Source organism: Triticum urartu, chromosome 7A, assembly GCF_056163025.1.
Source record: "Triticum urartu cultivar PI428250 chromosome 7A, HENAU_Tu73, whole genome shotgun sequence".
Taxonomy (NCBI): Eukaryota; Viridiplantae; Streptophyta; class Magnoliopsida; order Poales; family Poaceae; genus Triticum; species Triticum urartu.
Genome location: NC_141879.1, coordinates 53,250,508 through 53,322,596, shown reverse-complemented (window position 1 = coordinate 53,322,596; position 72,089 = coordinate 53,250,508). Strand labels below are relative to the sequence as shown.

The 72,089-nt window shown below is 43.2% G+C and overlaps 2 pseudogenes; one reads left to right on the top strand and one right to left on the bottom strand.

Moving 5' to 3' along the window:
* The window catches only part of LOC147957647 (uncharacterized), a 15,403-nt pseudogene extending 10,030 nt beyond the window's left edge, over positions 1-5,373 (top strand).
* A 17,912-nt stretch (positions 5,374-23,285) lies between these two features.
* Positions 23,286-31,816, bottom strand: LOC125518278 (uncharacterized; annotated as a pseudogene).
* Positions 31,817-72,089: the final 40,273 nt, after the last annotated feature.

Below are 72,089 nucleotides of genomic sequence, written 5' to 3'. Positions count from 1 at the left end.
TGTTTAATAAACTTTAAGAAAACCAAAAAAAATTAGTGTAGCTTTTAGCTAGTTTACTTTTCTTGCTGTAGTAGTAATAATTAAAAATAAAACCCAAAAATATTTCCCATTCTTCTTTTGCTTGTTGGGAGCTTTCCCGTGTAAATAGCTTTTATTTCTTTTCTTTTCTTTGGGGGTCGATAGGAGAAGACCATAATTAAATTGTTGAAGTGGCTCTTATATGCATTATTGTTGATTTAACCAAAAGCCCATATTGCCTTGTCTTCTCCTGTTTATTGAATGCTCGCAGATTTCAGCTTAGTCCAATGCACGTGCACTCTTATTACTATTCACATCGTTCGGTCGTGCAAGTGAAAGGCAATTATGATGATATATGATGGACTGATTGAGATGAGAAAAGCTGGTATGAACTCGACCTCTCTTGTTTTTGTAAATATGATGAGTTCATCGTTCCTGATTCAGCTTATTATGAATAAACATGTTTGCAATGAAAATTAGAGATCATAGTTGCTCGTGCCATGCTTGATTAGCTATGAGTTATAATGGTTTACCTTGCATGCCAACATGCTATTAAAATGGTTGTGATATGGTATAGTGGGGTGGTATCCTCCTTTGAATGATTTAACCGACTGGACTTGGCACATGTTCACGCATGTAGTTGAAACAAATCAACATAGCCTTCACGATATTTATGTTCATGGTGGGTTATATCCTACTCATGCTTGCATCCAATGTTTATTAATTTTAATGCATGTTCATGACTGTTGTCGCTCTCTAGTTGGTCGCTTCCCAGTCTTTTGCTAGCCTTCACTTGTACTAAGCGGGAATACAGCTTGTGCATCCAATCCCTTAAACCCCAAAGTTATTCCATATGAGTCCACCATACCTTCCAATATGCGGTATCTACCTGCCGTTCCAAGTATATTTGTATGTGCCAAACTCTAAACCTTCAAATAAACATTCTGTTTTGTATGCTCGAATAGCTCATGTATCAACTAGGGTTGCCCTTATCTTCCATGTTAGGCGGGTTATTCTCAAGAGGAGTGGACTCCGCTCCTCATTCACGAGAAAATGGCTGGTCACTGGGATGCCCAGTCCCATGCTTTATGCAAACTAAATCAAAATAATTGCAAACAAAACTCCCCCTAGGACTTTTGCTAGTTGGAGACACTCGTTCTTTCGAGCAAGTCATGGATTGATGCTTGTTGGTGGAGGGGGAGTATAAACTTTACCATTCTGTTTGGGAACCGCCTATAATGTGTGTAGCATGGAAGATATCGCCATCTCTTGGTTGTTATGTTGAAAATGAACGTATGCCGCTCAAAATATTATTTATCTGTGCTTTAAAATCGAGCTCTGGCACCTCTACAAATCCTCGTTTCCCTCTGCGAAGGGCCTATCTATTTACTTTTATGTTGAGTCATCACCCTCTTATTAAAAGCACTAGCTGGAGAGCGCAGCTGTCAATTGCATTCATTACTATTAATTTATATTGGGTATGACTATGATTGGATCTCTTTTACCATGAATTACAATGTCTAGTCAGTCCTTGATCTTTAAAGGTGCTCTGCATTTATGTTTTGCGGTCTCAGAAAGGGCTAGCGAGATACCATCTTGTTATATCATATTATGATTGTTTTGAGAAAGTATTGTCATCCGAGATCTATTATTATGGCTCGCTAGTTGATTATGCTATTGATATGAGTAAACACGAGACCTGAGAGTTATTGCAAATGTGGTTAGTCATGATCTTTGATGAAAACTTGAATGCTAGCTTTTTACATATTTACAACAACAAGAGCAAACAGAGTTTGTAAAAGTTTTTCTTTATCTCTTTCAGTTTATCAACTGAATTGCTTGAGGACAAGCAAAGTTTAAGCTTGGGGGAGTTGATACGTCTCCGTCGTATCTACTTTTCCAAACACTTTTGCCCTTGTTTTGGACTCTAACTTGCATGATTTGAATGGAACTAACCCGGACTGACGCTGTTTTCAGCAGAGTTGCCATGATGTTATTTATGTGTAGAAACAAAAGTTCTCTGAATGACCTGAAACTTCACGGAACAACTTTTCAGAAATAATAAAAAAAATTTGCAAAAGATGAAGGCCAGGGGGCCCACCACCTGTCCACGAGGGTGCCCCCCCTAGGGCGCGCCCCCTACCTCGTGGGCCCCCTGGAGCTCCTCCGACGCCAACTCCAACTCTATATATTTGCTTTCGGGGAGAAAAAAAATCAAGGAGAAGAATTCATCGCGTTTTACGATACAGAGACGTATCAACCAAGCCCTAAAACCTCTCGGGAGGGCTGATCTGGAGTCCGTTCGGGGCTCCGGAGAGGGGGATTCGTCGCCATCGTCATCATCAACCATCCTCCATCACCAATTACATGATGCTCACCGCCGTGCGTGAGTAATTCCATCATAGGCTTGCTGGACGGTGATGGGTTGGATCAGATCTATCATGTAATCGAGTTAGTTTTGTTAGGGTTTGATCCCTGGTATCCACTATGTTCTGATATTGATGTTGCTATGACTTTGCTATGCTTAATGCTTGTCACTAGGGCCCGAGTGCCATGATTTTAGATCTGAACCTATTATGTTTTCATGAATATATGTGTGTTCTTGATCCTATCTTGCAAGTCTATAGTCACCTACTATGTGTTATGATCCGGCAACCCCGAAGTGACAATAATCGGGACCACTCCCGGTGATGACCATAGTTTGAAGAGTTCATGTATTCACTATGTGCTAATGCTTTGTTCCGGTTCTCTATTAAAAGGAGGCCTTAATATACCTTAGTTTCCATTAGGACCCCGCTGCCATGGGAGGGTAGGACAAAATATGTCATGCAAGTTCTTTTCCATAAGCACGTATGACTATATTCGGAATACATGCCTACATTACATTGATGAATTGGAGCTAGTTATGTGTCACCCTATGTTATGATTGTTACATGATGAACCGCATCCGCTTTAATTATCCATCACCGATCCAATGCCTACGAGTTTTCCATATACAGGTTTTCGTTTATTTAATTTCCCGTTGCTACTGTTACAATCACTACAAAACACCAAAAGTACTACTTTTACTTCCCTTACTTTTGTTACCATTACCGTCACTATCACATTACTTTGCTACTAAATACTTTGTTGCAGATATTAAGTTATCTAGGTGTGGTTGAATTGAGAACTCAGCTGATAATACTTGAGAATATTCTTTGGCTCCCCTTGTGTCGAATCAATAAATTTGGGTTGAATACTCTATCCTCGAAAGCTGTTGCAATCCCCTACACTTGTGGGTTATCAGGTTTCATGACCTTAATGATCTTTAGTAGTTGCGGATGCTTGCTAGAGTTCCAATCATAAGTGCATATGATCCAAGTAGAGAAATTATGTTAGCTCATGCCTCTCCCTCATATAAAATTACAAGAATTATTACCGGTACTTGTTATCGATTACCTAGGGACAAATAACTTTCTTGTTGACACAAACCCTTTTACTAAACACCTAAATTTTATTATCTTGCAAAGTACTTCTTATTTTATTCTTGCAAAGTAGTTCTAGCATCACACCTAGAAAATAGTTTCATACTTGTTTCTGATAAAACAAACATCAAGTGTGCGTAGAGTTGTATTGGTGGTAGATAGAACTTGAGGGAATATTTGTTCTGCCTTTAGCTCGACACTCTTTTTTATCAAAAAGGCTACAAACGATCCCCTATACTTGTGGGTTATCAAGACCTTTTTCTGGTGCCGATGCCGGGGAGCAATAGCGTGGGGTGAATATTCTCGTGTGTGCATGTTTGCTTTATCACTAAGTAGTTTTTATTTTTTGTTCTAGGTTGTTCTCTATCTTTATTTTCTGTTCTAAGTTGTTCTCTATCATGACAGCCCTACTGCCTTCTCACCAATGTTCCACCCACCTACCACCATCTTTGGGTTTTTGGTTGCCTATGTTTTCCGAATCTCTACGCTACTAGACCACATAAACTAGCTCCCCGCTCCACCCGCTGCGTTCTCCTTGGTTACCCTCTCGAACACAAGGGCTACTACTGTCCCGACCTGCAAACCTGCAAAGTTATCGTTTCCCGTCACGTTGTGTTTGACGAATCCACCTTTCCTTACGTACCCCCACCACGCCTGGCCACTACGCCCCCCACCACACCGGATCCCACCCCGATTCTCGCGCCCGCTCCCCACCTGCGCACAATCCCCTCCGGGATTCCCCCTTCCTCGGATGCTAGATTGGCGCCCAGATGCGCCTCGAGCTCCACTCCACCATCCCACGAGCCATGCGTGTCCTCCTGCTGCCCCAGTCACCCGACCGGGTTTGCCCTAGCCCCACGACGAGCCACGCATCATCGCCCCATCCGCCTCATACCGAAGCCCCTAGCCAACCTGCTGCTAATCCGCTTGGATCTCCTGCCCGTCTCGGATCCCCACCAGATTCGCCTGCCACTTCTTCTGAATCATCCTTGCCTTCTTCACCCACCACTCCCATACCACCACGTCGCACTGTCATCTCAGTGGCCCCTCCCATTAACACACATAAAATGGCAAGTCGTCCCAAGCGCGGTTTTGCTCAGCCACGTCGCCTCTTTACCTATTCCACTTCCACCGACATATCCCCCCTCCCTGCCACCTACAAATCTGCTCCTAAAGACCCACATTGGCACGATGCTATGCTCGATGAATTTAATGCATTAATCAAGAACAAAACCTGGTGTTTGGTTCCCAGGCCTGCAGTGTGAACGTGGTCTCCGGCAAGTTGATTTTCTGGCACAAGTTACACTCTGATGGATCCCTCACCCGCTACAAGGCACGTTGGGTCCTCCGGGGATTTACTCAACAGGAAGGCGTCGACTACACGGAGACGTTTAGTCCTGTGGTCAAGCCAGCCACCATTCGTGTGGTTCTCAGCATCGCCACCGCACGCTCTTGGCCCATCCATCAGTTGGATGTGAAAAACGCCTTCTTACATGGCGATCTTGGTGAAAGTGTCTACTGTGCTCAACGTGCCGGCTTCGTTCATCCTTCTTATCCCAATCATGTTTGTCTCCCCAATAAGTCACTTTACGGGTTGAAGCAAGCGCCTCGGACCTGGTTCTTGTGTTTTCAGTCCATCATTCTTTCCTAGGGGTTCCTCACCTCCAAGTGTGACACATACCTCTTCATTCTTCAGTGCGGCTCTTCCATGGCCTACCTCCTTCTCTATGTTGATGACATAATTCTCACAGCTAACACCTCGTCCACACTCAAATATGTCATCGCCTCCCTCAAAGTGGAGTTCGCCATGTCCGACCTCTATGACATTCATCATTTCCTTGGTGTCAACGTCACTCGCACCTCCCCCGGGCTCTTCCTTTCCCAACAGTAGTACGTTTTCGAGGTCTTGGATCGGGCCAACATGCTCAATTGTAACCTGATCTCCCCTCCCATCGACACCAAGGCAAAGGTCTCCGCCTTTGATGGCGACCCTCTTTCTAACTCAACCCACTACCACAGCTTAACCAGCGCCATGCAGTGTCTCACCATCACGCGACCCGACATCTCTTATGCCGTCCAACAGGCTTGCTTGTTCATGCATGCTCCCCACACTTCCCATCTCCAGCTCGTCAAACGGATCCTGCAGTACCTACAGGGCACATCACACTACGAACTCGAGTTCTACCACTCTTCTTCCCATGAACTTGTGGCCTACTCTTACGCCGATTGGGCTGGGTGCCCAGACACCAGAAAGTCTACTTCCGGCTTCTGCATCTTCCTCGGACCTAACCTTGTATCTTGGTCTCCAAACGTCAACCCACCGTATCACGTTCTAGCGCGGAAGCCGAATATCGAGCCATGGCCAACTGTGTGGCCGAGGCCACTTGGCTTCGTCAACTTCTCCGCGAGCTCCACCGCCATCCGACGCGAGCTACTGTTGTTTACTGTGATAACATGGTGCGACCTATCTCTTGTCCAACCCCGTGCAGCATCAATGCACCAAGCATGTCGAAATCGACTTGCACTTTGTTCGGATTGCATCGCATTGGGCGAAGCACGTGTTCTGCATGTCCCCTCGGGCTGTCAGTTCGCCGATATCTCCACCAAAGGGCTTCAGTCCGTCGTCTTCACCGACTTTCGTGCCAGTCTGAACATCCACCCCGGCGGAGTTCCGACTCGGGGGTGGGGGGGTGTTAACGTGACAGTCTGTATGTATGTATTTGTGTTGTACCGTTGTACCTGAGTCCTAGTCTTCAGGATCTTAACCACCACTCCACGCACAAGGCCTGCGTGCCTATGCATGCGGGAGGGTATGGGAACCGGCCTATATGTACTTTTAATCTCTGAGAGGAATAGACAGTGTGTGTAATCATCTTGCATCTAAAATTCTCAGAATGATTTCTTGCCAAGTTTCAGTCAACACGTTGACCGTTTGATTTTCCCTTGTTTGTTTGCTTTATATAAGACTAGCGTTGTGACCCGTGCATTTGCGCGGCTAGATTTCTACATTTATGCTACAGGGTATACTGATATGATAGTGCATACATGATTAAAACCCTATACCCAAGTTGCTTGGCATTGTTTCTTAGCCAATTATTTTCCACACAATTTTTGCTTGATATAATCCTAGTAAACATGTATGTCATACTTATGTTTTTGGTAATATTTAAATGCATTTGATACTTATATTGAATGTTACTTTGCCTTTTTTTTCCTTCCATAACTACATATTGCATGTCATCGATGGAAATCTTTAAAAAAAATCTAATCTACAACTGCATATCACCTATAGGTTTTATATTGATGTAATTCTAAATAGCTAATTTTGTTTCATTGTGTAGTGAAATTTCATATGTTTATCAAGAAATGATTTTTTTTACTTCATATAGAACTAAATTACTTGCCAGGTGTCCCGCACATTATAGTGGCTATGTTGCTTTTTAGTTATTATTTTTACATATTTTAATTTTAAAACTCAACCACTTATAATCTATTTAATGTTTTGTCTATATGTCACATTGAATTATTGAATTTCTATCATTTCTCCCTTTGCATCAACTTCATTCCTGGGTTCACGACTATTAGACACGTTGCAGAAACTCCACCAAACATGAAGGCATTATGTTCATACTCTAACATATTACGCATTGTTTTGTGTCAATAAATCAATCATCAATGGAACCTCCCTCTCATTTGATTTTTAATGGATCTTTAGCCAGATGTCTTTAGCTATCGTCCTCGAACGACACATCTTATCGATAGTCCCCACTACATAACAACTTAGTAATTGTCATGTGTTACATGTTCTTCTTGTCCTGAGTCAGTTTCTTCTCACGAATCACTGTATCGCACCATAATCCCAACAATATATAACTTTCCCCTGATTGATCGAATGGCTTCCTCTCTAGCATTTTTAGAAGGTGGCATCATACTTTGCCCGGTTTCTAAAATAGTGACTCATATGTTGTAGCCAATTGTTATGTCGCTCGATCATTCTTTCTCACTTACTGCCCTTGTAGCCTATTGTTTTTCATCGTGACCATGTTGTCTTGAGGTTTCCATCTCAAAACATTATTTTCTCCTATGGTACGATATGGTCACTTGCATAGTAGCATGTTGTCAAGTATCCACCTTCTCTTATTCAATGCCATGCATGTATGTACGCTCCAGATCCTTAGCTTAAATTGTTCGACTACCCACTGTCCATGCCTAAGCCTGCCTTTCTCTTCAAAATTAGTATTCTCTCCTACTTTGTACTTATTATTTTAAAGACATCATGCATGTCTAGTGCGTGGTACATATACGTGTATATTCTTTTTGATTCCTCGTAATCTACCACCTCTCTATTACCATTTTTGGAGAAGACGTGCATGCCTATGACTTTTTTTCAGAGAATATAAGTCAACAAAATCGAGAACTGTATTTGGTCCAATAGTTTATGCTTTTACCTATCCCTATGCAATTAAGATCGTTAGGTAGACATCCCAATTGTAGAGTAGATCTTGAAGCACTAATTTTCTTGTTTCCTGATGTAATCTTCACATTAGGCATGCATTCTTGCCAGGACTCTCCGTCCGTGCTGCAGGTGTCTGATATGGAAATGTATTACCCTTTACGTGACCCTATTTTTGTTGACGTCATGATGACATTAGCGCATGCATTGCTGCCAGGACTCTCCGTCCCTGTTCCAAGTATCAGATATGGACATGTGCTACACTTTAAGTGTCCCTCTTTTTCTTGGCACTCACGTGATCCTTCTCATAAATATTTTTCATGAAAAAATTGATAGTTTATACTATTAACCATTGTAATTACACTAGTGCAGAACCGGGCAATAGCACCGGTTCGTAAGGCCCTTTAGTGCTGGTTCCGTAACCGGCACTAAATTGTGGGCACTAAAGCCCCCCCCCCTTTAGTACTGGTTCAGCACGAACCGGTGCTAAAGGGCAACCACGTGGCACGAGCCAGCTCCGGGGGCCGGGAGCCCTTTAGTACCGGTTGGTGCGGTACACCAACCGGTACTACAAGGTTTGGGGGGTTTTTGGTTTTATGATTTATTTTTCATTTAATTTTGTGTTTTCCATTTTAATTCTTTTTCGTTTGCTGGTATTTTACGATACTACACATTGTACACGTTATATATATATATATATATATATATATATATATATATAGAATTTCTAGTAGAACCGATCATATATATATCATCAAATGTCTCACAAACCACCATATTAATTCGCACATACACACATGTATAGCTATATACAATTTCTCCTACATGTTGCCTTCAGAGCCAGTGGCATTAGCCTAATTGGTGCCTTCGGAGCACGGTGACAATTGGAAGTGGTTCATGGGGGCGGTAGCGGGTAATAGTATTCTCCCTTCGGATTTATGACCTGGTCGAGCAAAAATCCCGCTATTTCCTCTTGAAGTGCTTGTACACGCTTCGTTTCTAGGAGCTTGTCCCGCACCTCTGTGAACTGTTAAGAAGAAGATCAATATGCATGTGTATTAGTTGTGTGACTAGATATCGATAATGGTGTAAAAATTGTGAATAGTGTTCTCACAAACGTACCATTCCTGTTTTTGAGATCTGCTCCTTTCGGACGCCATCATGCGAATATTCTCGCAAACGCAGAATGCACACAGATCAGTCCCCTGCGCCTGCTTCAGGGCCTTTACGAGAATGGAATTTGATCAGATAATAATTAATCAAGCATGATAATTAAAGAGATGGCAGCTAGCTAGCTAGCTAGTACTACTTAATTACTTACCTTGGGTCGAAACCATTTCAGCTTTTGTTTTCATTCGCCTTCCGTGACGCTGATGAACCTTGCCCAAGCCCTGCCCGCCGACAAAGAAAATGAATAAAGGGGTTATTAAATAGTTCATATCATGAAATGACGAACTATATAGGCCGAGATATATAGTTAATAATGATTGAAATTACCTGTTGACTATCCCAAACAAGATGTTATAGTCAGTATTTACATTGAGTAGTGAGTCCAGTATTTCAACTGTTCCGGCGTCAACTTTAATGATACACAAGATCAAGTGAAATCTGCATGCACACACGTTTGCATGTCTTAATTAAGTGGGGGCATATGTAAGCAAAAACATGTAGCTAGCTAGTAGGCAAAAACAAAGAATTGATAGTACAAGACAGTGTGACTCACTGGAAGTTGTAAGAAAGTAGTATATCTTCATTGTATTTGAGGCGCTTCAAGAAATCTAGCATGCTGTCCTCTACATGCTTTTCATGATACCTTGACTAATATATAAGGGAAACCGAATATGCATAAGACAGTAACGCTCACTTGAAGTTGTAAGGAAAGAGTATTATATCTTTGTTTTCATTTATTACCAACGATGTAGCAAGTTGGCGTCGGTATCTTCGGCATGAAATTTAACTTCAGTTGCATCTATGAGATTTGTGTTAATGAACCCAATATCACCGACTTGTCTTTTCTTCAATTCGACGATCTTCAATCTGCATAATATAGTGAGGATAATTATAAATACATGCAATGAAAGAGCTGAGCTATATAGAGAGACTTAATGACAGAAGTAGTACTACTTACAGACAGTAGCAGGTGACCGTTGCTTTATCGAGGGCCAATTGATTGAAAAACTGAAAGAACTCCTCAAATGGAACAGGCAACAGTTCAATTCCAACGAGGTCATGCTCCTTTTTTAATCTCACATACAAAGTATTCCTTCCCCAGACTCTCTGCGGATTTTCATGTACCAATCATGCAATCTCCGCATCATCGTTGATAGAGATCTTTCATCTTTGACGAGAGGCTTCCCGTACTCGTATCTTTGTATCTGCACCTCCAAGAAATCATAATGTACATCGTCGGGCAGGTAATCTCCAAGATTGCTATAACCGGGCACCATCCTCGGATCATTAGCGACGATGTCGCTAGGTACCTTGAGCGGGGGGCACGATTGATTCCCTTGTTCGCCAAGCTAGGAAATTTGTTTCCCAGCTCGTCGTTCTTTCATCCTTTGATCACTGACTGTACTACCCGACTGCTCCACTTCGACAAATGCCTTTCCAATAATGCGCTCATAGTTGCCTTTCGGCGGAGACTTGGGTGGTTTTGTCAGGGCAGCCAGAGTGCGCTTCGCTTTCACTGGATCTACCTTCTCCTCCGGAGGTGGATGTCTCTGTGCTTTCAACCCTTGAAACCAGTCCTTCACTTCGGTTCGCACGATCTTCGCGTTCTCCTCTGGGGTCATCTCGTATGGTAACTTCTCTGGAGTCTTCAGAGAAGGACCGAATCTGTATTTCCTCCCGCCTCTGGCTGTACTGCTAGACGCCGGTAGAGCAGACGGAGCGGCTGTCTTCTTTACTTGCTTACGAGGCGGAGGAGAAGGACTACGACACGCCGGAGCGGCGGCGGGTCTCTCCCGCCCTTGCTGACGAGGCGGAGAAGGAGGAGGCTGGCTGCTCGGGCGCGCCGGCGCAGGCAGAGAAGGAGCCGGCCGAGTACCCTGATCGTCACTCGCCGGAGGAGGAGGCAGTGGAGGAGGCGGAGTGCCCTGACTCGCCGGAGGAGGAGAAGGAGGCGGAAGCGTCCAGTTCGGAAGGTTGATGAGCTCCTTCTGCCATAGGCATGGAGTCTTCAGAGCAGAACCCAGCCGAGTCTCCCCTTCACCGGTAGGGTGGTCAAGCTGGAGGTCCTCAAATCCCTCCGTTATTTCATCCACCATCACCCTAGCATATCCTTCTGGAATCGGCCGGCAGTGAAAAGTTGCGCCGGGTTTAGTAGGAAAAACAGAGCCAACAGCCGCCTTGACCTTCATATTAATCCATTGCGTCATAAGGTGGCAATTTTGAGACTCCGTGATAGCATCCACGAGATAGCTGGCAGGAGCCGTCAAGACATGCTCCGGCTGAAGCAGCTCAGTCGAAGCCACGCTGCTTCTCCGCTGAGATGGTGGGGTAGCTTCAGGGGAAGCTTCGGCAGTTCGTTTGCTGCAATTTGCTTCTCGTTCCTCTATCGCTTGTACCCTTGCGTGCAGCGCCTGCAGTTCGGTCTGCTGCACTTTCTTCCTCCTCTCGTGGCATTTGTAATCGACTGCGTCTGGAAACCCAGCCTTCCACGGAACGGAGCCTGGCGTGCCTCATGTCCGTCGAGGGTGCTCAGGATTCCCGAGGGCCATTATGAGCTCGTCGTTCTCTCTGTCTGGAACGAACGTCCCTTGCTGCACTGCATCGATATATTGCTGAAGCCTCTTGACTGGTATTTCCATTTGATTGTCCATCCAAATGCACTTCCCTGATACAGGGTCCAAGGTTCCGCCAGCCCCGAAGAACCAAGTCCGGCAACGGTCTAGCCAGTTCATTGTCTCTGGTTCGATCCCTTTGTCAATCAGATCATTCTCAACCTTGGCCCACTTAGGCCGGGCTACGAGGTAGCCACCTGACCCCGTGCGATGGTGAAGCTTCTTCTTCGTAGCATTTTGCTTGTTTGTAGCCGACATCTTCTTACTCTTTTCTGATGTCTTGTGGGCCATAAATGCGGGCTAGTGATCTCTGATCTTCTCATATCTGCCCTTGAATTCTGGTGTCTCTTTTTTATCGACAAACTTATTCAGCTCTTTCTTCCACCTCCTGAATAGGTCTGCCATCCTCTTAAGAGCAAAAGACTTGATTAATTGCTCTTTAACTGGCTTCTTCGGATCATCCTCTGGCGGTAGGGTGAAATTTGACTTCAGCTCAGTCCAAAGAACATTTTTCTGCAAATCATTGACATAAGACACCTCAGGGTCTTCTGTAGTCGGCTTTAACCATTGTTGGATGCTGATCGGGATCTTTTCCCTAACCAGAACCCCGCACTGAGAAACAAATGTGTTCTTTGTCCGGATGGGCTCAATCGGTTGGCCGTCGGGCGCGATTGCTATGATCTCAAACCTTTCATCCGAGCTCAACTTTTTCTTCGGGCCTTGTCTCTTTACCGAAGTTGTGCTCGATCCGGAGGGCTAGAAAAAAGAACAGAGACTTAATTAATATGTGTACATACCAAAACAATGAATGCATTAATTAGCTAGTCAGCACAGGCTTAACTAATATATATACCTGGGCGGACTCGGTTCGGTCACCGGAGCCGTCATCACGGTCTCCTTCTTGCACCGTCATTGGGTCACCGGAGCCGTCCTCACGGTCTCCTTCTTGCACCGGAGCCATCATAATCATAGCCAGCTGCTTCTTCATCCTCTCCTTCCAGACCATCGGTGTCGTTGAGAAACAACGAGCAGACGACATCACTTCCTTGTGCGATTATGTCCCTCAACAACGCTTCTTGTGCTTCGTCTCGGGGGGTGTCCATAGTTTCTACAAATATTTACAACATGGCAATTATTATTCAAACCTGACAGATGGATATATTACCGGAGCCGATAATATTAATTAGTGGCCTCGACGCTGCTTCTCTAGGGTTTGGGTTGGCCTCGACAACGCTTCAAGGGTTTGGGGTATATCGACAACGACGACATACGTACATGGGAAAATAATATTATCGGGGAGGGGGTATATCGACCCCCCCACATGTTGAAGTTATCGGGAGGGGGTATATCGACCCCCCTCGTGTTGAAGTTATCGGGAGGGGGTATATCGACCCCCCACGTGTTGAAGTTATCGGGAGTTTATATCGACATGACATACGTACATGGGAAAATAATATTATCGGGGAGGGGTATATCGACCCCCCCCCCTCATGTTGAAGTTATCGGGAGGGGGTATATCGACCCCCCCCCACGTGTTGAAGTTATTGGGGGTTTATATCGACACGACATTCGTACATGGGAAAATAATATTATCGGGGAGGGGGAAATATGGTTTAATTCTCTTGATCCTGGTTGTGTGCGTAGTCCCCAGGATATGACTTATTACTTCTCTGCTAAATATTTCCCTGCTCATAAGAAACAAGCTGCTTTGAGGGAAATATACAAATTTGTGCAAATTGAAGAAGAGAGTCTACCACAAGCTTGGGGGAGGCTCCTCAAGTTACTTAATGCTTTGCCTGATCATCCTCTTAAGAAAAATGAAATACTTGATATCTTTTATAATGGACTAACCGATGCTTCCAGAGATTACCTAGATAGTTGTGCTGGTTCTGTTTTCAGGGAAAGAACACCGGATGAAGCTGAAATTCTATTGAATAATATGTTGACAAATGAAAATAATTGGACACATCCTGAGCCAGCTCCTGAGCCAATTACTGAGCCTGTTCCTAACCAACTACGAAGAAGAGAGGTGTTCTATTTCTCAGTCCTGAAGATATACAAGAGGCAAAGAAATCTATGAAAGAAAAAGGTATTAAAGCTGAAGATGTTAAGAATTTACCTCCTATTGAAGAAATACATGGTCTTAATTTACCGCCTATTGAAGAAACATATGATCTTGATCCATTACCTATTGAAGAACCTCCAGGTCCTGATAACCCGACACAGGTAGTAAAGGTAAATTCTCTCTATAGATTCGATGAAGGTAATATTCCTCACTATAAGTCTGCTAGACAATGCTTAGAGGATTTTGATAATTTTATTGTCAAACAAGAAAATTTTAATGCTTATTTTGGTAGACAACTGAAATACGATTCCGATATGCTTAAACACGCGGGTGATTACATGGCCGATGTTAGAGGTGAACTTAAACTTGTTAGCAAACATGCTTCTATGGTTACCACTCAAGTAGAACGAGTACTTAAAGCTCAAAATGATTTGCTCAATGAAATGAATAGTAAGAAAAATGATTATGCTGTTAGAGTGGCTACTAGAAATAGTAGAATGACTCAGGAACCTTTGTATCCTGAAGGCCACCCTAGGAGAATTGAGCAAGATTCTCAGAGAAATAATATTGATGCACCTAGTTCTTCTAAAAGGAAGAAAAAGAAAAATGATAGGACTTTGCAAACTTCTAGTGAACCTATTGCTGAACCACCTGAGAATCCAAAATGATATATCTATTTCTGATGCTGAAACACAATCTGGTAATGAACATGAACCTAGTGAAGATGTTAATGATGATGTTCATGATGATGCTCAACTTAGTAATGATAATCATGTAGAAATTGAACCTGCGGTTGATCTTGATAACCCACAATCAAAGAATCAATGTTACGATAAGAGAGACTTTGTTGCTAGGACACATGGTAAAGAAAGGGAACCATGGGTTCAGAAACCCATGCCTTTTCCTCCCAAACCATCCAAGAAAAAGGATGATGAGGATTTTGAGTGCTTTGCTGAAATGATTAGACCTATCTTTTTGCGTATGCGATTAACTGATATGCTCAAAATGAATCCTTATGCTAAATATATGAAAGATATTGTTTCAAATAAAAGAAAGATACCGGAAGCTGAAATTTCCACCAGGCTTGCTAATTATACTTTTAAGGGTGGAATACCAAAGAAACTTGGAGATCCAGGAGTACCTACTATACCATGCTCCATTAAAAGAAACTAGGTTAAAACTTCTTTATGTGATCTTGGAGCCAGTGTTAGTGTTATGCCTCTCTCTTTATATCGTAGACTTGATTTGAATAAGTTGACACCTACTAAAATATCTTTGCAAATGGCTGATAAATCAACTGCTATAGCTGTCGGTATTTGTGAGGATGTGCCTGTTGTGGTTGCAAACGTTACTATTTTAACGGACTTTGTTATTCTTGATATTCCCGAGGACGATAGTATGTCTATTATTCTTGGAAGACCTTTTTTGAATACTGCAGGGGCTGTTATTGATTGCAACAAAGGCAATGTCACTTTTCATGTTAATGGTAATGAGCATACGGTACACTTTCCGAGGAAAAAACCTCAAGTCCATAGTATCAACTCTATTGGAAAATTCCATCGATTATATTTGGAGGTTTTGAGTTTCCTCTTCCTACTGTCAAGAAGAAATATGATATTCTTATTATTGGGGATGTGCATATCCCCGTTGAGGTAACATAGTGTTATTCGAAATTTCTCTAGTTCCATTTTAATCGGAATGAGTTTGTTAACAATACTTGATCAACCTTGTTAGTGGATTCCTTTTGATGAGCATGAGATGGATGAAACTAGAAGGCACAACCTTCTGTACCCTCTTTATACTTTCTGTTATTTAGTTGAAATAAAGTAAAAATAGTATTTTTCTGTCTGTTTTCTGATTTATCCGTGCAATATAAAAATACCCGAAAATAAAAGTTCTCCAAATGCCCTGAAAATGAAATATAATTTTTTTCTAGAATATTTGAGGATTTATGGAACCGAGAACACAGTAGGGGGGTCAACCACCTGGGCACGAGAGTGGAGGGCGCGCCCCCCTGCCTCGTGGGTCCACGGTGACCCTCCTCCACTTATTCCTGCACCCATACACTCCTTCTTCCTCCCACAAACACGAATATCCAGCTCAAGCACGAGTTCTAGCTCACTTTGCTGCGATTTTCGATCTCCTTGCTCAAAGCACCTCTCACAAAACTGCTTGGGGAGATTGTTCCTTGGTATGTGACTCCTCCATTGGTCCAATTAGTTTTTGTTCTAGTGCTTTATTCCTTGCAAATTTGTGCTGCCTAGGTGACCATGTTCTTGAGCTTGCATGTCAAATTTATATGGTTCCAAGTAGTTCTAATGCTTGATATAGGCTCTAGGCACTTGTAGGAGTACGTGCTATCAGTTTTATTGAGTTTGGTTCACTTTTGTTTGAAGTTACTAAAAATTTCAGAAATTTTTCAGAGGAAGAAATATGCTTAGGAAAATGTTCCAAGGGGGTTCTTCAAGAAAGCAACGACCCAGGCTTGCAATGCATGATGCTAATGAGAAGCCACCCAGGGACGCTCCAGTGTGGCCCTATGAATAGCCTTCAGAAAATTTTATGGATCGAGCGGGAATCAAGGAAGAATTTAACGCATATTTGCGTAATGCCGATCTTGTGAGCTTTGAGGCAGACAAATGCCCCCAGTACCATCATCTCACTAGCTCATTTGTGAGGAGGTTTGCATTTTCATCTTCACGTAATTCTCCAACGGTCATGTTTGATGTTTATGAAAAATCTTATACCATGGACCAAGAGGATTTTACTTCTGCTTGCAAACTTCCCCAATGGGGTAGTGTTAGGGATCCCCGTAAATCTGAATTTAGAGACTTTCTTGCTGGTATAACCGTAGGGGAATCTTTTTAGACAATGGGTGCATATGCACCTAGGAACCATTGCCAATTTCTGATATTAAAGCCCATTAAACATCCAAAATAGATAATATAATAGCATGGAACAATCAAAAATTATAGATACGTTGGAGATGTATCAAGCATCTCCAAGCTTAATTCCTGCTCATCCTCGAGTAGGTAAGTGATAAAAACGGAATTTTTGATGTGGAATGCTACCTAACATATTTTTTTTCAATGTAATTTCTTTTATTGTGGCATGAATGTTCAGATCCGAAAGATTCAAGACAAAAGTTTAGTATTGACATAAAAATAATAATACTTCAAGCATACTAACCAAGCAATTATGTCTTCACAAAATAACATAGCTAAAGAAAGCTCATCCCTAAAAAATCATATAGTTTGGCTATATTTCATCTTCGTCACACAAAATGCTCCCCTCATGCACAACCCCGATGACAAGCCAAGCAATTGTTTCATACTTTAGTATTCTCAAATTTCTTCAACTTTTAAGCAATATATGAGCGGAAACCATGGACATAGCAATACAGGTGGAGTAGAATGGCGGTTGTGGAGAAGACAAAAAAGAGAAAGATGGTCTCACATCAACTAGGCGTATCAATGGGCTATGGAGATGCCCATCAATAGATATCAATATGAGTGAGTAGGGATTGCCATGCAACGGATGCACTAGAGCTATAAGTGTATGAAAGCTCAACAAAAGAAACTAAGTGGGTGTGCATCCAACTTGCTTGCTCAAGAAGACCTAGGGCATTTGCGAAAGCCCGTCATTGGAATATACAAGCCAAGTTCTATAATGAGAAATTCCCACTAGTATATGAAAGTGACAACATAAGAGACTCTCTATCATGAAGATCATGGTGCTACTTTGAAGCACAAATCTAGAAAAAAGATAGTAACATTGTCCCTTCTCTTTTTTTCTCTCATTTTTTTGGTGGGCTTCTTTGGCCTCTTTGTTTTTATTTGGGCTTCTTTGGCCTCTTTAATTATTATTTTCATCCAGAGTCTCATCCCGACTTGTGGGAATCATAGTCTCCACCATCCTTTCCTCACATGGGACAATGCTATAATAATGAAGATCATCACACTTTTATTTACTTACAACTCGATACTTAGAACAAAATATGACTATGTGAATGCCTCCGGCGGTGTACCGGGATATGCAATGAGTCAAGAGTGACAAGTATGAAACAATTATGAAGGTGGCCTTGCCACAAATACAATGTCAACTACATGATCATGCAAAGCAATATGACAATGATGGAGCGTGTCATAATAAACGGAACGGTGGAAAGTTGCATGGCAATATATCTCGGAATGGCTATGGAAATGCCATAATAGGTAGGTATGGTGGCTGTTTTAAGGAAGGTAAGTGATGGGTTCATGGTACTGGCGAAAGTTGCGCGGCACAAGAGAGGCTAGCAATAGTGGATGGGTGAGTGTGTGTATAATCCATGGACTCAACATTAGTCATAAAGAACTCACATACTTATTGAAAAAATCTACAAGTCATCAAACCCAAAGCACTACGCGCGTGCTCCTAGGGGGATAGATTGGTAGGAAAAGACCATCGCTCGTCCCTGACCGCCTCTCATAAGGAAGGCAATCAAAGAAACACCTCATGCTTCAAATTTGTCACACAACGGTTACCATACGTGCATGCTACGGGACTTGCAAACCCCAACACAAGTATTTCTCAATTTCACAATTACTCAACTAGCACGACTCTAATATCACTATCTTCATATCTCAAAACAATTATCAAGTATCAAACTTCTCATAGTTTTTAATGCACTCTATATGAAAGTTTTTATTATACCCATCTTGAATGCCCATCATATTAGGACTAATTTTATAACCAAAGCAAATTACCATGCTGTTCTAAAACACTCCCAAAATAATATAAGTGAAGCATGAGAGATCAATAGTTTCTATAAAATAAAACCACCACTGTGCTCTAAAAAGATATAAGCGAAGCACTAGAGCAAAAAATATCTAGTTCAAAAGATATAAGTGAAGCACATAGAGTATTCTAATAAATTTCGATTCATATGTGTCTCTTCAAGAAGATGTGTACAGCAAGGATAACTGTGGTAAACTAAAAAATAAAGACTCAAATCATATAAGACGCTCCAAGAAAAACACATATCATGTGGTGAATAAAAATATAGCCTCAAGTAAAGTTACAGATAGATGAAGACGAAAGAGGGGATGCCTTCCGGGGCATCCCCAAGCTTAGGATTTTGGTTGTCCTTGAATTTTACCTTGGGTGCCTTGGGAATCCCCAAGATTAGGCTCTTGCCACTCCTTATTCCAAAATCCATCAAATCTTACCCAAAAACTTGAAAACTTCACAACACAAAACTTAAACAGAAAATCTCATGAGCTCCGTTAGTATAAGAAAACAAACCACCACTTTAAGGTACTGTAATGAACTCATTCTTTATTTACATTGGTGCTAAACCTACTGTATTCCAACTTCTCTATGGTTCATACCCCCCGATACTAGCCATAGATTCATCAAAATAAGCAAACAACACATGGAAAAAAGAATCTGTCAAAACAGAATAGTCTGTAGCAATCTGATTCATACGCATACTTCTGTAACTCCAACATTTCTGAAAAAGTAGGGAGACCTAGAAAATTTGTTTATTGATCTACTGGAATTGGAATCAGTATTTTATAACTCTCTGGTGATTTTTAACAATTGTTTTCGTGAGCAGAAAGTTTCTGTCTTTTTCAGCAAGATCAAATAATTATCATCCAAGAAGATCCTATAGGTTTTACTTGGCATAAACACTAATTAAAACATAGAAGCACATCTAAATAGAGACTAGATGAATTATTTATTACTAAACAGGAACAAAAAGCAAGAAACAAAAATAAAATTGGGTTGCCTCCCAACAAGCGCTATTGTTTAACGCCCCTAGCTAGGCATTGATAATTTTAATGATGCTCACATCAAAGACAAGAATTAAAGCACAAAGAGAGCATCATAGAACATGTGATAAACACATCTAAGTCTAACATACTTCCTGTGCACAGGGATTTTATAAGCAAACAAATTATCATAGCAAGCAAAAATTAGCATATGTAAGGAAGAAGAAAGAGACGATAGCAATCTCAACATGACGAGAGGTAATTTAGTAAGATAAAAATTTCTACAACCATATTTTCCTCTCTCATAATAATTACATGTAGGATCATAGGAAAATTCAACAAAATAGCTATCACATAACATATTCTCAGCACGATCCACATGCATGCAAAGTTGACACTCTTCCAAAACAGTGGGATTATCATTAACTAAAGTCATGACCTCTCCAAACCCAGTTTTATCAAAAATACCATAAGATTGAACATTCTGCAAATACGTGGGATCTAAAGTTGACACTCTTCCAAACCCACTTTCAATATTATTGCAAACACTATTATCAATCTCATATTCATCATGGGGCTTAAATAAATTTTCAAGATCATAAGAAGAATCACCCCAATCATGATCATTGCAACAAGTAGTAGACATAGCAAAACTAGCATCCCCAAGCTTAGGGTTTTGCATATTATTAGCACAATTGACATCAAGAGAATTTATAGTAAAATCATTGCAATCATGCTTTTTATTCAAGGAGCTATCGTGAATCTCTTCATAAATTTCTTCATCACAATTTTCAGATTCACGAATTTCAAGCAAAACCTTATAAAGATAATCTAGTGCACTCAAATCACTAGAAATTGGTTCATCATAATTGGAACTCTTAAAAAGATTAGCAAGGGGATGAGGATCCATAAACTTTTAGCAAGTGAAGATGCAAGCAAAAAAAGGCACATGGTAACACAAGATCGAACGGAAGGAGGGCGAAGAAAAGGCAAAGGTTTTCGAAAATCATTTTAGAAGTGGGGGAGAGGAAAACGAGAGGTGAATGGCAAATAATGTAATGCGAGGGAGAAGAGTTTGTGACGGGTACTTGCTATGTCTTGACTTGAGCGTAGATCTCCCTGGCAACAGCGCCAGAAATGGCTAGTTGACGGGAGATCAAATCTTGACTTGACTTGGCGCAAATTTCCCCGGCAACGGCGCCAGAAATCCTTCTTGCTACCTCTTGAGCATGCGTTGGTTTTCCCTTGAAGAGCAAAGGGTGATGCAGCAAAGTGGCGTAAGTATTTTCCTCGGTTTTCGAGAAAAGGTATCAATACAGTAGGAGATAACACGCAAGTCACCTAGTACCTGCACAAACAATCAAGAACCTTGCAACCAACGCGATAAAGGTGCTGTCAATCCCTTCACGGCCAATCGCAAAAGTGAGATCTGATAAAGATAGTAAGATAAATATTTTTGGTATTTTGCTGTATAGATTGGAAAATAAAGATTGCAAAATAAAATAAATAGGAAACTAGAATTGTAGATTGGAAACTTATATGATGGAAAATAGACCCGGGGGCCATAGGTTTCACTAGTGGCTTCTCTCATGATAGCATATATTATGGTGTGTGAACAAATTACTGCCGAGCAATTGATAGAAAATCACATAATTATGAGAATATCTAGGCATGATCATGAATATAGGCATCACGTCCGTGTCAAATAGACAGAAACGATTCTGCATCTACTACTATTACTCCACACATCGGCTGCTATCCAGCATGCATCTAGATTATTAAGTTCATAAGAACAGAGTGACGCATTAGGCAAGATGACATGATGTAGAGGGATAAACTCAAGCAATATGTTATAAACCCCATCTTTTTATCCTCGATGACAATAATATAATACGTGCCTTGCCGCCACTACTGTCACTGGGACACCACAAGATTGAACCCAAAGCTAATCACTTCTCCCATTGCAAGAAAGATCAATCTAGTAGGCCAAACTAAACCGATAATTCGAAGAGACTTGCAAAGATAACAAATCATGCATATAAGAATTCAGAGAAGAACCAAATATTATTCATAGATAAACTTGATCATAAATCCACAATTCATCTCGGCAAACACACCGCAAAAGAGTATTACATCGAATAGATCTCCAAGAACATCGAGGAGAATTTTGTATTGAGAACCAAAGAGAGAGAAGAAGACATCTAGCTAATAACTATGGACCCAAAGGTCTGTGATAAACTACTCACACATCATCAGAGAGGCTATGGTGTTGATGTAGAAGCCCTCCATAATCGATTCCCCCTCCGGTGGGGCGCCGGAAAAGTCCCCAAGATGGGATCTCATGGGTACAGAAGGTTGCTGCGGTGGAAAATTGGTTTCGTGGCTACCCTGATGATTTTAGGGTATAATAGTATATATAGGCAAAAGAAGTACGTCGGTGGAGCTCCGTGGGTCCCACGAGGGTGGGGGGCGCGCCCTACTGCCTCGTGGCCGCCTCGCAGAGTTCCAGACTTCAACTCCAAGTCTTCTGGATTGCGTTTGTTCCAAGAAAGATCATCGCGAAGGATTCATTTCGTTTGGATACCGTTTGGTATTCCTTTTCTGCAAAACACTGAAATAGGCAAAGAAACAGAAACTGGCACTGGGCCTCCGATTAATCGGTTAGTCCCAAAAATAATATAAAAGAGCATATTAAAGCCCACTAAGCATCCAAAATGGATAATATAATAGCATGGAACAATCAAAAATTATAGATACGTTGGAGACGTATCATGCTTCACGGCCCCGCCGCCGCCGTCGGTGAGAGTGGGGAGAGGGGAGAGATCAGTGAGGGAATGTGAGGGTAATAACTGTCGGCGCTTCGGGAAGCAACGCGGCTTATCAAGGGTGGCTCCTCGCATGCAGCCCCCACTGCCCACGTGCCTTGCTCGGGCCTGGTTCGCGAGAAACTGCCGATTCGAGCGTGCCTCGCGAGACAGGCCCAGAGGTGCTTTAAACTTCGTGTGATGCAGGCCCAATAGTGTATGTTGGCAACCAAATAGCCCAGTTTCTTCCCGTGCGGGCCTAGTTGGACCTTATGAGGGCAACCAAACAAGTCCTTAGAGTTGCAACAGGACAGTGGAGTTGCAAGCTCCATAGCACACAAATCAGCCACTTGCAGATGTAAATGGCACCATAGCAGGCAATTCTTTCATGGGTATTACCAAAAAAGTTATATCTCCATATCTGCAGATTGAACTTGGAAGATCCCTGATCAAGTGTTTATTATTTTTCAGTTTTACAATATCATTAGTATCCAGAAAACCTCCTTCATTGTTGAAAATACACCTTAAAGCTTCAGACGGCGAACGGTTGAGTCTTTGTTCTGTGCGACATGTTAAATGTTGTGAGTTGATCAAACAGATCAGTGCAACGTTAAGTTGTACATTTTGGAGAAGTTATATATATATATATATATATATATATATATATATATATATATATATATATATATATATATATATATATGATAATATACACTGTTTTGGAAATATTTTTCTGAAATTTACATTTTACAACATCTTGGTACAAAACTTGTCCTAATGTACATATGAACTAGTACAAGATCATGTAGAACAACATACACAACAATCGGCTCATCTCGATGTAGTAACACAAATCAGTAGGAAATAAATTTGTGGAAGAACAAACATGCAAAAGGAAGATACCTATGATGGTTGCTAGCTTGATGGGCACATGATATGGTCGTTACTAAGTTGGTTCCAACTTTGATCCGACCTTCAGACTTTTCAAGAAAGAGGCACCATGTAGACCGATGGCTTCTAGCACATCCCCAGCTTCAGGTTCCCTGCCCGAATGCACATAGAGTTGAAATGTAGCACTGAGGATGAAGCGGTTAGGTTTCAGTGACCTGCATATTGTCTCAAAGAGCGATATGCCCTTGTCGACGCGGCCGTGCTCAAGGTACGCCCTCATCATTGCCCGGCAACAGGCCAAATCAACAGCCACACCAATCTCCTGCATTTGGAAGCAGAGCTTCATCTATTTGGCCTTCCTTCAGAAAGGCTAAAATGAGGTGGCTGAAATGGGGGCATGAAGGGGTTATGCCGCTGCTCAGCATCATCTGGATTGCTTCCTCAGCTTTGGAGTAGCATCTACTTTCTGAGTATGCCCTGATCAATGCGAGGTATGTCATCGAGTCAGGAACTTGACCTTGTGATTTCATCTCTTGGAAAACAATCTCTGCTTTATCATGCAACCTGGAAGTGGCATAGGCATTGATCATGGAGTTGAAACTGGTCTGCACATTGATTGCAAGTTTCAGTCACACTAGTCAATCTCAAGACAGATAACTGTACTTTCAGAAATTAGACACCAACGGAAGCATACCTTTCCAGGCATGATACCAAGTTCCTTCATTCTATTGAATAGTAAAGATGCATCCTGATGCGTCCCTGCATAAATAGAACTAAATAGTATGAACAAGAGTCGAGGAAAAACTAGTCAAACATGACATGGGTAATGTTCTTTGATTCCTCTACGCAAGGTTGAAGGGACTGACCAGCCTTTCCGTAGAAGTTAAGCATGTTTGTGTATATCTTCTCGTCGATCGGTAAGCCTAGTTCTTGTGCAGAAGTAAACACTTCAGCAGCCTTATCCAGCTTTCCTCCTAGGCCATAGACACTGAACAAGAAAACTGAAGCTAATGACAAAGTGGTCTCAAGTCTCAACACAAACATAAAAGAGAGAAAATAATAATTGCATACTTCTATCTCCCATTTTCTAAGTGTTAGCAGGATCATGCATGTTATCATTATATTGAATGTCTGCAAAGAACGGGGAATGCCAAAGTGTTAGAATAAATCCGAGGCATACCGTCGATCATCCGAGGACCAAGCAATCACACGAGCACGATACCGAGATTTGTTAACGAGGTTTACCGATATGGCTACATCCCCGGGGCCTGACTACGGGCGCTCCTCCCCGTGACACCGTCACAATACCGCACACCGGCCACCCGGGCGCCGGCACACGCCGCCGGCTCCCCCTTGCGTGCCTGTGCTATTACGTTGGCATAGGTTACATCGTGTGTTTACCCCACTATATATGAGAGACCTAGGATACAAGTGTCCTATTAGGACACGACTCCATATCCTATCTAAACACAATAGAACTACAAGTCTAACAGTAACCTAACTCGTACACAATATTCGACACAACTCTAACAAACTCCACCTTGGTGAATATTTTTCACCACCTTGAGTTTGACAATGCATCAAATTTTCATGCACGTTGGACTTGAGCTTATCCCATGAGCACTGCTGCTACTCCAAAGACTCCATATGACTCCACCTGCAACTTGTAGTCCCTTCTTTTTCTTGACCACAGTCAACACTCGAGCAAAGTTAAGTTCCACATTACTCTAGTTTGTGCTCCCAACTTCCAGAGTATTAGTCCAACGCCATCACGCACTGATCATTGACCTGCGTGAAAGTGAACAACTCACATATTGGGTGTCACACATGAGAGTTACCTGAACTCAACATCACCGCTCCTTTCTTGACCGCCTGTCTGAAACTTGAAGGAATTTCACCATTGTTTGTAGTCATCCTGAGTCAAATTCGCAGTTGTCTCACCACATGTATGACCACCAGAGCCCTGGCCCGTCTTCATGTCCCGTGGATATCACACGCCTCGCCGCTATTACTGCGTCGAGCATCCGCTGTCCCGGTCGAGTCTCAAGGGTCGTGAACCCACACCACTCAACCCCACTGCAGAGTACCACCGATCATCACCGACCGACGACGAGTTTCACGCTTCCATCAGACCATTGGGCTCCAGTCCGAATTACGTGTCACTCGCTTTTTTCCAGTTGAATAGGCTTCGACTCTCTGTGCACTTACGCCGTAGCCCCTCAATCCAGTTCCACCTTCAACATGACTCCATGGTAGAGGATCAGTCCATCCCGCGCCCTGTCGACATCAAGCTCCGTGTGCACTGTCTTGGATCAACCCCGCGCCATAGTCTTGTCGAAGCCACACAAGCCCTCGGGGCCTGCGCCATGTGTTTCCATGCCCAGAAGTCGGTCACCATCGGCATCACGCTCCTATGTCGTCGTCGCCGATTCCACCACCGTCTTCTGTACCAACCGACTCACGTCGATCCCGTCAGACTACCTAGTCCGACCCAGGCTCCAAATCATTCCATGAATTTCCATTCATCACACGATAGTTCCATCACTGCTGACATGACTTCCCGCAACGCCTTCAAGCATCTTTGTTGTGCCAACAAATCTTTCATCCTCGTTTGCCATAACCAAGGTCTTCAGTTCCGTGAACTTCTCCACCTCAAACCCGGTACCCGCTGATGCCATGGTTCTTTGTATAACTGACTTTGTGAAAAAATAATCTGAGCTTTCCATGTGATTCCTCAAGCATACGAACAGAACTCCGCATACTACATACGAAACAGAACTCCGCATACTACTTGCAAAACTAACCAAGAATTGGTCTTCATGTTTTGGCTCCTTGGCTTCAACTCCAATACTAGCAATTGACTTGTCAACACCTGCTGTTAATTCCGATGGATACATATCCCGTAGATGAATTTCTTCCGCCGATTGATTAAGCCTGCCTATCTCAGTGGAGACTCGGTCTCCCTTTTTTTCAAACAAATCTCCGGCCTGCAGCTCATCCAGGCTCAGCCGACCACGTGCACGGGTCTCCACTTTCCAGCTCCGCCAGCGCACCATGGGCCGCCAGGCGCCAGCAATACAAGCACGTACGCCTGCCGTCGGACGCTCGCCCGATCGATCCGATAGCCGCACGTCCAGCCTGCCACTGCCATGGGACACGCGCCTTGTGCTGATCGGACGCCTGCTGTAACTTCCGTTCTCGTCATCGATTGCATCTCCTTACAAAAATTCCAATCGCATCAAGAGTTTCTTTGATTCGCTCCTAACACTACGACTGCCCTGATCGAAACACAGAAACACCATGTGACAACCGATCCGCTCCATCGCTGCCGTCTTGCACCGCAATTTAACTCAACGATCTTTTCGCAAAGCACTTCCTTTAGATCAACAGATGCACTGCCTTATTAAACCTTGCTCATGATACCACTTGTTAGAATAAATTCAAGACATACCGTCGATCATCCGAGGATCAAGCAATCACATGAGCATGACATCGAGATTTGTTAACGAGGTTCGCCGATATGGCTACATCCCCGGGGCTTGACTACGGGCGCTCCTTCCCGTGACACCGTCACAATACCGCACCCGGTCGCCCTGGATGCCGGCACATGCCGCCGGCTTCCCCTGCGTTCCGGTGCTACTATGTTGGCATAGGTTACATCGTGTGTCTACCCCACTATATATGAGAGGCCTAGGATACAAGTGTCCTATTAGGACACGACTCCATATCCTATCTAAACACAATAGAACTACAAGTCCAACTGTAACCTAACTCGTACACAATATTCGACACAACTCTAACACAGAGGATATCAAGCGATCATATATGCTGGCTGCTGAATATAGTTTGCCTGCTTGGAAACTAAAGCTGTAGCAGTTAGCCATGGCATCCTTGCCCTGAAAATCTTGCTTTGCCCACCTTACGAGGAGGAAAAGATGTTTATCCAGACCTGACTCGAGCATCGACTTGATAAAAGTATTGTACACGACGGTATCAAGCTCAACGTCACCATTGAAGCTGCCATGTATAATGTTCTCTGCCTCCTGAAATTTTCCTGGGAGTAATTTTGCTATGTGAGTATACGCGGAAGCGAAACGCCTCAGCAAATCTACTGCACAAGGATGGGTTAGCAGTTGAAAAAAAATTGCCATGTTTGGTCAGGTGATTGACAAGTATGCTAATTGTCACAACATCTCTGCTATGGCCTTGATCAGCCATTTTCATAAAGAGATGATACGCCTCCTCAATTTTGCCGCACTTGCATAATGCATCGACCATGGCATTGTAGACAGGCCCTCTTATTGGAAACGATGTCGATGCTGACTAAAACAGTTCCTCTGCTTGATGTAACTTCTGTTCCTGGCCATATTGGACAATCAGAGTAGCTGTTTCAGAATCTTCAGGCCTGACACCCAACTGAGTCAGCTGTTCATGAAGGAATTTTGCCTCACATGTACTCCCTGCAGAAATATAAATACATAAGCAGCAGTGGATGACATTATGCTTAGGCATGAACACCTTGATCTCTGTGGCACCTAGGTTCCTCACCTTCCCTAGCCAATTTTCTGATCAATTGGCACGCGATGGATGCACCCCCGGGTGTGTCCAACAAGGACTTCAACGTCGCGCTCAGCGCCGAACTGTTGGTCCGACAGGCTAGCGCCTTCGACGAACTATATTTTTCCTGCATGACACTGGTTCTGTTTCTAGCATACACCTCAATCATAGAAACCATTGTTAAACTCTTCATGGTCACTCCACCATTATTCATCTCTTTCAGTATCTTATCGGCATTCGCGATCATCCCGCTTTTGCAGCAAACTTCCATTACAGTCATGCAGAGGCCCTCATCAAGCATGACATCTTCTTTTCTCATCTTCAGAATGAACGCACTTGCCATCTCTAGCTGGCCCAGCTTGACATATAATCTCAGTAGGTCGTTGCAGCAGAACACATCAGGGAGGCCATATTTGCAAGGACCTCTGAAGGCATCTTCAGTTGCAGCTATGTCCTCCATTGCGACATGGCATCGAAGAAGAGCGCCGTAAGAGAACAGTAACGGCTTCACATTCCTCGACCTCATCAAACCCAAAACCTGCAATGCCTTATCATAGTTGGCAGTTGCCAGCATTCATGTGAACCTGAACCATTGCCACATAGGTCTGCTCATCACTCAAAAGACACGTACTGTCGATTTCCTCGAAGGTGCGCTGCGCATCGTCATAGAGCCCGATCTTACCGTAGATCCTAATCAGGATACCATAGATGACCTCATCAATGAGAACCCTGCTCTGCTCCATCTCCAAGAAGAGCGAGAGCGCCTTCGAGTAGTCCTCACTCTTGTCATAGAGTCCCAGGAGGGATGCACATGTGTAGTTGCTGGGGACAATTCCATGGGCTCTCATCTCCTCACAGAGCCCCACTGTCTGCTCCATTCTGCCATGCCTAGCACTCAAGCTGATCAGGCCGCTATACATCGCCTCCTCCGGGACAAGACGGGACGTCCTCATCTTCCCCAAAACATCCATGGCCTCCTTCAGGCCCTCCTTCACAAATGAGCCGATCACAACTGTGTATGTGAAGTGATTTGGCACCACATTGTTGGCTTCTTCCATTTCCACCATGTGTTTCCAGAGGTGGATCACCTTGCCATGGAGCCTGTTCTTCTGCAGGGACGAGAGCATGAAGTTGAAGGCAGAGACTGGCAGCTCCACCCCGCGCTTGCGCGTCACGGCGTAGAAGAGCATCATGTCGCCACATGCCACCCTAGTTCTACATCATAATCAATTTTTTCAATTCATGAACACTTTATACTATTTATAAACATTTTTAACAACTTTCTTAAATCGGCCAACATTTCTAGAATGGATGAACATTAGTTTAGAATTTGGTGGAACAACTTTTCAAATTCACGAACATTTTTTTATTTAATAATTTTTTATTTAAAAACAATTTTTTAAATACATGATAATTTTTTGAATCCCTGAACATTTTATGAATGAATAAACTATTTTGTAAGTCACGAATAGTTCTTGACTTTTTAGCATATTTTTTCAATCTTGAACATTATTTGAATTGGGGAAATTTTGTTCAATTTCTTTGAAAAAATTTAATACACGAAATTTAAAAAAATTATGAACATTTCTTTATTTTTCGAACATTTGTTGACAACATTCAGAACATTTTTTCAACAAGCAAACATTTTTTATAAAATCGCAAATATTTTTGAATCCACAAACATTTTATGATTTATTAAAATTTTATTTCAAAGTTCTCATTTTTTCTAAATTTTTGGAAACAATTTGAAGTCCCAAATTATTTAAATTATAAAAAACCAATTTTAAAAAACATGCCACCCGGCCGTGGGCCGCCACAAACGGTCGGGCTCCTTCTTGTCTCAGCGAGCACAGCGCAGTATAAGAGGGCCCTACTGCATGGGCCGGCCCAGGAGGGGGATTTTCCTGTGTGAATCGTTTTTTTTATCACTTTGAGGGCAATTTCCATGATGTAACCCTAGAAGTAATAGCCTTTTATTATTACATATAGGTATAGATAAATAAAATATAGAATAAAGCAGATAACATGACCACAAGTGGTCGTACACAAGATTACACAATTCTTCCACATAATCTATGACCGGCTCGCCGACCAAACTTGTTGAATAAACCATGCATAGTTGTTCTAGCCGGCTGCACCCAAAGCTATAAGCATTCGTGATGGCCACATGTGAATTGAAGCCATATCCCCAGAGATAACCTGCAAGAGATGAGGCGCAAACTTTCACACGGATTTGGCCTTGAACAGTTATAATGATGCATCACACTTAAAGGCTATGAATAAGGTTAGGTTTCTCCTCTATTTTTTTCTCTTATCTTTGTGTAAATCGGGTGGGTGCCACATGTCAATCACAAGGTTATTGTTTGACTGAGCTCTGAATCACGAGATGCATGCACTGTGCCAATTGGACACCCCACCCTCGGGCAGCGCATCCTTGCAACGTCGCATGGCCTCCAACAATTGCTCTTTGAGCACCCTCACTCCACCTGAGTGCATCAATCATCTCATCTTGCATTAAGACCATTGGCCGAGCAGACATGTTTGGTGAAACCATATGAATGTTAAACACAACTTGAACTTCACTAGATGTTGCCAAGAAGATTCCATGTACCTTCCATTTCTATTTGTAATTTATGAGAACCAAACATATAAATACAATCTGTGCCATTGTATGTTGACTAGACTAGTGGCTTGCAAGGAGGAAGATATATCTCCTATATCACTAAGCTCCCTAGGAGTAAAACCCCTGGGAGTCGATTGAGGGGTCAGATTTTGGATTGGTTGCCGATTTTGAATGGGTCCTCGCTACATTTTGTGAAAGCGACGATCGAGCCGCGTCCAAACTACATTGCCGTTCGTGGCTTCCTTCCTCCTCCTTTGTCAATCCCCTTCCCGTGGTTCCTAATGGTGAGGCCTCCAGCGACAAAACTACTCCCCCTCAAATTGTTCTTCGGCGACCTTCTCCTCTCATCCAGTTGCTCGCCCCTCAAATTTCACACCCCGTCCCCCATCAGCCCTCCTCACACCCCTGCCTGCACTGTGTCGTTCTCAACAACACTGATTTCAGCCTCCCGTGGGAGAGGGGTGGTGGCTTGGGCGAGGAGGAGGGCGACGAGGCTCCTTCATGAGAGATGGTGGGTTTGAATTCGGCCAATTGGGCTGTGATGGTTAGCTAACTGGGCTGCGAGAGGCGGCCCAGTTTACCAGAGGGCTCAAATTCGGTTGCCGGATCAGCAGCTCGTGGGACAGATGGGCCACTAATCTGCACAGTTAGCCCTGGCGGAAGTGTACTCAGATCTGATGGCCAGAAACTTACAGATCGCGGAAGGCCGAAAACGCAAAACGCAAATCGCTGTGAGAGCTCGGTTTAGGCTCAATTTTACTGGCCTTAATTTATGAATGAGGGATAGTTTTATATGTTGTTGTTTTGCATCACAAAGTACCTGCTATCTGGAGTTTTCGCAAAATCCTGATTATCGGTATTTGCGAATGGTACATTTGTGCTTAGTTGTACAATGAGCATTATAAAGACCTTTGTGCAGTGGATCTAATACTTCATTCTTATTGAAGGAAAGCACCAAGCTAGTGACTTAATCTTCAGCGGCGTTGCAGCGACCCCAACTACCTATCCATTCCCTGGTAGCCACAGTTTCATTCGGCGGCGAGTAGTTCCCCTGGCGGCGGCGCCGCTCTTATTTTTTGTCTCTTTTTTGTATAGGGATCGATCGATACGTGAGGATGGACGTCGCTCGCACCGCGTGCTGAAGCCTGCGACCAAGTCGATCGATCTACGTCATTCAGATCGATCCCCTGGCCGCTGCTGACTGCCTCCCGATCCCTAGCCACGCACTGCTGCGTCACCGCCTGCCGCGCGTCATGTTCTTTCCGGGCGCCGCTCCGTGGCACTGGTCTGGCTGCCACTCCGTCTGCCGTTCCACCCCCGCAGCTCGGCGCCCAAGATATCCAGCCGTGGAGCTGCCGCTTTGTGCCGGCCGGTGGCCGCCACTGCTCCCACCTCCCGTGTTTCATGCCACCGCTCCACTGCCTCGTTGAGCGAGCTAAACATCATCTCAATGCAAGATCAACAGCAGCAACACGGCCACGTAAGCAAAGAAGCAGCAGCACTGCAGCAGTAATACACTTGGGGTGGCGGCAGCGACGGTAGCTTCGGTGCCACCGGCGCCAATGGACGGCGTAGGCACATCAAACAATCGCAACCAGCTACTATTTATCACACTTGTGCTGAAATTTATATCATAGATTTTTGGTTCATGTGTTGTACGTATCACTTGGTATTGTGGCAAGGTGGTCATTTCAAGCGGCAAAAGTACAGATATTTGTAGTTTGTAATACTTTTTTTTGTGGGGTAGGGGGGGGGGGGCGTCCAGGGTTTTAATGATTTTTTTTTATTTTTGTAGTTCAATTCCATGGGCTATGGTTCAGTAGAATTGAATTCGTATCTACAAAAAAATATGTTACAATAATCATGCCACTTTGTGGCTTAATAAAAAAGTATGTGCTCGTAATTTGGGCCAGCTACTTCCTCAAATTTATTGTTGTAAGAGGGGGAAATACATCCTCATATGTGCACATTTCTGCTCACCTACATATCTATAACCATGGTGACCTCCGTCAGTTGGATATGCACATGGGTGTGAAGAAAGCATGGTCCAACTTGCGTCATCTACTTAGCTTGTCACAACCGAGCAAGCATTTTCCATGTTTGTATGGTTGGAGGAGAAAATTTGTATACTGATGACACTAGTTTTAGATCTTTAGAATGAGCGGCATCAGGAAATGGTCTATTTGGATGTTCGAGAACTTACGGGCCACCGTTCTAGCTTTTAGAAGCCAATGTCGACATGTCTTGACTTCCAAATTGCTCTTCTGCTTTTTGTGTAATACCTTCTTCTCATATGCTCATGTATTAGGATCCTTCAGGGTTGCCCCTTGCAAAATGCAAAAATATTTTATGGTATTTTAAACTAAATCGAAAGAAGCCTAGCTGCTCAAATCATATTTTGAAACTAATGATTTAAGAACAATACAAATATAATTATTTCAACGTTGCAAATTTTGAACTGAAGTCGAATTTGTGATACTCATAGTAACAACCAGATTTTACATGTGAAGGCTCTCATATTTTAAATTCCTAGACTGGACGCTGGAATACTTGCATTTTCTCTTAGCATGTTGAGGTTCATTATTACCATCAAGAATGGACTTATATCTTTCATGCCAACCATGAGTAGAGGATCCTTTTCCATCTTCTACCTGAATGTATTCTATAATGCTATTGATAACACAATACATGGTTAGATACCTTCATTTGCCGGCAACATTTTGTCCTCACTATACATCAATAACTTCTTTTTCCAGTTAGCCAACGACTCCAATTTCCGCTACAAAACCATAATGAAGTAGAGTTCATTATTATATCCTACTCACAGACAGGAAGGACAAGGTTCACCATGTAACTAAAAGGACTCGAGTCATGCAATTATCTCAAAATTTTCCATGACGTAAAAAATCACGGTAGAAGGGAGGGCGAGATTTTTTTTGGGATTTCTCCGCCTCGCATGGTATGCGATGGATGGTCGGGCCCGAGTGATGCAACAGTCATTTGCTTGTTCTCTTGTACGTGCGTGTGCGTGTGCGTGTGCGTGTGCGTGTGCGTGTGCGTGTGCATGTGTGTGTGTGTGTGTGTGTGCAAGTGAGCCCTTCGCATACTGGACCCGATGGGTCGATGCGAGACTTGATCGATCGGTATTCATTCGTGGTAGTTGTAGGTCCCCAATCGATCGATCAAGGTTCTCTCGCGCGGTTGTAGGAAGCCCTCCCTCGTCCCTGCTACTTGTGATAGGCATTGGCATTCCCCAAAGATGAAGGGTGAAGTAGAGTTGTAGAAAAAAGTATTTTTCCTCTATTAACAATCAAGGTTTGTTGAACGAATAAAAGACACCACACGGACAAGATAAACGGTACCCGCACACACACACACAAAATGCCTGCTTCCAGTGAAAGCAAGGGGTTGTCAATCCCCCTGTTCTCGTCAATTGCAAGGATTAAATTTGTTAGGGCCAGTTTTTTTAGCGGCTTAAAAAATAAGCCATCTCCTTCCCAGCTTTTTTCATAAGCCGCCTCTCTCATTCATTGAGGCTTATGGACTAGTTATAGGATAAATAATATAGAAGCCTCAACAAATTTTGGTAGCGACTTATTTTTTAAGCTGAGGAGAGGCGGCTTATTTTTTAAGCCGCCCAAAAGAACTGACCCTTAGTGATAGATAGATAGATAAAAGAAAAGAAAAATAAAAGTAAATAAATTGCAGCAAGGTATTTTAGGATTTTAGTAAATATAAACTGAATGGACCTAGGGGCCATGGCGTTCACTGGAGGCATTTCTCTCATGAGTATAGCAACGGTGGGTAAACAAGTTACTGTTATGCAATTGAGAGAATAGCGCATAGTTATGATGATTGTTCATGGCATGATCAATACATAGGCATTACGCCCGAGATAAGTAGACCATTAAATTTACTGACGCCTACTACTATTACTTCACCCCACGGCCGCTATCCAGCATGTATCTTATGGTATCAAGTTCATAACAAAAAGAGTAATGATTGGAGCATGATGACGTAATGTAGACAAAGTAAGACAAAATAATATGTTCAAACCACATCGTTTACCTTTAGTAGCAACAATAGAAATATGTGCCTTACAACTCCTGCTGTCATAGAGTAAGAATACCGCAAGATTGAACCTAGTACCAAGCACCTCTTGCACTGAAGATAAATCAATCTAATTGGCCAAAAAAAGATAGAAAGATTAGAGAGAACTACAAGGCTATCAAATCACACATGATAAATTTCAGAATATACTCCATTACTTTCAATGAATAATCTGATCATAAACCCACAATTTATCGGATCCCAACAGGCACACCACAAAAGTTTACATCGGATTGATCTCAAATGAGATCATTGTATTGAAGATCAAGATCAAGAGAGAGAGAGAGAGAGAGATCTAGCTAATGTTATGGACCTATAGGTCCTGTTGGAACTACTCACACATTATTGCGAATGCAGCCAGCTCGATGAAGATAGCCTCCCACTTCTTGGGAAAACCTTATACACAGAAGGTTACCAGTAGCGATGGACAAAAACATGCGCTATTACTATTTACCAGTAGTGCGTTGTGTGCAAGCCCGCTACTACTATATAAGTAGCAGTAGCGCATCCTAAGTAAAAAGCGCTACTACTATAACAGCCACACCGTTGCCGGCATGCTAGGTATAGTAGTAGCGCTGGTCTACAGCCAATGCTTCTGCTATTGGTCTTAGCAGTAGCGCTCTTGCTAGGACCGCAGTACTGCTATGGGTGACTTACCCCAAATTTTCTTCCCCCGCGCCCCGGCCATCTTCTTCCTCCCCTCACTTCCCGCTGCCTCACTCCTTCGCCGCCTCCACATTGCTGTCGCTACCGCATTGTCGCCGTCGTCCTCCCTCCTCCTTCCTCGGTATGCCCTCCTCCTCCCACCGCGCCCTCCTCACTCCTCCTCCGGCCGCCCCCTCCTCCCTGCTCCCTCCTCCCTCCTCCTCCTCCTCCTCCTCCTCCTCCTCTCTCCTCCCTCCTCCTCCTCCGGCGCTGGACAAGTTAATTATGTAGGTTAACTAGGTTAACTAGCTAGGTTAACTAACTAGGTTATTTATTGTAAGTGCTTAATAGGACTAGTTTATTTATAGCGAGTGCTTAATAGAACTAGTTTATTTATAGCAAGTGCTTAATAGAATTATTTTATTTACAGTAAGTGGTTAATATATTTTGTTTATGCAGAAATCAAGTTTGCCCCTGCCTCATTCCCGCAGTCGTCCCCATCGTCGACCCCTGAAGACCTTTGTTAATGTCGATGATGATGCATTGTAATGTGTTGTAAATGTCGATGATGAAAATGCTAGTGCTATATAGTTTCCATGTCATTGATGTCGATGATGATGCATTCTGAATATAGAGGATGCCTTGGTGTTCTTGTTTGCAATGTGCCTCCGAGTGGCCTATGTTTTGCTGGAATGTTGCTTCGTTTCCGTCCCGACAAATTTCAGGCGCCCGATATGTCCTGTCTTTAGCAAAGGTCATGCCAAAATTTTTCATGAATTTTAGCATGACTTGTGCTACAATGTAGGGCATATCAAGTGCTTGTGATTTGCCAGAACGGGAATTCAATGATAATTCGGCAAAACATAGGGCATTTTTTCTATGTCATTACTTGATATATGGAACGGGTTGGCTTTAGGTCTGTTTCGGCTCCTTGTGTGTCTTTCAGTGAGGGAGATTGTCCACCATATATATATTTGAGGGAGGAAGAATGCCGACTGTTGTCATGGGGGTCGCTTGTCCTTCTTCTCTTTGTGCTAGACCTTTGTTACGCACTAGGGGAAGAAGGAGTAGCGACCATCATTGACGGTCGAAATGGTGAGGGGGTTTCCACCATATATGAGAGAAGAAGAATGCCGACTGTTGTCGTGGGGGTCACTTCTCCTTCTTTTCCTTGTGCTAAATATTTGTAATGCACTAGGGAAAGGAAGAATAGCGACCATCACCAACGTTCGCAATATCAGAGAGGGAGTGCCCACCATATACGTGAGATGAGCGTTTAGGAAGGAAGACTCGACAGACCTAAAGTCAACCTGTTGCATATTGAGTAATAATGATCTGTGTGTCAAGTTTCCTGATAGTTGCCTTCGATCAATTTTCAATTCATGTTTCAACTATGAACATAGAAAATGTCTGTCGATGAAAAGGAATTCTGTATGTGCGAATACTGCGAAGACGAGCGCGGCCTGTGCGATAGGCCTCACCTAGTTGGTGGTAGGCGTTTCAGCATCAAGCTGGATGGGACCTTCGAAGTGGATAGAGTAAGTCAGAACGACAAGTTTTTTTTTCATAATTAAGCATGACTTATGCTTCTTTTGCTTCAACTTATAATTTTAGTTTTTTACTATTCTACTAGTGTATCCCCTGCCATGCAAGAATTTCTGTCTTGGATAAGATTGGTTTCAGTACTATGGAAATTATGGAGGTAAAGAGAGTTCACTTGTGGACCGAGCATGGTTATACTTTTGCTGTAAAATTATATAATGCAGACACGTACGCCTATTTTGAATGCAAAAATTGAAGAGCACTATGCAAGGCTTATGCATTTGAGGATGATATGCTTATCACCTTTGATATTCGTCCGGAAGATGATATTCTAGGTAATATCGACATCTGGGTCGATGTGCAGACGCATCCAGTTCTACCATTATGTGAGTTTCTCAACCATATTTATTAAATAATTTATATTGTTTATTTAAAAATAATTGACAACTAATTTGTATTGACAACTTATTTCCATTCAAGCAAACTTGTCCGGCGCTTGGTATACATCACCTACTACTGTCCCGGGGCTAAACTAAACCGCGAGGAGATAGGTCATTATGTTTCATGGCTTGAGGATCTTGATACTGTCAAGACATGTTATTTTTCTGGACTTCGAGATATTAGTACTCAAAATGTGCGACCACTAGTGTGCGTATTGAACTACGGTCACATCTATTTAGGAAAATGGTAACATTTTTACTATTTATCCTCAATGCATCTTTTGCATACTTTATTTTTTATGCTAAACTTCATTGCTAAGTAACGTTCTTCAACAGGGACTCTCGATAATAGTTGTGCCTCATTGGATCGAGACTATAGGTCGCATGACAATGGTTAGCTTACGGCCAAGACATACTACATTGCACATGAGTGCATTCAGGATTTCTCGAAGCGAGCAAGTCTTGATAGTCAAAGACTGGAGGAAACTTGTGAAGAATCGCATCAGAGAAGTACTAGGGGGCAGCAATCAGAAGCGCATCCCACAATTAGGAGACAAGTTTATCTGCATGCTCCAATATGATGAACCAAGAGTGCTACACATGTTCTATGCTATTTTACCTCAGAGAGAGCAGCAGGAGTGACTAGCTAGCTAGAATGAGTTTAAAGATGATGATGTGCTACATTATGACTATGATGATTAAATAGCTAGTGTTGGTGGTAATGACTATGATGATTATTATTAGCTAGTGTTGGTGGTGATTAGATAGCTACACTATGACTATGATGATTAAATAGTGTTGGTGGTAATCACTATGATGATTATTAGCTAGTGTTGTTGGTGATGATATGATGCAAGAGTTTTTATATTAATATGATGATGATGTTGATCATGATTATCATGATGATTTGTTATTATGATCATGATTAGTTATTATATCATAGGTGGAAGGAACGCAAATTAGATTCATGTGGATGGATCAAAAGTGACCAAAAGTTGAATTAGTATGATCGTCATCCTAATTCAACTTTTGATTCATCCAAATGAATCTAATCCATGTTTCTTCCTCACAATGATATATTAATTCATCATGGACATAATGATATAACATCCTCTTAATTGGTATTGTATCAAAATTTGTATAACGATGTATAAATACACAAAAAATAATAAAAAATGAAAAACAGAATAGTGGTAGGCAATTAGGCATCAAGGACTGGTCCACCATATCATTGGAGTCTGGTACTTCCGGGCATTCAACAACAGGGGCACGAGACGATGGTAGATAGGCAGACATGTGTTGTGCTACCTCCTGATGTTGCCGCTTTATTCAAATAGATGAGACACGAGAAATAGTCGATGTTGCAGCTGGCAGATAGAGTTTCCATTCCGAGACACAAAGAGTAGCCCACAATGCGGATACCGGGCGGCTGAATGGAATAAGTAACCACGGCTCAGCCCTAGAGCATGTTCCACATCCCAATCAACCTTACTTTTACCCCGGTTTTCCTTTCAGTTTCATGTAGTAAGCTTGTTGTTGTGAGTACATAATTGCTCTTTTTGTATTTTCTCTTTGGTGCAACTAGAAAAGTGGCCCGCCCGATGTGCGGGCTAGAATTTTTTTAATTTGTATGATGAAAAGCAACATCTTTAATATGAACCTGAGTGGACCTTGAAGATATTATTATTCAATTAATAATTCTCATAATTAACATATTTATCCAATTATTATTTTTCATTACGATGGATTGTCATTCTGTGAAAGTATGATATTCCAATTCAGAATTATGACATCATAATACACATTGTTCGACAAAGCTAAGCCTCTCCTAAGAGTGAAAACTATTGAGAAGACCACCATGGTCCCTAATGAGAATGACGGAAGACGTGGGAATGATGTTGATAGATGCGCTTAACTAGGAATGTTCCTTATTAATATCTTCCTTCTTGGCCCTTGCGACTGGATGATTTAGGGGACACCCAAAGTTGTGCTTGATCATCACAAGGTTGAGGAATTCTAGTCTCGTGATGGCGAGTTAATATATCCTCTAGACATGACAACTTTTATTGAGCGATTCCCAGTTTGTATCGGTTTGCAAAATGTAGATATGATAGTTTCCTTCCGAAGTTTACTTAAAAAGACCACCTATATATTGAATATATAAAAAATTAGGTAAATTTTATCATGATATATTGGATATTTCGTACACTTAATTTGTTCTTCTTATTTTAGAATTCGTCTCCCAAGGAATGACAGGCATGATGTCAGCTTAGGTAGAAATCACATGAGCATGAAAGCTTAATCGAGGGTTGAATCAGACTGTGCAGATCGCAATGGCATAAGTATATTTGAACCGTGGCAAAGGACACCATTTAGCTAGTATAACCACCAACAGTTTCCTAAAAGAATGCAATATAAAAGTCCACTAAGCTGGATACATTTGTACAATATAACCACCAACTGTGGCAAAGGACCGATCAAGCTATAAGCACTAATATGCATTAATTATCCCTGTGCGCTGCTTTGGGCGTCTTCGCTTTCTTGCACTTCGCTGAGAGCTAATCGTCGGGTCAGGACTGCGCCAACAATGCGACGCCTCCGCTGGTGGCCACGACAACACAAAAATGCTACACTTACGGACAGCACACAGGCAAATTAACTTACAGACTACCTCCTAACCAATCCCTTCGCCCCCATGATTTATAGTGTGAGCCCTGCTGCCCTTTGTTTTCCAATTAACCATTGCCAAATCAGTCCGTAACTTGCTTTCCGTGGGATATGTCCATAAGTGTAGCATAGTTGACGACAACAAGGCAGAAGGCTAGTAACTACTGCCCGTAGATAAAAAAGGAACTCATGAGGCTATTCGAGGTGCCAAGAAAGAAGGATACATGGATCCAGTGACCAAGCAGTCGTGCTTGATGAAACCTAAAACATGATCGCCAGAACTAGAGGCCCTATTGACGTTGTCAAAATAGTTCCCAATACCTTCCATTTCTACGTGTAATTTATTAGAACCAAACATTCGAAGACACGATGCGGCATCGTGTGTTTGGGTGCGAAGGAAAAGTGAGGACGAGGAGTATATGAGCATCTTCCAATATATGATAGTACTCGTGTATATTTCGCAAAAAAAAAGGGAGTACTCGTGTATGGCAGGTGAACGTGCACTATGTCTGAACAAAAATGACCAAATTGATGCCATTATGGGCACTTCACTATTGGGAAAACATGTTACATTATGTGAAACAAATAGTGTCAAGGAAAAAGATAAATATATCTGCAGAGCTAGACGCCTTAGATGTTCATCCCAGTCTGAAGAAATTTTGCGTGACTGGTACCATGGAACCATAGTTTTCTTTTCGAAGAGGAGGATAAACCCCGACCTCCTCATTGAGCCATGCACACGGCCATCTTTATTATATTATTCTACAAAATCTTATAAAATAATAGTTTGTCTAATTCACATCTAGATGTTTTCTAAGGATGTCACATCCAAACTCTCACAAATAACATAGCAACAAGAAACAAAAAACCCGTGACAAAAAAAAAATAGACCACAAACATAATGGACACAAGGTTAGATGTGATATAGTTATGTCACATCTAGATGTGTCCTAGACAGACCCAATAAAATAATTATATGGATCAACCCAAATCCACCTTCCAGACGAACACTGTTGCCATACCTATAAAGTTAATGATGTGGCCTGGCCTCGCACTAACACACACAATGTAATCCAGTGGCCTCACCAAGCCTCCCGCCGGCGAGCCCGGAGAACCAACTAGTCTGGCAGCCCCATAGCATGCGCCCTATGCACATGCTCTATAATCCACCACCGTTTCTTTAGTGGTCCCATCTTTAGAAATGATCAATGCCTTAATCTTGCCAACCTCTTCTGTCGCAAACGCCACCATGGTGATAGTCTGATAGACAATGCCATCCTCTTGCGCGTGCCCCACGTGCATCTAGCACCGCACCCCACTGCGCCACACCGCCGAGACCTGCTTCCGTCTATGCTGAAGATGCAACACAGCTCCACATCTTGCCCCCTCCGGCCAGCATGTGCTTCAAAACGATGTCGTCAGGAAGGAGAACGACGCCGAAAGTGTCGTCATCGTCCGATCTGGGAGACCAGATCTAGGATTTTCCTAAGAACATCTCGACCATGGTGACGCAAACTGCAACGGGGACGTTTCGACAAGGAAACGACTCCGGGTACGCCGTCATCGTCTGCCATATGACCATAGTCGCCATGATTTTCACTGGCAGTCAGGCCACCCCGATCCATGCGGAGCGTCGCCGTGGCCCGTCGTTACCTTCCAAGTGCCCTATCGGATTCATATAACGGCGGCGGCGTGTAGTCACCGTGGCCTGTCGGTGCGTTCCAAGAACGGTGAGATCTCCCCGTACTCGTGTTGATGGCCGCCGACAGGAGCACTGTGGCTTTGTTCTTGTGTGGCTACGCTGCCCACGTGGGAGATGGTGTTGTCATAGTATTGCGGCTACGATTTGAGGATGAGTGGCAGACCAGGCAGTTTGTCTCGGGTGCGCACGAGTGAGAACAAATTGCACAAAAAATACCAGTGTTGGTCTATGAGGCTAGTCTAGATCATGCCATGCGTAACGGCCAGGAACCGGTGGATGTGGCCGGGGTGCAGGTCAGCTGCACGGGCATTTGGCCCACCCTATTTTGGCATAGGGCATTGGCACATGTGCCGGACTGGACACAGATACATGTGCGAGGAAATGTTCCTTGATGGGGCGACAGGAAATGTTCCTTGATGGGGCGACGAGGTTTCTTTGACAAGGGTTGTATGTGAAAGCCTGACTTAATAAGAATGATAGACTACTCATATCAACAAAAAAATACATGTTTCTCAGTGAGCTCATTCGCAAAAAACTCCAAACATAAGCGTGCTTGGATTGGAGCGATTTAAGGATGGGTGACCGACTGAAAATTTGATCCCAGGTATGCACCCGTGAGTACAAAATACACAGAAAAAGACTACTGTTAATTAGTGAGGCCAAATCTAGATCACGCCATTCGTAACGGTTAGGAACTGTAGATGTGGTGGGTGTTACATCAGGTGGTAAATAAAAAAATTTCTTTTCAAGCAAAAAGTGATGATACTAATATAGTTACAATTTCATAAGAAATCGTTCATACATATTTCTTCCGTCTCAAAATAAATATCTCAAATTTGTACTAAATTCTATGCAAAATTATACTAAAGTTTTGATACTTATTTTGGGACGATTTTACGCTTTCTGTATACCACAAGTGCCAGTTTTTATAAACGAAATGTCAGTCTTTGTAATCTTACACTTACGTATTTGTCTGAGCAAAGTCTCTATTAATGAGTTGCCAAAACAGTGAATACTGAGCATATAGGACAGCGGATGCTACTAGAAAACGTCGTAGGTCTGCACTGCTGACAAAGATAAAATAGATTGGATAGGTACTAAATGAACTGAATGGGGAAAACGGTATTCTACTCTTGACCTTTGCTTCAGCTAAGTGGAGTACCTACTATCTATAGGTATCGGTTTAGAGCTAGATATATCCGTATCAGACAAATGGCCCATCATTTTATCAGGGGCTGTTATCCGAGGGCCTCAGGACGTGTACCGGTTCATGCTTTTTATTTGAGGAACCGTCAGGAGCATGCCTTTCTTTTATAGAAGGGATGGCAAAATGACGCAATTTATAAAGGGGCGAGCGTTTTTAGGGAATGTCGCAGAAACTGTAAAAAGACCGATCTAGAAACTAGTTTAGCTGCCATGAAATGCGAGGTCACGCTGATTGATTGCGTCTAGTGCAAGTGCCGCCATCTCGCGGTGCATCAGCCACTGTCCAGTGAACACGCGTCTATTCCGCTCCTTCCAGATCGACCATAGCATGTAGATGATTCTCCCACTGTGCCTCTTGCCCACCTGTTTGGACTGTGAATTCAGTGTCTTGTCTCACCAGTCGGACACGTAACATGGCTCCAGGAGGAAGCCCGAGATTGGAACACCTTCATTTCTCCATGTGTTCACCTAGTTCCAGACCGCGACCTTGAAGGGACAGTCCTTGCAGAGGCGAGTTGTTGTTTCCGGCTGCTGAAGACAAAGCAGGCACCTAGGTCGCGAGGCTATCCCCTCACAACTAGCATATCCGCAGTGAGGATTCTTCCGTGTAGAGCTAGCCAGGCAAAGAACTTGTATTTGTGCTCAGCGTTTGTGGAACAGACCTTGGCCATGTCGAAACGTGAGTACGAGCCAAAGAATTGTGCGCCGTAGGCAGAGGCAGCAGAGTATGCCCCAGAGGTGGTTAAGTACCAGTGAATGATGTCCTCCTGGGCAGGAAGGAGGGTGATCTGTCTGATCTGATTCGAGAGAGACACGAATTCTCCCTGTTGCTGAATGGTCTGAAGTCTGGCCACTGCCCTGATAAAGTTCTCGTTCATTAGCTTGTTGTGCACCGATCTGTTCTTTTCTGGAGGTAATCTTGTAAGGCTCTGGAGCTAGAAGCTTGATTGGACCATCTCCGTACCAGTTGTCATGCCAGAACAGTGTCTTTTCCCATTGCCTAGCGTAATCGAGGTACACACGCGAAAGAGGTTCATGTCTGCTTGGTCACACGACAACTCCGATCCCACCCATGGCCTCTCCGGATCAGTCCATTGCAACCACGGCCACCGGAGGCGCTTGACACAGATAAATCTCTCCAGGTCCATGATCCCAAGACCGCCCAAATGCCTCGGGCAGCAGATAGTCTTCCAGTTAACAAGGGAGTGTCCTCTTGAGGTTTGAGATTGGTCCTCTTTTTGCCAGATGAAGGCCCAAATGATTTTGTCTATTTTTCTCAGGGTCCCCTTTGACAGGTTGAGAGCTGTGATGTGGAAGGTGCCATGGCCGTGAGGACATACTGTGCGAGTGCCACCCTTCCAAGCTTGTTGAGCAGTTTTCCTTTCCATCCTAAAAGTCTGCGCGCTAACCTATCAACGAAGGGTTGCAGATCAATTCCTTTAAGACGGCGATAATGTAGGGGGAGCCCCAAGTAGCGTCCCAGGAAGGTGGCGATCTTGATGGGAAAATCTACCTTGTAAGTCTGGTTCTCCAAACTTAAGAATATGTAATTGATCCTCCTTAGTGGGAAAATCTACCTTGTAAGTCTAGTTCTCCAACTTGACAAGGTTCCACTGAAAATTACCCGGTACCAACTCCTGCAACTGCTGCACAATCCATGCGTCTGTCATGGACCCATTAGTCACCCTGACAACTGTTGCGAAGGAGCTCTCCATCACATGCATCGATGGTGCAACTGTTGGGGAACGTTGCAGAAAACAAAAATTTTCCTACGGTTTTACCAAGATCCATCTAGGAGTTCATCTAGCAACGAGTGATTGGATTGCATCTACATACCTTTGTAGATCACGCGCGGAAGCGTTCAAAGAACGGGGATGAGGAAGGCGTACTCGACGTGATCCAAATCACCGGAGATCCTAGCGCCGAACGGACGGCACCTCCGCGTTCAACACACGTACGGTCAGCGTAACGTCTCCTTCTTCTTGATCCAGCAAGGGGGAAGGAGAGGTTGAGGAAGATGGCTCCAGCAGCAGCACGACGGCGTGGTGGTGATGGAGCTGCAGTACTCCGGCAGGGTTTCGCCAAGCACTATGGAGGAGGAGGAGGTGTTGGAGAGGGAGAGGGAGGCACCAAAGGCAAGGGTGAGAGGTCCTCCCTTCCCCCCACTATATATAGGGGGCCTAGGGGGGGCGCCGGCCTAGGAGATGCAATCTCCTAGGGGGGGCGGCGGCCAAGGGAGGAATCCCTCCTCCCCAAGGCACCTAGGAGGTGCCTTCCCCTCTTAGGACTCTTCCTTTAGGGTTTCCCCCACCCTAGGCGCATGGGCCCTAGGGGGAAGTGGCGCACTGGATCCCTTCCCACTTCAGCCCATGGGGCCCTCCGAGATAGGTGGCCCCACCCGGTGGACCCCCGGGACCCTTCCGGTGGTCCCGGTACAATACCGGTGACCCCGAAACTTGTCCCGATGGCCGAAATAGCACTTCCTATATATAATTCTTTACCTCCGGACCATTCCGGAACTCCTCGTGACGTCCGGATCTCATCCGGGACTCCGAACAACATTCAGGTTACTGCACATACATATCCCTACAACCCTAGCGTCACCGAACCTTAAGTGTGTAGACCCTACGGGTTCGGGAGACATGTAGACATGACCGAGATCGCTCTCTGGTCAATAACCAACAGCAAGATCTGGATACTCATGTTGGCTCCCACGTGCTCCTCGATGATCTCATCGGATGAACCACTATGTCGAGGATTCAAGCAACCCCGTATACAATTCCCTTCGTCAATCGGTATGTTACTTGCCCGAGATTCGATCGTCGGTATCCCAATACCACATTCAATCTCGTTACCGGCAAGTCACTTTACTCGTACCGTAATGCATGATCCCATGACCAGACACTTGGTCACTTTGAGCTCATTATGATGATGCATTACCGAGTGGGCCCAGTGATACCTCTCCGTCATACGGAGTGACAAATCCCAGTCTTGATCCGTGTCAACCCAACAGACACTTTCGGAGATACCTGTAGTATACCTTTATAGTCACCCAGTTACGTTGTGACGTTTGGCACACCCAAAGCACTCCTACGGTATCCGGGAGTTACACGATCTCATGGTCTAAGGAAAAGATACTTGACATTGGAAAACTGTAGCAAACGAACTATACGATCTTGTGCTATGTTTAGGATTGGGTCTTGTCCATCACATCATTCTCCTAATGATGTGATCTCGTCATCAATGACATCCAATGTCCATAGTCAGGAAACCATGACTATCTGTTGATCAACGAGCTAGTCAACTAGAGGCTTACTAGGGACATGTTGGTGTCTATTATTCACACATGTATTACGATTTCCGGATAACACAATTATAGCATGAATAAAGACAATTTATCATGAACAAGGAAATATAATAATAATGCTTTTATTATTGCCTCTAGGGCATATTTCCAACAGTCTCCCACTTGCACTAGAGTCAATAATCTAGTTACATTGTGATGAATCGAACACCCATGGAATTCTGGTGTTGATCATGTTTTGCGCTAGGGAGAGGTTTAGTCAACAGATCTGCTACATTCAGTTCCGTATGTACTTTACAAATATCTATGTCTCCATCTTGAACATTTTCATGAATGGAGTTGAAGCGACGCTTGATGTGCCTTGTCTTCTTGTGAAACCTGGGCTCCTTGGCAAGTGCAATAGCTCCAGTGTTGTCACAGAAGAGTTTGATTGGCCCCAACGCATTGGGTATGACTCCTAGGTCGGTGATGAACTCCTTCACCCAAATTGCTTCATGTGCTGCCTCCGAGGCTGCCATGTATTCCGCTTCACATGTAGATCCCGCCACGACGCTTTGCTTGCAACTGCACCAGCTTACTGCCCCACCATTCAAAATATACACGTATCCGGTTTGTGACTTTGAGTCATCCAGATCTGTGTCGAAGCTAGCGTCGACGTAACCATTTACGACGAGCTCTTCGTCACCTCCATAAACGAGAAACATTTCCTTAGTCCTTTTCAGGTACTTCAGGATATTCTTGACCGCTGTCCAGTGTTCCTTGCCGGGATTACTTTGGTACCTTCCTACCAAACTTACGGAAAGGTTTACTTCAGGTCTAGTACACAGCATGGCATACATAATAGAACCTATGGCTGAGGCATAGGGGATGACACTCATCTCTTCTATATCTTCTGCCGTGGTCGGACATTGAGCTGAGCTCAATTTCACACCTTGCAACACAGGCAAGAACCCCTTCTTAGACTGGTCCATATTGAACTTCTTCAATATCTTATCAAGGTATGTGCTTTGTGAAAGACCTATGAGGCGTCTTGATCTATCTCTATAGATCTTGATGCCTAATATATAAGCAGCTTCTCCAAGGTCCTTCATTGAAAAACTCTTATTCAAGTAGGCCTTAATGCTGTCCAAGAGTTCTATATCATTTCCCATCAAAAGTATGTCATCTACATATAATATGAGAAATGCTACAGAGCTCCCACTCACTTTGTTGTAAACGCAGGCTTCTCCATAAGTCTGCGTAAACCCAAACGCTTTGATCATCTCATCAAAGCGAATGTTCCAACTCCGAGATGCTTGCACCAGCCCATAAATTGAGCGTTGGAGCTTGCACACCTTGTTAGCATTCTTAGGATCGACAAAACCTTCTGGCTGCATCATATACAATTCTTCCTTAAGGAAACCATTAAGGAATGCCGTTTTGACGTCCATTTGCCATATCTCATAATCATAGAATGCGGCAATTGCTAACATGATTCAGACGGACTTTAGCTTCGCTACCGGTGAGAAAGTCTCATCGTAGTCAACACCTTGAACTTGTCGATAACCCTTAGCGACAAGCCGAGCTTTATAGATGGTCACATTACCATCCGCGTCTGTCTTCTTCTTAAAGATCCATTTATTTTCTATGGCTCGCCACTCAACGGGCAAGTCAGTCAAAGTCCATACTTCGTTTTCATACATGGATCCTATCTCGGATTTCATGGCTTCTAGCCATTTGTTGGAATCCGGGCCCGCCATCGCTTCCTCATAGTTCGAAGGTTCACCATTGTCTAACAACATGATTTCCAAGACAGGGTTGCCGTACCACTCTGGTGCGGAACGTGTCCTTGTGGACCTTCGAATTTTCAGTAGCAACTTGATTTGAAGTTTCATGATCATCATCATTAAATTCCTCTCTAGTCGGTGCAGGCACCTCAGGAACATTTTCTTGAGTTGCGCCATTTTCCGGTTCAAGAGGTAATACTTCATCAAGTTCTACTTTCTTCCCACTTACTTCTTTCGAGAGAAACTCTTTCTCTAGAAAGGATCCATTCTTGGCAACAAAGATCTTGCCTTCGGATCTGAGGTAGAAGGTATACCCAATAGTTTCTTTAGGGTATCCTATGAAGACGCATTTTTTCGACTTGGGTTCGAGCTTTTCAGGTTGAAGTTTCTTGACATAAGCATCGCATCCCCAAACTTTTAGAAACGACAGCTTAGGTTTCTTCCCAAACCATAATTCATACGGTGTCGTCTCAACGGATTTCGGCGGAGCCCTATTTAAAGTGAATGCGGCAGTCTCTAAAGCATAGCCCCAAAAAGATAGCGGTAAATCGGCAAGAGACATCATAGATCGCACCATATATAATAGAGTGCGATTACAACGTTCGGACACACCATTACGCTGAGGTGTTCCAGGCGGCGTGAGCTGTGAAACTATTCCACATTTTCTTAAATGTGTGCCAAACTCGTGACTCAAGTATTCTCCTCCACGATCTGATCGTAGGAACTTGATTTTTCTGTCACGTTGATTCTCAACCTCACTCTGAAATTCCTTGAACTTTTCAAAGGTCTCAGACTTGTGTTTCATTAAGTAGACATACCCATATCTACTTAAGTCATCAGTAAGGGTGAGAACATAACGATAGCCACCGCGAGCCTCAACACTCATTGAACCGCACACATCAGTATGTATGATTTCCAATAAGTTGGTTGCTCGCTCCATTGTTCCTGAGAACGGAGTCTTGGTCATTTTACCCATGAGGCATGGTTCGCACGTGTCAAATGATTCGTAATCAAGAGACTCTAAAAGTCCATCAGCATGGAGCTTCTTCATGCGTTTGACACCTATGTGACCAAGGCGGCAGTGCCACAAGTATGTGGGACTATCATTATCAACCTTACATCTTTTGGTACTCACACTATGAATATGTGTAGCATTACGCCCGAAATTCATTAAGAATAAACCATTCACCATCGGAGCATGACCATAAAACATATCTCTCATATAAATAGAACAACCATTATTCTCGGATTTAAATGAGTAGCCATCTCGTATTAAACGAGATCCTGATACAATGTTCATGCTCAAAGCTGGTACTAAATAACAATTATTGAGGTTTAAAACTAATCCCGTAGGTAAATGAAGAGGCAGCGTGCCGACGGCGATCACATCGACCTTGGAACCATTCCCGACGCGCATCGTCACCTCGTCCTTCGCCAGTCTCCGCTTATTCCACAGCTCCTGCTTTGAGTTACAAATGTGAGCAACTGCACCGGTATCAAATACCCAGGAGCTACTACGAGTACTGGTAAGGTACACATCAATTACATGTATATCACATATACCTTTTGTTTTGCCGGCCTTCTTGTCCGCTAAGTATTTGGGGCAGTTCTGCAGTTCTGCTTCCCGTGACCACTCTCCTTGCAATAAAAGCACTCAGTCTCGGGCTTGGGTCCATTCTTTGGCTTCTTCCCGGCAGCTTGCTTGCCGGGCGCGGCAACTCCCTTGCCGTCCTTCTTGAAGTTCTTCTTACCCTTGCCTTTCTTGAACTTAGTGGTTTTATTCACCATCAACACTTGATGTTCCTTTTTGACATCTACCTCTGCTGATTTCAGCATTGCAAATACTTCAGGAATGATCTTTTCCATCCCCTGCATATTGAAGTTCATCACAACGATCTTGTAGCTCGGTGGAAGCGACTGAAGGATTCTGTCAATGACCGCGTCATCCGGGAGATTAACTCCCAGCTGAGTCAAGCGGTTATGTAACCCAGACATAGTGAGTATGTGCTCACTGACAGAACTGTTTTCGTCCATCTTAGAGCTGAAGAACTTGTCGGAGGCTTCATATCTCTCGACCCGGGCATGAGCTTCGAAAACTATTTTCAGCTCTTCGAACATCTCATATGCTCCGTGTCTCTCAAAACGCTTTTGGAGCCCCGGCTCTAAGCTGTAAAGCATGCCGCACTGAACAAGGGAGTAGTCATCGGTACGTGCCTGCCAAGCGTTCATAACGTCTTGTTCTGCAGGGAGAACAGGTGCATCACCTAGCGGTGCTTGTAGGACATAATCTTTCTTGGCAGCTATGAGGATGATCCTTAGGTTCCGGACCCAGTCCATGTAGTTGCTGCCATCGTCTTTCAGCTTGGTTTTCTCTAGGAACGCGTTGAAGTTGAGGACTACGTTGGCCATTTGATCTACAAGACATATTGTAAAGATTTTAGACTAAGTTCATGATAATTAAGTTCGTCTAATCAATTTATTCAATGAACTCCCACTTAGATAAACATCCCTCCTGTAATCTAAGTATAACATGATCCGAGTTAACTAGGCCGTGTCCGATCATCACGTGAGACGGACTAGTCAACATCGGTGAACATCTTCATGTTGATCATATCTTCTATACGACTCATGCTCGACCTTTCGGTCTTCTGTGTTCCGAGGCCATGTCTGTACATGCTAGGCTCGTCAAGTCAACCTAAGTGTTTTGCATGTGTAAATCTGTCTTACACCCATTGTATGTGAACGTTAGAATCTATCACACCCGATCATCACGTGGTGCTTCGAAACAACGAACTGTCGCAACGGTGCACAGTTAGGGGGAACACTTTCTTGAAATTATTATGAGGGATCATCTTATTTACTACCGTCGTTCTAAGTAAACAAGATGCAGAAACATGATAAACATCACATGCAATCAAATAATAATAGTGACATGATATGGCCAATATCACATAGCTCCTTTGATCTCCATCTTGGGGCTCCATGATCATCTTGTCACCGGCATGACACCATGATCTCCATCATCATGATCTCCATCATCGTGTCTCCATGAAGTTGCTCGCCAACTATTACTTCTACTACTATGGCTAACGCGTTTAGCAATAAAGTAAAGTAATTTACATGGCGTTTCTCAATGACACGCAGGTCATACAAAAAATAAAGACAACTCCTATGGCTCCTGCCAGTTGTCATACTCATCGACATGCAAGTCGTGATTCCTATTACAAATAGCATGAACATCCCATACATCACATATATATCATTCATCATTCATCACAACTTTGGCCATATCATATCACAAAGCACTTGCTGCAAAAACAAGTTAGACGTCCTCTAATTGTTGTTGCATGTTTTACGTGGCTGAAGTAGGGTTCTAGCAAGAACGTTTTCTTACCTACGTGAAAGCCACAACGTGATTTGTCAACTTCTATTTACCCTTCATAAGGACCCTTTTCATCGAATCCGCTCCAACTAAAGTGGGAGAGACAGACACCCGCCAGCCACCTTATGCAACTAGTGCATGTTAGTCGGTGGAACCGGTCTCACGTAAGCGTACGTGTAAGGTTGGTCCGGGCCGCTTCATCCCACAATACCGTTGAAGCAAGATAAGACTAGTAGCGGCAAGAAAGTTGAAAACATCAACGCCCACAACAAATTGTGTTCTACTCGTGCAAGAGAACTACACATAGACCTAGCTCATGATGCCACTATTGGGGAACGTTGCAGAAAACAAAAAGTTTCCTATGGTTTCACCAAGATCCATCTAGGAGTTCATCTAGCAACGAGTGATTGGATTGCATCTACATACCTTTGTAGATCACGCGCGGAAGCGTTCAAAGATTACAACTCTCTATTCCTTTTATTTTTTTATTTGGCCTTTCTTTTTTCCTTTTTCTATTCTTTTTTTCTTTTTTTGGGACAATGCTCTATTAATGATGATAATCACACTTCTATTTATTTACAACTCAAAGATTACAACTCGATACTAGAACAAGATATGACTCTATATGGATGCCTCCGGCGGTGTACCGGGATTGCGATGAATCAAGTGTGACATGTATGAAGAATTATGAACGGTGGCTTTGCCACAAATACGATGTCAACTACATGATCATGCAAAGCAATATGACAATGATGATGCGTCATGATAAACGGAATGGTGGAAAGTTGCATGAAAATATATCTCGGAATGGCTATGGAAATGCCATAATAGGTAGGTATGGTGGCTGTTTTGAGGAAGATATAAGGAGGTTTATGTGTGAAAAAGTGTATCATATCACAGGGTTTGGATGCACCGGCGAAGTTTGCACCAACTCTCAATGTGAGAAAGGGCAATGCACGGTACCGAAGAGGCTAGCAATGATGGAAGGGTGAGAGTGCGTATAATCCATGGACTCAACATTAGTCATAAAGAACTCACATACTTATTGCAAAAATCTACAAGTCATCAAAAACCAAGCATTACGTGCATGCTCCTAGGGGGATAGATTGGTAGGAAAAGACCATCGCTCGTCCCCGACCGCCACTCATAAGACAATCAAATAACACCTCATGTTTCAAATTTGTTACACAATGTTTACCATACGTGCATGCTACGGGACTTGCAAACTTCAACACAAGTATTCCTCAAATTCACAACTACCCAACAGCACAACTTTGATATCACTATCTCCATATCTCAAAACAATCATCAAGTATCAAACTTCTCTTAGTATTCAATGCAATTATATGAAAGTTTTTATTATATCCCTCTTGGATGCCCATCATATTAGGACTAGTTTCATAACCAAAGCAAATTACCATGTTGTTTAGGACTCTCAAAATAATATAAGTGAAGCATGAGAGTTCATCTATTTCTTCAAAATAAACCACCACCGTGCTCTGAAAAGATATAAGTGAAGCACTAGAGCAAATGACAAACTACTCCGAAAGATATAAGTGAAGATCAATGAGTAGTCGAATAATTATGCAACTATGTGAAGACTCTCTAACATTTAATAATTCAGATCTTGGTATTTTATTCAAACAGCAAGAAAAACAAAAGAAGATAAAATGACGCTCCAAGCAAAACACATATCATGTGGCGAATAAAAATATAGCTCCAAGTAAAGCTACCGATGAACAAAGACGAAAGAGAGGATGCCTTCCGGGGCATCCCCAAGCTTAGGCTTTTGGTTGTCCTTGAATATTACCTTGGGGTGCCTTGGGCATCCCCAAGCTTAGGATCTTGCCACTCCTTGTTCCATAGCCCATCGAATCTTTACCCAAAACTTGAAAACTTCACAACACAAAACTTAAAGTAGAAAACTCGTAAGCTCCGTCAGCGAAAGAAAATAAAACACCACTTCAAGGTACTGTAATGAACTCATTCTTTATTTATATTGGTGTAATATCTACTGTATTCCAACTCGTCTATGGTTCATACCCTCCTATACTACTCATAGATTCATTAAAATAAGCAAACAACACGCGAAAAACAGAATCTGTCAAAAACACAACAGTCTGTAGTAATCTGTAACTAACGCAAAATTCTGGAACCCCAAAAATTCTAAAATAAATTTCTGGACGTGAGGAATTTATCTATTAATCATCTGCAAAAAGAATTAACTAAATAGCACTCTCCAATAAAAAATGGCAGCAATTCTCGTGAGCGCTAAAGTATCTGTTTTTTACAGCATGATCGCAAAGACTTTCACCAAGTCTTCCCAAAGGTTCTACTTGGAACAAACACTAATTAAAAGCATAAAACCACATATAAAAAGAGGCTAGATGAATTATTTATTACTAAACAGGAGCAAAAAGCAAGGAACGAAAATAAAGTTGGGTTGCCTCCGAACAAGCGCCATCATTTGACACCCCTAGCTAGGCATGATGATTTCAATGATGCTCACATAAAAGATAAGAGTTGTATTATAAAGAGAGCATCATGAAGAATATGACTAGCAAATTTAAGTCTAACCCACTTCCTATGCATAGGGATTTTGTGAGCAAACAATTTTTGGGAACAAGAATCAACTTGCATAGGAAGGTAAAACAAGCATAACTTCAAGATTTTCAACACATAGAGAGGAAACTTGATATTATTGCAATTCCTACAAGCATAAGTTCCTCCCTCATAATAATTTTCAGTAGCATCATGAATGAATTCAACAATATAACCAGCACCTAAAGCATTCTTTTCATGATCCACAAGCATAGAAATTTTATTACTCTCCACACAAGCAAAATTCTTCTCATGAATAATAGTGGGAGCAAACTCAACAAAATAATTATCATGTGAGGCATAATCCAATTGAAAACTAAAATCATGATGACAATTTTCATGGATATCATTATTCTTTATAGCATACAAGTCATCACAATAATCATCATAGATAACAACTTTGTTCTCATAATCAATTGGAACCTCTTCCGGAATAGTGGATTCATCAAAAAATAAAGTCATGACCTCTCCAAATCCACTTTCATAAATATAATCATCATAAGTAGGAGGCATGCTTTCATCATAATAAATTTGCTCATCAAAGCTTGGGGGACAAAAAATATCAGCTTCATCAAACATAGCTTCCCCAAGCTTGTGGCTTTGCATATCATTAGCATCATGGATATTCAAGGAATTCATACTAACAACATTGCAATCATGCTCATCATTCAAATATTTAGTGCCAAAAATTCTAATGCATTCTTCTTCTAGCACTTGAGCACAATTTTCCTTTCCATCATTCTCACGAAAGATATTAAAAAGATGAAGCGTATGAGGCAAACTTAATAACATTTTTAATTTTCTTTTATAAACTAAACTAGTGATAAAACAAGAAACTAAAAGACTCGATTGCAAGATCTAAAGATATACCTTCAAGCACTCACCTCCCCGGCAACGACGCCAGAAAAGAGCTTGATGTCTACTACACAACCTTCTTCTTGTAGACATTGTTGGGCCTCCAAGTGCACAGGTTTGTAGGACAGTAGCAAATTTCCCTCAAGTGGATGACCTAAGGTTTATCAATCCGTAGGAGGCGTAGGATGAAGAAGGTGTCTCTCAAGCAACCCTGCAACCAAATAACAAAGAATCTCTTGTGTCCCCAACACACCCAATACAATGGTAAATTGTATAGGTCCACTAGTTCGGCGAAGAGATGGTGATACAAGTGGTATATGGATGGTAGATAATAGTTTTTGTAATCTGAAAATATAAAAACAGCAAGGTAACAAATGATAAAAGTGAGCGTAAGCGGTATTGCAATGTGTTGAAACAAGGCCTAGGGTTCATACTTTCGCTAGTGCAAGTTCTCTCAAAAATAATAACATAATTGGATCACATAACTATCCCTCAACATGCAACAAAGAGTCACTCCAAAGTCACTAATAGAGTTGAACAAACGAAGAGTTATAGTAGGGTACGAAACCACCTCAAAGTTATTCTTTCCAATCAATCCATTGGGCTATTCCTATAAGTGTCACAAACAGCCCTAGAGTTCGTACTAGAATAACACCTTAAGACACAAATCAACCAAAACCCTAATGTCACCTAGATACTCCAATGTCACCTCAAGTATCCGTGGGTATGATTATACGATATGCATCACACAATCTCAGATTCATCTATTCAACCAACACATAGAACCTCAAAGAGTGCCCCAAAGTTTCTACCAGAGAATAACGACAAAAACGTGTGCCAACCCCTATGCATAGGTTCATGGGCGGAACCCGCAAGTAGATCACCAAAACATACATCAAGTGAATCACGTGATATCCCATTGTCACCACAGATACGCACGGCAAGACATACATCAAGTGTTCTCAAATCTTTAAAGACTCAATCCGATAAGATAACTTTAAAGGGGAAACTCAATCCATTACAAGAGAGTAGAGGGGGAGAAAACATCATAAGATCCAACTATAGTAGCAAAGCTCGCGATACATCAAGATCGTATCACCTCAAGAACACGAGAGAGAGAGAGAGAGATCAAACAGATAGCTACTGGTACATACCCTTAGCCTCGAGGGAGAACTACTCCCTCCTCGTCATGGAGAGCACCGGGATGATGAAGATGGCCACAGGAGAGGGATTCCCCCTCCGGCAGTGTGCCGGAACGGGTCTAGATTGGTTTTCGGTGGCTACGGAGGCTTCTGTCGGCCGAACTCCCGATCTATTGTGCTCCCCGATCATTTTAGGGTATATGGGTATATATAGGAGGAAGAAGTACGTCAGGGGAGCCACGAGGGGCCCACGAGGGTGGAGGGCATGCCCAGGGGGTGGGCGCGCCCCTTGCCTCGTGGCTTTCTTGACGTGGACTCCAAGTCTCCCGGGTTGCTTTCCTTCCAAAAATAAGTTCCGTGAAGTTTCTGGTCAAGTGGACTCCGTTTGATTTTCCTTTTCTACGATACTCTAAAACAAGGTAAAAACAGAAACTGGCACTGGGCTTTGGGTTAATAGGTTAGTCCCAAAAATAATATAAAAGTGTATAATAAATCCCATAAACATCCAAAATAGATAATATAATTGCATGGAACAATCAAAAATTATAGATACGTTGGAGACATATCAGCTACCTGAAAGCCCGGCCGTTGTGGGACAAGGCTGAGAATGACCTCATTGATAAAGGGATCGAACCAGAGGCGCGACGCTGGCCAGACCGTTGCAGGACTTGGTTCTTCGGGGTTGGGGGAAAATTGGACCCTGTAACATGGAAGTGCGTTTGGACAAATGAGCAGCTGAACACACCCATCGAGAAGCTTCAGGAGTATATCGAAAAGGCGCATCAAGGTATGTTTGTTCCGGACAGAGAGAACGACGAGCTCACGGAGGCCCTCGGGAATCCTGAGCACCCCGGACGGACACGAGGCACGCTAGGCTCCGTTTCGTGGAAGGCTGGATTTCCCGACGCAGGCGGTTACAAACGCCGGGAGAGGAAGAAGAAAAAGGAGCTGACCCAACTACAGGCGCTGCACGCAAGGGTACAAGCGCTAGAGGAACGAGACGAGGCCCGCATCGCGCGACCTACCGAAGCTGCTACACCTGAAGCTACCCCGCCATCTCAGCGGAGAAGCAGCGTGGCTTCCACGGAGCTGCTTCAGGAGCCTGTCTTCAGGGCTCCTACTAGCTACCACGTGGATACTATCACGGAGTCTCAGAATTGCCACCTTATGATGCAGTGGATGGAATTGAAAGTCAAGGCGGTTGTTGGCTCTGTTGCAGCTCCTGAACCTGGCGCAACTTTTCACTATCGCCCGATTCCAGGAGGATATGCTAGAATGATGGTGGATGAAATCACAGAAGGATTTGAGGACCTCCACCTTGACCACCCTACGGGTGACGGGGAGACTCGAATGGGTTCTTGTCTGAATACTCCATGCCTATGGCGGAAGGAGCTCATCAACCTTCCGAACTGGACGCCTCCGCCTCCTCCGGCGAGTCAGGGCACTCCGCCTCCTCCACCGCCTCCTCCTCCGGCGAGTGATCAGGGCACTCTCCGTCGTGTGGCGGCACTCCACCTCCTTCTCTGCCTGCGTCGGCGCGCCCGAGCAGCCACCAGCCTCCTCCTTCTCCGGCGCATGGCGGCACTCCGCCTCCTTCTCCTCCTGCGCCGGCGCGCCCAAGCAGCCACCAGCCTCCTCCTTCTCCGCCTCGCCAGCAAGGGCGGAAGAGACCCGCCGCCGCCCCGGCTACTCCGGCACGTCGTAGTCCTTCTCCTCCGCCTCGTAAGCAAGCACGAAAGAAGACAGCCGCAGCCGCTCCGTCTGCTCCGGCGTCTAGCAGTACAGCCAGGGGCGGGAGGCAATACAGATTCGGTCCACCTCTCAAGCCTCTAGAGAAGTTACCATACAAGAGGACCATGGAAGAAAACGCGAAGATCGTGGAAAAAGAAGTGAAGGACTTCTTTGAAGGGGTGAAAGCAAAGAGAGATCCACCTCCAGAGGAGAAGGTAGACCGGGCGAAAGCAAAGCGCATTATCGATGCCTTGAGGAAACCACCAAAGTCTCCGCTGGAAAACAACTATGAGCGCATTACTGCCAAGGTATATATCGAAGTGGAGCGGTTGGGAAATACTATCAGTGATCGAAGGTTAGCAGAACGACGAGTTGGGAAAAAATTTCCTAGCTCGGCGAACAAGCGGACCAATCGTGCCCCCCGCTCAAGGTGTCTAGCGATATCGTCACTAATGATCCGAGGATGGTGCCCGGTTATAGCAATCTTGAAGATTACCTGCCCGACGATGTACATTATGATTTCTTGGAGGTGGAAGAACACCAATACTATTACGGGAAGCCTCTTGCCAAATATGAAAAATCTCTAACAACGATGATGCGAAGATTCCATGATTGGTACATGAAAACCTGCAGAGAGTCTAGGGGAACGGATACTTTGTATTTGAGAGTTAAAGAGGAGCACGACCTCGTTGGAATTATTTGTTGACTGTTCCATTTGAGGAGTTTTTCCAGTGGTTCAATCAAAAGGCCCTCGATAAATTAATGGTCACTTGCTACTGTCTGTAAGTACTACTTCTGTCATTAAGTCTCTATATATAGATCAGCTCTTTCATTGCATGTATATATGATTATCCTCACTATATTATGCAGATTGAAGATCGTCGAGTGCAAAAAAGCAGAAATGTATGATATTGGGTTCATTAACACAAATCTCATAGATCAATTTGAGGTTGAAAAGAACGCCAATGATACTAAGGCCAAATTGCTCAAATCATTGATAATAAATCAAAACAAAGATAAAATACTCTTTCCTTAAAACTTGGAGTGAGTGTTACTGTCTTGTGCATATTCGGTTTCCCTTATTACTCGAGTGAGGTTATAGTAATGTAATTGATGAGTTATGCATGCGTGCGCAGCTTCCACTATATTCTCCTAGAGATTAAGCTGGAGCAGGGACTAGTAACCGTCTTAGACTCGAGACGAAATTCACCCGAGACCTATGCGCACATGACTAAAATGCTCAAGAAATAAGTTCAATCGATCATTATCACACCATATAGGCAACTTTTTGTTCATTTCCTGATATCAAGTAATTGTTTTCTCTATCTCGCAGGGTTTGGAAAGTATTCACCGCACAAGTTCTGGGACTGTCGGGGGAGCTGCGATGGACATACCCAAAAGTAAGTAGTACAAGCTAGCTAGTTCCGCGCATCTCGATCCCGTTGATTCTAGCTACTTTCATCAATGCCATTTATAATGCTTCATTATCAGTTTGATTGACATCTATTTCTCGTAAAGTGCTTGTGGCAGGAACAAGGGAATAATTAATGTGGATACTACGTGTGCGAGTTCATCTACAACGCGACTTGCAAAGATAAGCGGGGCTACTCTAAAAGACAATTTGATGTGCGTAAGCAATAATATTCACAATTTCATTTTATTACACCATCATTTCTGTTGAGTTTCATTCATATATATGTATTAACCCCCTTCTTCAAATTAGACATGGGAGATGCGGAATGAACTTCTACCAGAAGATCGCATGAAAGCAATTCAAAAGGAATTAGCAGGATTCTTTCTTGACCACTGTCGGTGTCAAAACCGCCGGATCTCGGGTAGGGGGTCCCGAACTATGCGTCTAGGCGGATGGTAACAGGAGGCAGGGGACACGATGTTTAACCTAGGTTCGGGCCCTCTTGATGGAGGTAAAACCCTACGTCCTGCTTGATTAATATTGATGATATGGGTAGTACAAGAGTAGATCTACCATGAGATCAGAGAGGCTAAACCCTAGAAGCTAGCCTATGGTATGATTGTCTGTTGTCCTACGGACTAAACCCTCCGGTTTATATAGACACCGGAGGAGGCTAGGGTTACACAAGGTCGGTTACAAAGGAGGAGACATACATATCCGTATTGCCTAGCTTGCCTTCCACGCCAAGTAGAGTCCCAACCGGACACGGGACGAAGTCTTCAATCTTGTATCTTCATAGTCCAACAGTCTGGCCAAAGGATATAGTTCGGCTGTCCGGAGACCCCCTAATCCAGGACTCCCTCAGTAGCCCCTGAACCAGGCTTCAATGACGATGAGTCCGGCACGCAGTGTTGTCTTCGGCATTGCAAGGTGGGTTCCTCCTCCGAATACACCACAGAAGAATTTGAATACAAGGATAGTGTCCGACCTTGCAAAATAAGTTCCACATACCACCGTAGAGAGAATAATATTTCCACAAATCTAATATGCTTTTCTTTAACTAGCCCCGCACATAACGCGAGGCAGTTTCTTGACACGTATTGTCAAAGCAGAGATCGTGTTCCCCTTATTATGGGATTCTCATCAATACGGACGTGGGTAACCCAACCGTGCCTAGGACTCCTAGATTTTAGGCAAGTCCCAAACGGCCACGGGGAGGACGCTTGATATTCACCCTCTTTATAAAGGGACAAGGCTTTTACTTTTTTCCTCCCATGCTCAATCGAATCCTTCCCCCGCCTCGAGATCTAACACCCAAAGCCTAGGTCAGGCGCTTCGGATCTTCAGTTATGTCCGGATCTAGCCTCCAGGGCCGGTGGATGCCCTCTTCCGTCACGGAAGAGGATATCAAGAAATTGAGGGAGGCAAGGTACCTGACCACCGAAGTCTCACATCGGCTGCCCGCCCGAGGGCAGGTCGTCCCTACTCCTGAACCCAACGAAGACGTCGTGTTCATCCCCCACTTCCTCCGAGGACTAGGCCTCACTCTGGATCCCTTCGTAAGGGGTTTGATGTTCTATTACGGGCTTGATTTCCACGACCTTGCCCCGGATTCCTTTCTCCACATCTCGGCATTTATTGTCGTATGTGAGGCCTTCCTCCACATTAACCCTCACTTTGGCTCAAGACCTTTGATGTGAAGCCGAAGACGGTCGAGGGGCAGTACGCAGCGTGCGGAGGCGTATTAATAAGCAAGATTGCAGGAGCTCCGTTGCCAAAAGGTTCCTTTCCAGAGGTGTTCGGATTATGGCAACGGGAGTGGTTCTACATCACCGCTCCCAGGAGTGCCAAGTGGGTAGCTTCCCCTGTTTTTCGCTCAGGCCCTCCACCACAACTGATGTCATGGATCAGCAGGGGGCTGAGCTTGGGTCCAGCCAAGGATGTGCCCATATTGCAGAGCCACATCTGGGATCTCTTCGAGGGAGATTTTAGTTTAGTTATGGTAATGCAAGTCATGCTGGTTCGTCGAGTCCAGCCTTGCAAACGCCGGCCCCTCCGCTTGTGGGAATTCAACCCAGAAGGACCGCGCGCTATTCAGAATTTCCTCGGCCTGACGCACGAGGAGATGTATAAATCATTCTTCGGACCTCAAATAGAGTGTCCGGATACTACCGAGGACGTGGGCCTGAGCAGCAACCGCACCGCCGACCAAGTAAGTAATCCTCTAGAGGAACACGCCGTCTTTCACTTATCATGACATCATTCTGAGAAATCGCCCTTCGACCAGGATTGGCTAACAAAGGTGAATATGATTCGGTGTTTGGCCCCCCTTCGTGAGGGTTTGGACAATCCAGTACTGGAAAAGATGCTCGAGCTAGCACCTTGCCTGGAGCCCTCAAAGGAAGATAAAGGGGGGAATAATGAGGGCGAAAGTGGGCCCCCATCGCTACCAATTCCAACCGAGGGAATGAGCGCCTCCGTGAAGGAGGATAACCAAGGGGAAGATTCCGACCTTCTCTCACTCCAGGGAAGGAAGAGGACTGCCTGTGAAGATCCGGAAACCAAGGCTTCCAAACGGGAGAAGAAGTCTCCAACAGAGGGTTGCTACGTCTTGAGCTTGCGTTGGTTTTCCTCGAAGAGGAAGGGATGATGCACCAGAGTAGCCTAAGTATTTCCCTCAGTTTTTGAGAACCAAGGTATCAATCCAGTAGGAGGCCACGCTCAAGTCCCTCGCACCTGCACAAAACGATAGCTACTCACAACCAACGCGATTAGGGGTTGTCAAGCCCTTCACGGTCACTTACGAGAGTGAGATCTGATAGATAGAATATTTTTTGGTATTTTTGATATAAAGATGCAAAGTAAAAAGTAAAGGCAAAGTAAATAGCAAAACAATAGTAAAGTGATGGAGATTGATATGATGAGAATAGACCCGGGGGCCATAGGTTTCACTACTGGCTTCTCTCAAGAGCATAAGTATTCTATGGTGGGTGAACAAATTACTGTTAAGCAATTGACAGAATTGAGCATAATTATGAGAATGTCTAGGCATGATCATGTATATAGGCATCACGTCCGTGACAAGTACACCGAAACGATTCTGCATCTACTACTATTACTCCACTCATCGACCGCTATCCAGCATGCATCTAGGGTATTATGTTAAAAACAGAGTAACGCCTTAAGCAAGATAACATGATGTAGAGAGATAAATTCATGCAATATGAAATAAAACCCATCTTGTTATCCTCGATGGCAATGATGCAATACGTGCCTTGCTGCCCCTTCTGTCACTGGGAAAGGACACTGCAAGATCGAACCGAAAGCTGAGCACTTCTCCCATGGCAAGAACTACCAATCTAGTTGGCCAAACCAAACGAATAATTCGAAGAGACTTGCAAAGATAACCAATCATACATAAAAGAATTCAGAGAAGATTCAAATATTATTCATAGATAGACTTGATCATAAACCCACAATTCATCGATCTCAACAAACAGACCGCAAAAAGAAGATTACATCGAATAGATCTCCACAAGAGAGGGGGAGAACTTTGTATTGAGATTCAAAGAGAGAGAAGAAGCCATCTAGCTAATAACTATGGACCCAAAGGTCTGAGGTAAACTACTCACACTTCATCGGAGGGGCTAGGATGATGTAGAATCCCTCCGTGATGACGGCCCTCTTCCGGCGGAGCTCCGGAACAGGCCCCAAGATGGGATCTCGTGGATACGGAAAGTTGCAGCGGTGGAATTAGGTTTTTGGCTCCTGTTCTGATCATTTGGGGATACGTGTGTATATATAGGAGGAAGAAGTACACCGGAGGAGCAACGAGGGGCCCACGAGGCAGGGGGCGCGCCCTAGGGGGGGCGCGCCCCCACCCTCGTAACCGCCTCGTTTGTTCCTTGGAGCAGGGTCCAAGTCTCCTGGATCACGTTCGGTGAGAAAATCATGTTACCGAATATTTTATTCGGTTTGGACTCCGTTTGATATTCTGTTTCTCCGAAACACTGAAATAGGCAAAAAAACAATTCTGGGATGGGCCTCCGGTTAATAGGTTAATCCCAAAAATAATATAAAAGTGGAAAATAAAGCCCAATATAGTCCAAAACAGTAGATAATATAGCATGGAGCAATCAAAAATTATAGATACGTTGGAGACGTATCAGGCATCCCCAAGCTTAATTCCTGCTCGTCCTCGAGTAGGTAAATGATAAAAAGAGAATTTTTGATGCGGAGTGCTACTTGGCATAATTTCAATGTAAATCTTCTTAATTGTGGTATGAATATTCAGATTAGAAAGATTCAAGACAAAAGATTATATTGACATAAAAATAATAATACTTCAAGCATACTAACAAAGCAATTATGTCTTCTCAAAATAACATGGCCAAAGAAAGTTATCCCTACAAAATCATATAGTCTGGCTATGCTCTATCTTCACCACACAAAATATTTAAATCATGCACAACCCCGATGGCAAGCCAAGCAATTGTTTCATACTCTAACTTTTTCAAAACTTTTTCAATCTTCACGCAATACATGAGCATGAGCCTTGGACATAGTACTATAGGTGGAATAGAATGGTGGTTGTTGAGAAGACAAAAAGGGAGAAGATAATCTCACATCAACTAGGCGTATCAATGGGCTATGGAGATGCCCATCAATAGATATCAATGTGAGTGAGTAGGGATTGCTATGCAACAGACGCACTAGAGCTATAAGTATATGAAAGCTCAAAAAGAAACTAAGTGGGTGTGCATCCAACTTGCTTGCTAATGAAGACCTAGGGCAATTTGAGGAAGCCCATCATTGGAATATACAAGCCAAGTTCTATAATGTAAAATTCCCACTAGTATATGAAAGTGATAACATGAGAGACTCTCTACTATGAAGATCATGGTGCTACTTTGAAGCACAAGTGTGGAAAAAGGATAGTAACATTGTCCCTTCTCTCTTTTTCTCTCATTTTTTTATTATATATTTTTTGTGGCCTTTCTCTTTTTTTATGGCCTTTCTCTTTTTTTATATTTTTCGTCCGGAGTCTCATCCCGACTTATGGGGGAATCATAGTCTCCATCATTCTTTCCTCACTGGGACAATGCTCTAATAATGATGATCATCACACTTTTATTTTTCTTACAACTCAACAATTACAACTCGATACTTAGAACAAAGTATGACTCTATGTGAATGCCTCCGGCGGTGTACCGGGATATGCAATGAATCAAGAGTGACAAGTATGAAAATTATGAATGGTGGCTTTGCCACAAATACTATGTCAACTACATGATCATGCTAAGCAATATGACAATGATGGATGTGTCATGATGAACTAGATGATGGAAAGTTGCATGGAAATATATCTCGGAATGGCTATGGAAATGCCATAATAGGTAGGTATGGTGGCTGTTTTGAGGAAGGTATATGGTTGGTGTATGATACCGGCGAAAGTTGCGCTGTATTAGAGAGGCTAGCAAAGGTGGAAGGGTGAGAGTGCGTATGATCCATGGACTCAACATTAGTCATAAATAACTCATATACTTATTGCAAAAATCTAGAAGTTATCAAAGCTAAGTACTACGCGCATGCTCCTAGGGGGATAGATTAGTAGGAAAAGACCATCGCTCGTCCCCGACCGCCACTCATAAGGAAGGCAATCAATAAATAAATCATGCTCCGACTTCATCACATAACGGTTCACCATACGTGCATGCTACGGGAATCACAAACTTCAACACAAGTATTCTTTAAATTCACAACTACTCCACTAGCATGACTTTAATATTATCACCTCCATATCCCAAAACAATTATCATGCTTCAATCTTTTCTTAGTATTCAACACACTCAAAAGAAAGTTTCATAAATCTTGAATACCAAGCATATCATTATTAAGCAAATTACCATGCTATTAAGAGACTCTCAAAATAATTTAAGTGAAGCACATAGAGCAAAATTATAACGATCAAAGGATATAAGTGAAGCACATAGAGCAAAACTACTTAGCTCAAAAGATATAAGTGAAGCACCTAGAGTATTCTATCAAATTTTAATTCATGTATGGATCTCTCAAATGGTGTGTACAGCAAGGATGATTGTGGCATACTAACAAACAAAGACACAAATAATACAAGACGCTCCAAGCAAAACACATATCATGTTGGTGAATAAAAATATAGCTCCAAGTAAAGTTACCGATGGAAGTGGACGAAAGAGGGGATGCCTTCCGGGGCATCCCCAAGCTTTGACTTTTTGGTGTCCTTGGAATATCTTGGGGGTGCCATGGGCATCCCCAAGCTTAGGCTCTTTCCACTCCTTGTTCCATAATCCATCAAATTCTTACCCAAAACTTGAAAACTTCACAACACAAAACTCAAAATAGAAAACTCGTGAGCTCCGTTAGCGAAAGAAAACAAAAGACCACTTCAATGTACTGTAATGAACTCATTATTTATTTATATTGGTGTTAAACCTACTTTATTCCAACTTCTCTATGGATTATAAACTATTTTACTAGCCATAGATTCATCAAAATAAGCAAACAACACACGAAAAACAGAATCTGTCAAAAACAGAACAGTCTGTAGTAATCTGTAGCTATCGCAAGATCTGGAACCCCAAAAATTCTAAAATAAATTTCTGGACGTGAGGAATTTATATATTAATCATCTGCAAAAACAATTAACTAAATAGCACTCTTAAAATAAAAATGGCAGCAGTTCTCCTGAGCGCTAAAGTTTCTGTTTTTTACAGCAAGTTCAACAAGACTTTCCCCAAGTCTTCCCAACGGTTCTACTTGGAAAAAACACTAATTAAACACAAGAAACAGAACCAAAACAGAGGCTAAATAATTTATTTATTACTAAATAGGAGCAAAAATCAAGGAATAAAAATAAAATTGGGTTGCCTCCCAACAAGCGCTATCGGTTAACGCCCCTAGATAGGCATAACAAGCGAGGATTGATCTAGGTATTGCCATCTTTGGTAGGCAATCCATAAGTGGCTCTCATGATAGTTTCATATGGTAATTTTATTTTCTTTCTTGGAAAGTGTTCCATGCCCTTTATTAATGGAAATTGAAATCTAATATTCCCTTCCTTCATATCAATAATCGCACCAACCGTTCTAAGGAAAGGTCTACCAAGAATAATAGGGCAAGAAGGATTGCAATCTATATCAAGAACAATGAAATCTACGGGCACATAATTCCTATTTGCAACAATAATAACATCATTAATTCTTCACATAGGTTTCTTAATAGTGGAATCCACAAGATGCAAGTTTAGAGAGCAATCATCAAAATCGCGGAAATCTAGTAAATCACACAAAGTCTTGGGAATAGTAGAGACAATAGCACCCAAATCACACAAAGCATAAAACCCATAATCTTTAATTTTAATTTTAATAGTTGGTTCCCACTCATCATAAAGTTTTCTAGGGATAGAAACTTTCAACTCAAGTTTTTCTTCATAAGATTGCTTCAAGGCATCAACAATATGTTCGGTGAAGGCTTTATTTTGACTATAAGCATGTGGAGAATTTAGCACGGATTGCAACAAGGAAGTACCATCAATTAAAGAGCAACTTTCATAATTAAATTCCTTGAAATCCAATATAGTGGGTTTAGCAACATCTACATTTTTATTTATTTCAATCCCACTTTCGTCAATTTCATCATTAAGATCTAAATACTCCGAATTTTTAGAACGCCTTCTAGGTAAAGGAAGATCATATTCAGTTTCATCAAGATTCATATTGCAAAATAAAGATTTAATTGGAGACACATCAATAACTTTTAGACCTTCATCTTGATTTTCATAGGAATGGGAAGAACACGCTTTAATAAAGGCATATTTGGAAGAACGCATCGTAGCGGTTCTTTCTTTACACTCATCAATTGAAATTCTCATGGCTTTTAGAGACTCATTGATATCATGCTTAGGTGGAATAGATCTAAGTTTTAAAGCATCAACATCAAGAGCAATTCTATCAACGTTCCTAGCCAAATCATCAATCTTAAGCAATTTTTCTTCAATCGTAGCATTAAAATTCTTTTGCAAAGAAATAAATTCTTTAATATTAGATTCAAAATCAGAGGGCATCTTATTATAATTTCCATAAGAGTTGTTGTAGGAATTCCCATAATTATTAGAAGGATTACTAGGATATGGCCTAGGATTAAAATTCCCTCTATAAGCGTTGTTACCAAAATTATTCCTACCAACAAAATTCACATCCATAGATTCATTGTTATTCTCAATCAAAGTAGACAAAGGCATATCATTAGGATCAGAAGAAACACTCTTAGTAGCAAATAATTTCATAAGTTCATCCATCTTCCCACTGAACACATTAATTTCTTCTATCGCATGCACTTGTTTATTAGATGATCTTTCAGTGTGCCATTGAGAATAATTAACCATAATATTATCTAGGAGTTTAGTAGCATCTCCTAAAGTGATTTCCATAAAAGTGCCTCCCGTGGCCGAATCTAAAAGATTTCTAGAAGCAAAATTCAATCCGGCATAAAAATTCTGTATAATCATCCACAAATTCAAACCATGAGTAGGGCAATTACGTATCATTAATTTCATTCTCTCCCAAGCTTGTGCAACATGTTCATGATCAAGTTGTTTAAAGTTCATAATATCCTTTCTAAGAGAGATGATCTTAGCGGGAGGAAAATACTTAGAGGTAAAAGCATCTTTACACTTGTTTCATGAATCAATACTATTCTTAGGCAAAGACGAAAACCAAGCTTTAGCATGATCCCTAAGCGAAAAAGGAAATAGCTTCAATTTAATGACATCATTATTGACATCTTTTTTCTTTTGCATATCACATAAATCAACGAAGCTCTTCAGATGAGTAGCGGCATCTTCACTGGGAAGGCCGGCGAAATTGATCTTTCATAACAAGACTAAACAAAGCAGTATTAATTTCACAAGATTCAGAGTGCTAAGGAAATCATTATGATTCGTATTGGTGAAGTCACACAATTTAGTAGTATCTTGAGCCATCGCGACAAACAAGCAATCTAACACACGAGCAAACAAGAGCAAACGGGGAAAAGAGGCAAACAGAGAAAGAGAGGGAGGATAGAGAGAGAGAGAGAGGGCGAATAAAACGGCAAGGGTGAATTGGGGGGAGAGGAAAACGAGAGGCAAATGGCAAATAATGTAATGCGAGAGATAGGGATTGTGATGGGTACTTGGTATATTGACTTTTTGCGTAGACTCCCAGGCAACGACGCCAGAAATCCTTCTTGCTACGTCTTGAGCTTGCGTTGGTTTTCCTGAAGAGGAAGGGATGATGCAGTAGAGTAGCGTAAGTATTTCCCTTAGTTTTTGAGAACCAAGGTATCAATCCAGTAGGAGGCCACGCTCAAGTCCCTCGCACCTGCACAAAACGATAGCTACTCACAACCAACGCGATTAGGGGTTGTCAAGCCCTTCACGGTCACTTACGAGAGTGAGATCTGATAGATAGAATATTTTTTGGTATTTTTGATATAAAGATGCAAAGTAAAAAGTAAAGGCAAAGTAAATAGCAAAACAATAGTAAAGTGATGGAGATTGATATGATGAGAATAGACCCGGGGGCCATAGGTTTCACTACTGGCTTCTCTCAAGAGCATAAGTATTCTATGGTGGGTGAACAAATTACTGTTAAGCAATTGACAGAATTGAGCATAATTATGAGAATGTATAGGCATGATCATGTATATAGGCATCACGTCCGTGACAAGTACACCGAAACGATTCTGCATCTACTACTATTACTCCACTCATCGACCGCTATCCAGCATGCATCTAGGGTATTATGTTAAAAACAGAGTAACGCCTTAAGCAAGATAACATGATGTAGAGAGATAAATTCATGCAATATGAAATAAACCCCATCTTGTTATCCTCGATGGCAATGATGCAATACGTGCCTTGCTGCCCCTTCTGTCACTGGGAAAGGACACCGCAAGATCGAACCGAAAACTAAGCACTTCTCCCACGGCAAGAACTACCAATCTAGTTGGCCAAACCAAACGAATAATTCGAAGAGACTTGCAAAGATAACCAATCATACATAAAAGAATTCAGAGAAGATTCAAATATTATTCATAGATAGACTTGATCATAAACCCACAATTCATCGATCTCAACAAACAGACCGCAAAAAGAAGATTACATCGAATAGATCTCCACAAGAGAGGGGAAGAACTTTGTATTGAGATTCAAAGATAGAGAAGAAGCCATCTAGCTAATAACTATGGACCCAAAGGTCTGAGGTAAACTACTCACACTTCATCGGAGGGGCTAGGATGATGTAGAAGCCCTCCGTGATGACGGCCCTCTTCCGGCGGAGCTCCGGAACAGACCCCAAGATGGGATCTCGTGGATACAGAAAGTTGCGGCGGTGGAATTAGGTTTTTGGCTCCTGTTCTGATCGTTTGGGGATACATGTGTATATATAGGAGGAAGAAGTACGCCGGAGGAGCAACGAGGGGCCCACGAGGCAGGAGGGCGCGCCCCCACCCTCGTGACCGCCTCTTTTGTTCCTTGGAGCAGGGTCCAAGTCTCCTGGATCACGTTTGGTGAGAAAATCACGTTTTCGAAGATTTTATTCCGTTTGGACTCCGTTTGATATTCTGTTTCTCCGAAACACTGAAATAGGCAAAAAACCAGCAATTCTGGGCTCGGCCTCCGGTTAATAGGTTAGTCCCAAAAATAATATAAAAGTGGAAAATAAAGCCCAATATAGTCCAAAACAGTAGATAATATAGCATGGAGCAATAAAAAATTATAGATACGTTGGAGACGTATCAAGGGTCCTGCCTTGGGGGTGATCTTGCCGCACAAAGTCCCCGCGGGGATCAGCCCTCTAACGAGCCGTAAGTGATCAAAAAATACTTAATAGTAAAGATATTCTACCTTACTTCCGAGGAAAATAACCGAAGTGTTTGTCTTGCAGTTCGGATCTTAGCCATTCTCAACAAAGCTCGTCTTCAGGGGACCTTCTTCCGAAGATGATGGAGAGCGAAAAGCCTCCCCCGGACTCCCCCGCTCAAGAAGCGGGCGACCTTGAAGTGTCGTCACGGAGGGCCTCTCCGAATCCGGTGAGGCCAGAAGATAGTCCTATAGTCACCCGAAGTCCCCAGCATCCGGCTCTTGAAGAGAGCAAACAAAGGAGTCTGGCGCCGTCTAGTATGCGGTCAGACGCACTGAGGGATCTGTTGAAGCGAGCGACCATCTCGGAAGAACACCGTACGTTAATGAGTACGGTGATGGAAAGGATTTCGTCCGCCGAAAGCGGGTTGCATGACGCCTTTATGTATCTACTAATGGGCTTTGAGGTACATAAAATGATATACCTGTATAATAGTACCGCACATTTTTAGGTGTGCCCTGTGTAGATAGTAGCCCCTGAGACTCTAGTTGTCACCGAGAATGGCGGCAAACAGAGGATTGTAGTCCCAGGTAATAACCATACCGCTTTAATGTGCAGGTAGTGGAAGCTCCGGTGGCTAGCCGGAATCATGAGTGTGCCAAACTAAAGCGGCAACTGGATTCGGCGGATGCCGACATCGAGCTTGTTAACAAGAGGCTTGACGAGGCACAGGGTAAGTGATATTTTCTGGTGAATGTCACATAGTAAGAGCAGCGTAATGCCAGTATCTTTAATATTTTGTGACTGCAGATGGAGCTGCCACCGTGGAAACCCTTCGGGCGGAACTTGCCCGAGCCAAAGAACAAGCAAGGAGTAGTAATGCTGCTGCTTTGAAGGCGGCCAAAGAGTTGATAGCCGAGAAGGTCGCGCATTGTGAGAGCAAAGAGAAAATGTCCAAGATGGCTACAAAGTTAAAAGACACTGCCGGCCGTGGCCGAGCGAAGGCGATGGACCTCGAAAAGTCCTCGATGGCGACCAAAGACACCCGCTCTGCCATGAGAGCGAAGAAGGAGGAGCCGCGTGAAGCCGGTGATATTGTGGCTGGGAAGCCCTTTTTGCTACTGAGGAAGTTCCGAGATCTGCGGTATGCCCCTCTGGATCGGCTGTGGAGTTCGGCAGACGCATATCTGGATTTGACGGCGAGTGCTGTCGATGCGGCCGAATACTTTCAAGATCAAACAAATCGTGAAGTGGACAAGCTATTCTGGTCGCAGTTTAACGTTCCAGAGCGTCCGCTTCCACTAACTGATTGTGACAGCCTGGCTTATTAGGGATGATAGACTACTCATATCAATAAGGAATTCCTTCTTTTCCGGGAGCCCATTCAGACAGAACTCCAAAGTTAAGCGTGCTCAGCTTGGAGTAGTTTCAGGATGGGTGACCGACCGGGAAGTTGCTCCCGGGTGCGCACGAGTGAGGACAAAGTGCACAGAAAAGACTAGTATTGATCTGTGGAGCCAGTCTAGATCCCGCCAGGAGTAACGACCACCGGCGGGTGTGTCCGGGGTGTTACAAGTTGGTATTAGAGCCGACCCTCGCGGTTACACGGATGGTTGCGGACAGGTGTGTGGTCATGTTGTTCATGACGTTTGTGACCCGTCGTGGCACACGGCATGGCACATGTACTGGACTGGAAGCACACACGTATGTGCCAAGAGGGAACGTTCTTGTGGCCCGACGAGGACGTCGGTTCCTCTGAGTGGGGGTGTATGTGATAGCCTGGCTTATTAGGGATGATAGACTACTCATATCAATAAGGAATTCCTTCTTTTCTGGGAGCCCATTCAGACAGAACTCCAAAGTTAAGCGTGCTTAGCTTGGAGTAGTTTCAGGATGGGTGACCGACCAGGAAGTTGCTCCCGGGTGCGCACGAGTGAGGACAAAGTGCACAGAAAAGACTAGTATTGATCTGTGGGGCCAGTCTAGATCCCGCCAGGAGTAACGACCACCGGTGGGTGTGTCCGGGGCGTTACACTGATCAACTTGCCAAATGGGCTGAACTCAATAGATTGTCCGGCCTCGCCATGAGGTCCGTCGTAGATCATCTGTGGACGGAAAAGCCAAAGCCGAATAGCTATTTCAGCTAGTGCAACAGTTCATTAGTGCGGTGACGCACATCAATGTGATGAAGAGGTCGGCGTGCGTAGAAGGCTCACGAATGGCCCTTGCCTGTGTCAAAGCATACTGGGCGGAGATGGATGCTACCACTGTTGCGGCGCATGGTTCGAC